The sequence below is a fragment of the Callithrix jacchus genome, chromosome 14, assembly GCF_049354715.1.
Source record: "Callithrix jacchus isolate 240 chromosome 14, calJac240_pri, whole genome shotgun sequence".
Lineage (NCBI taxonomy): Eukaryota > Metazoa > Chordata > Mammalia > Primates > Cebidae > Callithrix > Callithrix jacchus.
In genome coordinates this window covers 61330927-61403015 of record NC_133515.1, presented here as the reverse complement: position 1 = coordinate 61403015, position 72089 = coordinate 61330927, and the positions used below count along the sequence as shown (strand labels likewise).

Sequence of the window (72089 nt, the reverse complement as noted above, 5' to 3'; positions counted from 1 at the left end):
AGCTGCTGTTCAGATTCTTTTGTCCCATGGGTGACCCTTCCGTCTTCATGTGGTGCTTTTCCCCTTCCCCTAGGGATTGGGCTTCCTGAGAGCAGGACTGCAGTGATTTTTTTTTTGCTCTTCTGTGTCTAGCCATCCAGCAGAGCTACCCAACTCTGGGCTTATAGTGGAAAGTGTCCGCAGAGTCCTGTGATGTGATCCATCTTCAGGCCTCTCAGCCATGGATATAAGCACCTGTTCTGGTGGAGGCAGCAGGATAGTGAAGTGGACTCTGTTAGAGTTCTTGGTTGGTTTTGTTTCGTGCACTGGTTTTCTCAAATGCTGGTTATGCTAGAAGTGAAGCAATCCCATGGACAGACTCAGGACTTCTGGTTAGCCAGGATTTTATAGGCAGTGGTATTAGCTATTGTTTTCTCCCTTCTTGGAGCAGGGTTGTTCTGTTGTGAGTTGCTGTAATGGCTTTAGTTGGTTGGCCTCCAGCCAGAGGGTGGCACTTTCAACAGAGCATCAGCTGCGATAATATGGAGGGATACAAGTTTGCCCTAAGGTCACCTGGATAAGTAATCAGGTTTCTCAGGTCATAGGCAGAGCCATAGAGCTCCCATGAGTTTATGTTTTGTGTCTTCAGCTACTAGGGTGGGTAGAGAAAGACCATCAGGTAGGGACAGGGTTAAGCATTTCTGAGCTCAGACTCTCCTTGGGTGGGGCTTGCTGCAGCCACTGTGAGGGATTGGGAGGTTGATTCTCAGGTCAATGGAGTTATGTTACAAGGGGAAGTATGACTGCCTCTGCTGCTTTGCATAGGTTGCCAGAGATGTGAGGGAAGCTGTCAGGGACAAGCATCACCCAGCTCCCACAGATTCTGCCCAAGAAAATTAAGGCTCAGTTGAAATTATTACAAAGTTCCACTGGAAGTCTCCTTCTCCCTGTGGCCCTTCCTCAAATCCACTGGCTGCCCTCTCCAAGAACCCTGGTGAGATGAAGTCAGAAATGGCTTCCCTGGGCTTCCCTGGGGACCAGGAATGCCTACAGGACTCTTCCCGCTACTTTTATATTTCCCTCAACTCTCTAAATTTGTTTCAGCTCTAAGGTAAGGTTAAATTTATCTCCCACAATCTAGAATTTCAGGTTCTCTAGTGACGTGTGTTAGGAGGCAGACATTCTCCCTCTCACACTTTGGGAACTCAGTTTTTCAGCTGTCTCATGGAATTTACAGAAGCAAGCCACTTCTTTCAAAGGGTCAGTGAACTCTTCTGGTTTTCCTGATACGTTCATACAGAGGTTCTTGAAGCAAAAGTTCATGATATTAGTCTCTACGCACTGTTCTGTCTGTTTCATTAAGAGCTGCATGTTATTCCTGTCTCCTATATGCTATTTTTCTAGTTAGTTTACAAAGAGAAAGCGCTTACTTGGATTTTTTTTTTTTTTCTGAGACAGAGTCTCACTTTGTCACCCAGGCTGGAGTCTAGTGGCACAATCTCAGCTCACTGCAACCTCTGCTTGCTAAGTTCAAGCAATGTTCCTGCCCTACTTGTTTTAAAGTAGCAATTGGGCTGCCAAAATTACTTTAAAAATTGTTCTAAAGTAGCAATATGGGTCAACAAAATAAGAAAAAATAGACCAACAGAAAAAAAGATCCTAAAAATAAACATATACATACATGAACTCTTCATTGATAACAAAAGTGGCATTGTGGAGCCATGGGAAAGGGTGGTCTTTTCAATAAATTATACTAGAATATGTGGATATCCCTGTGAGAATAAAATGTAACTTTATTCCTCCATTCTACCATGCAAAAAAAAAAAAAAGTCAAGTGGATTTGAGACCAAAATGATAAAGCTTTTAGAAGAGTAGAGGATACTATAAAGTTTCCAGTCAAAAGAAACATATTTGTTATCATTTTTAACAGAAAACAAGAAGCACTCACTATAGAAGGTGAAGATAGATAATTCTGGCTACATTAACATTAAATTATTTTTCTCAAAATTTATCAAGAGAGTTGAAAAACAAGTCATAGAATAGAAACGGTGTTTGCAATTCACAGAGTTAATTTTAAAAGTGCAAAGGCAGAATATAGATAGCACACAGTAGCATATATCGAATGGCCAACAGTTAAATTAAAATTTGATTCTCTTCATTATTCATTAGAGAAACGGAAATTAAAACCATAATTATATATCACTAGACATCCACCAGAAATATCTAATTAAAAAGACTGACAGTGTAAGTGCTAGCAAGGATGAGGAGAAATGGGTACTCTCATGAAGCTTGGTGTAAACTACTAAAACTGAAGACATCCTCTATGACCCAGCAATTTCATTCCCATACTCTCCACCAAAATTTATTCACAAGCTCCAAGAGATAGATAAAAGGATTTGCATAGAAGATTCATTATTCATAGCCAAAAGCTTGACTCAATTCAAATGTTCATCCATAGTTGATTAATTTAATTATAGTATATGTATTCAATAGAACACTGCAAGAGTAATGAGAATGAATGAACAGACAGTAGTTATATGTAAAAACATAGCTGAATCTTATAAATAATATTAAGCAAAGAACCCATATGTAAAAAGAGCACTCATTACAGATACCAATTTATATAATTTTTCTTTATATGTGTTACATTTACACTATAAGTAGTTTTTTTAAAAGGTAACACTATTTAATGCAATAACATTTATGATCCCAAATGTGCTAGAAACCAAAGTGCTTAATATGACCTGTCCCAATCATGTTTTAAAACAACCCCTATTTTATAGATGAATAATCAGAGGCATTAAAAGTTTAAATAATGTACCATAATTGCAAATGACAGCACCAAAAATAGACACAGTCTTAATTATAGAACTGAGTGGGGTATATAGTTTGTCTTATATGCATCATCTCATTCAATCTTGTTAATTTGCAATGTAGGAGCTCTTATTTCTATCATATATGAGAAAAATGAGCCCTGGGGATATTCAATCAAATGCTTAGGGTCACAAAGCTAGGAGGAGCCCAGGCTTCTACCAGCTCCACTACACTGCCTTCATTTAGCAAGACAAACAGGCACCTTTTCATTTTTTACTGTATACAAGTCCACTGAAATAAATTAGCAACCTGGCTTATACCAAGTAATTTGGTGAACAAAATATGCTATTCTTAGCGATTCGACCTGTTTATTCAAAAATATAAGGTATCTCTCTGTTTCCTGAATAAGACTTGAGAATTAACATGCAGAGAGCCAGAAACATTTGGTTCTGGCTTTTCATGGCAGCATGCGACTAATGATTTCACATTTGTGATACAAGACTCCTGGGACCTAACCAGAACTACCTCTGGCAATTAGTAAATCCAGTTTGAAAGAATAGTGCAGAGCAACTAACCAGAGAAACAGTCAGTGCTACTTGTGTTAAACAGGTGGCTAATTCCTCAAAAAAGGAGCAGAATCCTGCATTCCTAGCCTCTTTATCACAAACTGCAAATGTGACAATCACGGAAATCATGTGAGGAAGTTCCAAGGGGAAGAAGAACTGTGCAGAAAGAAGTAGAGAAAGGGAGAAGGGGTAGTAAAGAGACAAAAAGAAACAGAAAAATTAAGGCCAAATAATTTCCACTCCTTGGTATGCTGAATGGGGGGGGGGAAGAAATAAATAATACCCTTCTGCCCCAGGGGAGGAAAGAAAACCCAGTCAGTGAGAGGGATGATAATAGGAACCTCCATCCTGAAGTCTGCATTTGTGGAACCAGACCACATTCTCATGACTCTCAGCATTTAATCAGCATTCTTCTAACTTCTCAGCCTGAACTGAAAAAATGCCATCCCACATTCAGCATGATGTCGCAATAAAATGACTTTTTCCAGCAACTTGCCTTGTAATTTGGGTGAATTACAATTTGTTCACCCAGTACAATAATGTGATGCCTGTTGGTGACCTAAAATCTTAAAAGCACCATTCACTTGCTTCCCTGCCCTGAAAATAGATGGTTAGTCACCAAATTTATAATTCCAGATGGGCCAGACTACCACTATTTGAGTCACTACTACACACAGTACCTCTGGTAATACTGACATCAAAATATCTAGGGCAAATTTTGAAAACAAGATGAGTGTCATGAGTGTCATCCAATGTCTCTTCCTTTTGAGCCTCTTAAACTGCCCTAACAATCTTTTAATGGGACTTATTAGTCAGAAGGGGATGTTCAGTCTTAGTTATCAATTTCATGCAGACTCCTATTTCAAGAGATTTCCTCCCACCTTTCACGTTTGTCTTATTTGCAAACTACCCTGTGTTGCTTGTAAATCTGCATTCCTACAGGAAAAATAATGAAATTCGTATCCTGTGCTTCTACGAGGCAACATAGAAAGCTCAACTGCTTTCTGAAATTAGCAGAATGTTAGAAATGCCATGTCTTCATCATATGAGAAGAGACTCCCAATATTCTCCAACAGAGCTCCAGTGAAGAAGAAATAAAAACCCTTAAAAATACTGTTATATTCTAAAACATATAAATAGTCTGAAATAGCAAGTGGACACATTAAAAATGATTTTCATTGGATATCATGAACTTAAAGGAATAATAAGTGGTATCTATGATGGTTATTATTAGATAAGTATTTTCCTGCCTCCACTTGGCCTCTAAATTTTCTGTGTTATTTCTGTTTAAAAAGAAAAAACAAACTTGTTTATATTCTGAGTTAAAATTGAAGAACTGCTGACATTTAGGAGTCAGTTTAACTAACAGTCAATATACTTTGTCTGAAGCAACAATTAGAAAAAGTCATACCCAAATTAGTATAAAATAAAACATATGTGCTAAAAGAAAGCAAGAGAGGTAGGTAACTTTTGTCAGGTAGAAAATTGCCATCTTCAGAATTAGAAATAATGGCATACCTAACATTCTTTGGGTCCACCACAAGAAAATGAGTGACATGTATTTCCTTCATTCAATCTTACTAAAGTAGGGAATGGAAAAGAAATTCAATTGAAGAAATAATTTCACGTGTAGTTTGGAGGTCCATTTATACAGGCATGTGCTGGGGAAGTAAGACGGGGCAACTATCTCTTGGTATCATTGGTTGTCAAAAAAAGAAAAAAAGAACATTATTTTTCTGACTTTATCATACACTTTAAGCATCAAAGCAGGCAGCCTAGGGTGTCAGAACCAGAATCAGGACCACCACTGCAATAGACTAAAGAGTGGTTTCTAACCAGGTTGTCCTGCAGGGGTCATCTGGCAATGTCTGGAGACATATTTGATCAGCATAACTGGAAGGTTCTACCAGACTCTAATGGAGAGAGGTCAGGGATGCTTCTAAATATCCTACAATGCACAAGACACCCTCCATGACAAAGAATTATCTGGCCCCAAATGTTAATAGTACCAAGGATGAGAAACCCTGGCCTAGGGGAGTATCTAGGAGTATAAAAGATAGACTGCTTAAAATTAAGAACACAATATGTTAATCAAGCTGAGTAATATTTGCTTATAAGTCAAAGACACATAAAAACGAACTGAGCTATATTTTCAAGTGTATCTCAGAGAAATCAAATATTCCTCATTTACCAAGTAACCTTAAAATGAAAAACACTGTTCTGATATAATACCAAAAGTATAATTAAAAAACAAAAATTAATTGACAAATTGTACCTCATCAAAATGAAAACTTCTGCTCTACTGTCAAGCAAAGAAAAAGATAGTTTCATACTGGAAAAAATATCTGCAAAACATATATCTTATAAGGGACTTGTATCCAGAATGTATAAACAACTCCCAAAATTCAACAATAAGAACAAAAAAACCTCAATTTTAAACAATGTATAAAATAATTGAAAAGACATTTCAGCAAAGACGATATACAGATGTCAAAAATATACATAAAAAGATGTTCAATATCATTAGTAATTAGAAAAATATAAATTAAAATCATAATGAGCTACCACTTTACCTCTTTTATAATGTCTAAATTTTAAAAGACTGACAATATCAAGTGTCAAAGAAGATGTGAAGTATCCAAAACTCTCAGTATCCAAAACTGGTAGGAATATACAATGGTACAATCACTTTGGAAAACACATTGATTAATATCTACAGGAAGATTTGGACACAAGTACACAAATAAATATCAGACTTTTCAAAAGCCAAAAAGCTGGAAAAAAGCCGAATGTGCATCAACAAATTAGAGGTGGCAAAATCCGAGTTACTGGTGGAGAATCCACACAGACCTGCAGCAATCTCAATTTTTGCCTCCTCTGAAAGAAAATAAATTGACTGAGGGGTGTAAAGCAGAAAAAGAGACTGAGGCAAGTTCTGGAACAGGAATGGAAATTTCTTAAAAAGCTTCAGAGCAGGAAAGAAAGAAAAGTACACTTACGAGAAATCCAAGCAGGCACTTTGGAGGGCAAGTACTCCCTTTAACCTTGATAGTAAGACATAATATGCTGATCTACTTCTGGCATCTTGTGCCCCTTTCCCTTCCTTATTCCATTAGGGTGGGCCACCCACATGTGCAGTGTCTTCCTTGTGCTTGGTAGGTGAGCATATGCAGTGTGTTTACTGGAATTGTTACCAATGTTCACCTATGGCATTTTTCCCTTTTCCAGTGGAATGTCCCTGGAAGGTCATATGCCACCATTTTGCCTCTTATAGCCATGCTCATGCCCAGTCACCCAATTCCTGAGATTTTATTGGAAGCTGCCAAGGACCAATTTCAAGTATTTGCAAAATTGCCTCTTGCTGGCTCAAGCTACAACCAATTACCATTTTGGCAGTGTGACAACTGCCAGACCATCACCTGACGGTCTCCTGACATTCCTGATGGGTCAGAAGGAGCCCTCTCCTGCCCCACTCATGCCTGATGACCTACTGTGACAAAGTGAATGGAAAAACAAACTGTGGCATATCCATACAATATTATCGCACAGTAATCAAATGGGGTAGATGCACATAAACACCCGGATGAATCTCAAAATAATTTTGCCGAGTAAATGAAGCCAGAGAGAAGAGTATATATTTTGTGAGTCTATTTATAAAAGCCCCCAAATAATGGAAGCAAATCTATAGTAACAGAAAGCTAATCAGTGCTTGCTGAGAAGCCAGGGGACAGAGGGACATTGAAGAGGGGAGGGCTTATCAAGGGACTTAAAGGAATTTTGCTGGGGGTTTTTGGATATGTTTACCATCTTGATCGTGGTAAAGATTTCATGGATGTATACATAGGCCAAAAATGGTAAAATTGTACATGAAATGTGAAGTTTATTATAAAACAATTACATTTCAATGAAGAAATTTTTAAAATGAATATTTTTCTGCAAAAGATATATCAAAGCTTCCATCATGTATTGTTCTAAGATTTTTAAGAGCAAATCTAGAGATCTAGAGCCATTATTTGATTCCTTAACTGCCACGTAGCAGCAAAAACTCTTGATCAGCCAACAAGGGCAACTGGAGTCCGAAGTAAACCTCTTAAAGCCAAGATTGAGGTAGTTTAATTCAGTGTTTTATAATATTCTTTTTAAGTGAGGTAGTTCAGTTTTTTTGTGTGATAACCAAATATTCTTCTACAAACAAGTTTATATATTTGCCTAATAAAATATCACTCAACCAGTCCTTAATGTAGGAATTTCTAAAATCAACCAACAAGTAATTACTGACAACCAGCATAACCCATCCTAAAGTCTGAGCTATTGTTCCTACTCTTAAGAGTCCCCAAAATGATTAAAGAAATACAACTACATGTATATGTATATCTATCCATCTATCTATCTATCTATCTATCTATCTATCTATCTATATAAATGTAGTTGTAAGATAAAAGAATTTGGAACAGGACTGGTTTCAATGAATTTTCATGACGTTGAAATAATTCCACAAGTTTGAATAACAAGAAGTCAATATCAAGGAATTGAAGCCTGAGATGTATTCATTCATTTATTCAACACACATTTATTGTGTGTCTACACTGTAAAAGGTATTACCTAGGTGCTAGAGATGTAACAGAGAATAAAATAGCTCTCATGGAGCAATGTTCTGTGAATTTTTTTTTCAAGTGGAAGTAATGGCCAAAAGAAAAATTTTAAATAAGGTTTTATATGCTGTTAAATGGTGACAGGTGCTAAGGAGAAAAATAAGCAAGAAAAGGGATAACTGAGTGAGGGAGAAGAGGAAGAGGTCACAATTCTCAATGGAGGGTAGGGGTTCTAGTAAGTCCTCACTGAGAGGGTAATGTTTAAGCAAAGACTTCAAAGAGGTAAGAGAGTCAAACATATGAATAACTAGGAAAGAACAATCCAGACAGGCAATAGCCAGTTCCTGCTGAAGATAAGATTAGAGAGGTAAAAGTTCAGATCTTGTATGACCTTGTAAAGACAAGGGCTTTTACTGTGATTGACATGAAAAGCCATTGAAAGTTTTGAGCCCAGGATGTTATGTGGCTTAATTTTTTTAAAAAGACCATTCTAGCTGCAGAATGAGGGTAGAAGAGGAAAGAAGCAGAATTAAAAGTCAGGAGATGATTTCAAAAATCCAAGCAAGAGACGACAGTTGTGGCAGACGATCCCTAAAATGACTCTCAATGATCCCTGACTCCTGGTGTTTACAGTTTTGTTTAATCTCCTCTCCTTGAGTGTGGAACCCTGGGATTTGCTTCTAATGAAGAAAACATCACAAAGGTGAGAAAGATGTTATCTCATAATGAGATTAAATGGTATGGCAAAGGTGACAGGAGGTCACTACTGTAATTACATTACCATATATGTAAGATTCTTCTTGCTGGCAATGCCCCTGGGGACATGGCCACCCACTAGTCTTGAAGAAATGAGCTGTCATGCAGGAAACAGCCATGTTGTAGAAGCCTTTGTGGCAAGAATCAACAGGAGGCCTCAATTGCTGAGGACAGCCTTCAACAAGAAACTAACAACCTGAGTGTACTTTAACGAAAATCTTTTCCCTGTTCAGCGTCAGAAAAGATTGCCACCACCAAAGCCAATTCCTGTTCTGGAGCCCAAAGAAATGAAATTGTGAAACAGACAATCTAGTAAAGCTATGCTGAGACTTCTGACCTACATAACTGTGAGATAATTAATGTACATGGTTTTAAGTTACAAGTTTAGTGGTAATTGGTGATGCAACAATAAAACTAATACAGCAGTGGTTCACATTAGGGTGGTACCAGTGGTCTGAAAGCAAAGACAAGATTTAATAATTGATACAACAAGAAGAGTTAAGCTAGGCTCCAGGGATTTTTTCCTAGACAACAGAAAAGACAAAGCTATTTACTAAGATGGGGAGACCTCTAGAAGAGCAAGTTTGAAAGAGATAGCATCAATGGTCCAGCTTTGGATAATTCAATTTTGAGATGTATGAAGATAAAATAGGAATAGGAAGTTGCATCCATGAATCTGCAGCTCAATACAAATAAAGCCAGATATATGCTTTGGGATTATATATATATGGTAATACAGGGACTACCTGAGATCAATGATATATCAAAGTTGTGAGTGGAGAGGAATCAGTAACATCCCAAAGCAAGATCATAATTTCTCAAAGCTGTGTTTGGAGAGAGATATTGGAAGCCACAAAACTAACAGGAGAAAAAAACATCATTCGAAAGAGGGTACACAACATAACCAGAAGCTTGGAAGAAGGACTAGTGACTTACAGGCAGTCAACATATTTCTTTCATTTTCAAGAACCTAACAAAGTACGTAGAAACCAGAAAACCCTAAAAATGACAGGTGACTAGTAAAAAAGGCACATGAAGGCAGCAAAATAAAATTGTCCTTAATGGGAAATGGGAGGATGGAAGGAGACATTAATGACTGTTGTATTAGTGACTCTTCTTCTGAGATATCTAACCTTTATAGGGCATGTGTATCTTCTTCCAGAGTGTGAGAAAATTCTTCTGAAACCAAAGTAGAAGGAATCTTGCAAAAATCTGGTTTGGAATGAGTAGTGCCTTAAGTTCTAGGCTCGGCTACAGGGTAAAGTGATGATTATAAAGCAATCTGAAATTCTTTCTAACATAAGGGTTGGGGTAGGGAGTAGATTCATAGCTCAAAGACAGAAAATAGGTTAGCAAAAGAAAGTAGTCAGTTTAATTAATGGGTCATGGTGCTCTCCAGATATTTTTTAAGTTTTATATTAGACTCGTTTCTTACATAAAAGTGCTATTACTCAACAACTGTAAGTACTGTGTGTTTTCCGTATTGTGCCAGAGGTATTATGGATATTAAAAAGAAAAAAGTCGAATAATAGTTTTTGCTCTCACAAATCTGTATCTGCTAGATAAAAAGATAAAAGCATACCTACAAAAAAAAAGCAGAAAAGAATCAGCCAGCACTTATGCATATTTTGGAGGGATTATTACAGTTCATAAAAAGATAATATGTTAGTACTACTATAAATCATTTAGAAGCTAATTTTATCAACACTTGCAATAAATTACCCTGCTATGAATTGCTATACCTTCAACTAAATTATATGTGTACATATCACACATATACAGTGGGTATATGTATATCTTTTTATAGACATAGAGTCTAAAAAGAAAATTTTGATCAATTTCACTGAACTCTTAGGTAACTAAGTATCAGCAGTACTGACACTTAGAATTGAGTGCCTGTTACATGTTCAGCACTTTATGTTCAAAGGGCTACTAAATGGTAGTAGGGAACTGAATACAGGCTGTAGGATCTAAAACATGGCTTTCGCCTTTCAGCTCCGTTGTCTCTGCTGCAGTGTTCCTTCCATTTCACTGTGTGTGTGTCAATCAGATTGACTAATTCATACATTCACACTCCTCACTTTAGAGAAATGCTAAAAATAAAAAAAGTCACCATGACAGATGACAATTTAGCAGGAGCACTGGAAGTTTTTCCAAATGTTGATATGAGATAAATTATATACCAAAATAATGTCCTGCTGGGTATATTTCTCCCTTATGAACTGGATGGATGTAATAATGTAGTTGGTTCTTCCTACCTCTGATTTATTGATGACATGAGATTTGTCTTCTTGTTTGGGTGAAATTATATATCTAGAGAAAATTTTCAATGGACAAAAATTAATTTGAGTTCTCTTGAACTTTCAGCAAGTCTGGGAGAGTTTTAGAAATGACAAACACTGTCAACCAATGAATCAAGAAACTATGTATTTTAGTTTGAATTTTTGAAGGCACATGAAATGGCAATTCACAAAGCTTTTGATACTAAAAAGAACACTCAGAGGTTAAATGTCCATCAACTATATCACCAAAAAATGGGGCAAATACACAGTTGTTTTTTCTTTCAACTAAACCTCAGTGAAATTAAAAGAAATAACATCTGTGCTCTCCCATTAAATAATTGGTTAAACCCAAAGATTTAGAAGCACAGCTAATTTTATGAACAAAATTACAAATGCTTTATCCTACCTTTGTGTGGACAGGATTTCAGGTGTAATCAGCACCTCCAGATGAAAACAGACAAGTTAGTCAGAGTCCACTATGTGATTATCTCACTGTCTAAGCTTCATAAATACCTAGTTCTTTAACTGAATTCTCTCAGACCGACATTGGGCACTGTATATACAGATAGAGTGTATTTAAGCTTACTAAGACCTAAGCAGACTACCAGGCATACTCCCATTCAATATCTCTAATGTGAGGAACTCTCATAATTATACTCTCCTAGCTAAAACAAAACAAAATGTTCCCTTCCTAAATAAAGCCTTTATAAAGGACTGCACTCCATGAATTTGCTCCTTCTTGTTTGTCAATATACCTTACTCTTTTTACTAATAACAATAAAACTAACATACTAAACTGCATTATGTGTTATAATTGCTTATTCTCATATAATATCCACAAAACCCTTATACATTTGGGATTTACACCTGATTTGAAAGATGACCAACTAAGGTACAAACATAAACATTAACTGACCCTAAAAGAAAAAGAGCTGGATTAAAAAAAATTTGTAATTAACAAATAATAAATGTATATATTTATGGGGTAAAATGTAACATTTTGATATATATTTACAATGTGGAATGATTAAATCAGGCTAATTAACAAATCCATCGCCTCATATAGTTAACAGTTTTTTCATGTTAAAAACATTTAAAATCTACTCATTTCAGCAATTTTGAAATAGGCAATGTAGTATGACTTCTTACAGTCACCATCCGGGGCAATGAATCACTAAAGCTTATTTCTCCTGTCTAGTTAAAACTTTGTCGTCTTTGATCAACATCTCCCTTTTCCCATCCACCTGCTCCCTCAGTCTCTGGTAACCATCATGCTACTAACTACTTCTATGAATTCCACTTTTTTAAGATTCCACGTATAAGTGAGATCACGTGGTATTTGTCTTAAGTTGCCTGGCTTCTTTCACTTAGAATAACATCCTCCAAGTTTATTAATGTTATCACAAATGACAAGGTTTTCTCCTTTGTAAACGGTGACTAGTATTCCATTGTGTATTCCACTGTATATTCATACCACATTTTCTCTGTCCATTTTTCGGACATTGGACACCTAGGTTGCTTCCACAGCTTGGCTATTGTGAATATACAGTAATGAATATCAGAGTGTAGTATGTCTCTTTGACATACTGATTTCATATCCTTCGGATATACACGCAGCAGAGGGATTGCTAGATCACACAGTATTTCTATGTTTAGTTTTCTGAGGAACCACCATTTTCATAATGGCTGTGTTAATTAACATTCCCACCAACAGTGGCACAAGATTTCTCTTTCTCCACATCCTTGCCAGTACTTGTTATTTTTGTCTTTTTGATAAAGCCATTCTAACAGGTATGAGGTGATAGCTCATTGGGGTTTTAATCTGCATTTCCCTGATGATCAGTGTTGATGAGCATTTTTTTATGTATCTGTTGGTCATATGTATGTTTTCTTTTGAGAGGTATCCATTACCCATTTTTTGATTGGGTTATTTGTTATCTTGCTATTGGGTTGTCTGAATTCCTTATATATTTTAGATTTGAACCCCTTTTCAGATATATGATATGCAAATATTTTTTCTCCATCAGTGGGTTGTCACTTCTCCTCTTCTAATTGTGTTCTTTGCTATGCAGAAGGTTTTTAGCTTGATGTGACTCCATTTGTTTATTTTTGCTTATCTTGCCTGTGCCTTTGGGGTCACAGAGCTAGAATTTGAGCCCAGTTCTTACTCCAAAGAAAATAATGTTTTAGGCTGGGCATGGTGTCTCATGCCTGAAATCCTATCACTTTGGGAGGCTGAGGTGGGTGGATAACTTGAGGCCAGGAATTCAAGACCAGCCTGGCCAACATGGTGAACCCCATCTCTACTAAAAGTACAAAAATTAGCCAGAAATCGCTTGAACCTGGGAGGCAGAGGTTGCAGTCAGCCAAGATCATGCCATTGCACTCCAGCCTGGCAATAGAGTGAGACTCTGTCTCAGAATAAAAAAGAAAAGAAAGAAAGAAATGATCTTTTAGTTGCTACTTACATAGCTTTAATGCTTAAAATACCACAAAAATACTTAGTTGTTACTTACATAGCTTTAATGCTTAAAATACTACAGAAATACTATCTGCAAGAAAGTATGCCCTGGAAGCTGAGGCTCATAGTGTAAAATTTCTTTGGTAGTGTATTTCTTATATAAAGAGGGCAAGCAAATGCACTTTCTCAATACAATTTAAGAGTATGAGGCAAATCTCCTGACTTCTGGAAAGTCCACTTCCCCTCTTGTTCTCAGCTTCATTGTATTTTTTAACATTCCCTTATTTCAGGGAAGATTGCAATAAATAGTTTTTAAGTCATTACTGACCCAATTTTTACCAGACCCTCACCCCCCCCCCGCCAACACCAAATTGAATTTAAATTTAAGCTTAAGAAGAAAAAAGAATCTGAAAGAGTTTCCCCATTCCATTCTCTGCTATTTCTCTGCCTTTGACCAAAACCTCCAGGTCACTGGATGCACTGGGAAAAAAAAAAAAAACAAAAACAGAAGATAGAAGGAGGGAAAGGAAGGGAAAAGTTACAAGGAAAAGAAGAGGAAGAGAGTGTCAGAGTTTTCAAGAGTTCAGAATGGCTTGCAGTTAGGAGTTTGGAACCATGAACTGAGAATTTCAGTTGCTTTTATGCAAGAATGGCTCTGTTACCAGAATTGAACAGAGAACAAGGGCTTCCTTATAGTAGGCTATAGGTCCCAGACCTCCTTCAATTGGTTTTACTCTTTCTACAACCTGAAAGTGTTATTAACTTCTGAGTTGTAGAAAGAAGAGATGCTTTCAATCACTGACTACTTCAATGAACATAATCTACATTTCTTTTCTTGTCCTCTTGATCAGTTTTTTGGGGCATTTGCTCCCCCTGCACAAACAACAGAAATAAGATTCAAAACTTGTTCCTTCTAGATAATATCAACAGCAGCCATAAACAAAGGCAAAATCTGTGATTTAAGTTGTATGCTGAGGGATGAAATTAGGTATTACACTGGGGAATGAAAGTTGTAAGCCAGAAAATAAAATGCCCATAATTTAAAAGTAAATACAAGTAAAAGAAAAAAAAATGTGTCACTTGAAAGACACAGGTTTTGATGACAGCATAATTCAACAGATTTAAATAAAAAATAAGATGTTCACTTAAACACATAGCCCATTTGTCTAAAAATAGAGAAATATTTTGTCATTCATTTTACCATTTTAACTTGATGATTTTGAACATGTAGAGGATTGGGGTCCCCAATTGGTTATTTTTACTTTTTAATCAGATGTCTCAGAATGCAGCCTCTTCTTTCCTCAGTTTGATATTTTGCAGTCCCCTCTTTTCTGACTTTCCACCCAGTCCCATCTCTAAACTTGTCACTGCTAAACATCTTGTTCTGAAAGTACAATATAGGGGGGAAAAAAGAAAGATTTGAATTCTAGCAGAAAGAACTCCTAAGTGCAAAGTTTTTATGAGCAAAGCTTAAATTATTTCTAAAGATGCATATTATGTCTTAAATAATTGCTAGTTCTTATTTAATAAAAATAAAATTAAATCTCAGTGAATTTCTTAGATGATGGAAGAGAGAGCAGTTCAACTAAAACTGATTTTACCAAACTATACAAAATGCCTCTTGTGAAATTGCCATAATACCTGAAACTGTTACTCTAGCAGCAACTATGAAAGCCTATATTTCCAGCCAAGACACTCTTCTTCATTAAAAAATGCATTGACTTGTTCTATAGGTCTTATTGATATGAACAGGAGGCAGAGAAATACTGGGTAGAAGAGGGCAGTTCCCGGGAGTGCCCCACCCCGAAGTCTGGAACTGTGGCCCAAAGTGAGAACTTTACATCCTCATTTTCCTGCTCGAATGTTGCCTTTTCCAGAACCACACTGGCCCACCTGGCCCCCTCATTCTGTACCCATAAAAACTCCAGGCTCCACTGGCAGAGGAGCACCAGAGAAGGAGAGAAGAAATGCAGCAGCCAGGTGTCGGAGAGATGCAGCTTGACTTCAGAGGGATAGCTGGACGGTGGGACTTTGGAGAAGAGCCTGGCCGGGGATGGCCAGACTCCAGGGAAGATCACCTTCCCATTCTGTTCCCTTTACGGCTTCTATTCCCACTGAAAGCCACTTTCATCGGCAATAAAATCCTCCATATTCACCACCCTTCAGTTCATTCCTGTGACCTGATTCTTCCTGGATGCCAAACAAGAGCTTGGGAGCCATGAGTGCAGATGCTTGAGCTGCATAACACTTTGGCCATTCAGAGACAGCAAAAACAAAAGACTACTGTAACACACAATGTCTGGGGCTCCAGAGGTCGCTGGTACCCACTCAGACACAGCTTTGGGGCCACTGAGAGCTCCGCTCCTCTCTGTGCTCAGAAGCACTCATCCTGGCTCCTGCACTCACTCACCTGTGTGCTTCACCTCCCAAAAGGGCAGAGTAAATGGGGAACTCCTGTCATGAGTCCCATGAAATGGTCAGGGAAATATCCTGCTTCATTAACACCTACTCTTGCTTTACAAAAATTTATCACAAAGTTTTTCCAAAGTCTAAAATTTGCACCAGGTTGTTGAGTGTTATTAATTTAGGATACATTTTTGAACAATAAACAATTAAAACATCTGAAGAAAATACCTACCCATGGCTACCGTCATCAAGTTACAGAATCATGTTTCCATACCAACCAGTAGAAGGAAACCAGATATTAAGTGCTGAGTGGTGTTCAAGGGGAAATGATGATAATAATTGTTTAAATATTTAAAACATTTCCCTGAAAAGTAGTTTAACAGAAAAATCAATTCTGATGTACCAGTTAAAGAATATGCTGTGGGCATATAAATGAATACTATGGCCTAATAAAGCCATAGGCATTAACTGTTAATGATGCAAATAACTAATAGACTTGCAGAGTTCATACTTCCATATTTATTATTTTAACAATATTTTGTTTTTCTAAGTGAAAAGCATAAAAAGGCACACGAAGCCATTTTTTTCTAGATAGAAGAAAGTTCATAGGAGGTGAAAAAAAGATACATATACACATAGATGTAGATATAGATGCAGATAGATACTGATATAAACAAACTAATCCACAAAGCTTTTGCATTATTAGGCTTGGAGGAGCCAAAGGACATATCAAGGAGGAAAAACAAGTGAAAAAATAAATAAATAAGTAAAACCAGAGTAAAAAGTTGTAAGCAAATGAGACCGTCTAAATTATTCAAAAGACAAGTGCCACTATCAGTACCGCAATGAAAACACTGAGCCTTGATATGGAAGGAAAAAGGGAGTGCTGAATGCTAGATTCCTGGTTCAAGCCAGGACCCCTGGACAAAGGCTAAAGATCTGTAACAGTCCCTGCTGTCAAGCTGAAACAACTGCAAATCCTCTCTGAGGAAAGCTTCCATAATTAAGAGTTACAGGAGGTTTTTATATTTATTATTCTATATAATGTATTATACAGATAGAATTTAGATATCATAACTATTATAGCTATTCACCATCAGAATCACCCAACATGCAATAACATAAACCAACATAAGTGTGAATCAACAAAAATACAGGCAACAGTCACAGCTATCCAAGAAGTTGAGGTGTTATAATTATCAGCTAGAGATTATAAAATACCTATGTATGAGATATTTAAAGATAAAATAATTATATTTATTAAGTGAGCAAGCAACAAGGTACTATCAAAAGTGGTTAGAAAAACCTGAAAGAACAACTAGACATTTTAGAAATGAAATGACAAGTATTATTGAAATAAAAATATTTGACGGATAGGTTATATCTCAAAATATGCAAAACTGAAGGAACATTCATGAATTCACCAAAAAAAAAGTATTCTAAAGGCAGCACAGAGAAAAAAGCAGATAAAAAATTTGGAAGAGATGTAAGACAATATGGAAGATAGAGAGCAGCTAACATTTATTAATTCATCCGTCCTATAAACATTCAATAAGTGTCTGTTATGTGTTAGGCACTTTCTAGACCCTCAGGGAAAACAGTAGAAAAAAAAAGACACAAAGTACCTAGGAAGTAGGTGCCAGGTCAGATGATTATGGGTGTTATGGAGAAAATTAATAAAGGGAAAGAGGATACCCAGAGTTCCAAAAGAGAAGAGAGCTAGAACAGAAGCAAAGCCATATTTAAAGCAATATTGGCTACAAATTTTCCAGAGATAATGAAAAAAATGATTCCAAAGGGAAGAAAGTATAATCTATACTAAGCAGAACACATAAAAGTAAATGTGTGTGTATATATGCTGCTGTGAAACTACAGAAACTCTATGAGAATATCTTTAAAGTAGTCAGAGAGAAAGAATAAAAACAATGAAACTGGCAGATTTCTCAACAGCAAGAATAGAAACCACAGACATTTAATCATTTATTCAACAAATACTTATTATTTACCATGTCCTATGGATAAAAAAGCAAATAAACAAAAATTCCTGCCCTCCCAGAACTTACATTTTAGTGGCTGAAGATTGACAACAATCAAACTAGTAAACAAAACATTTCTTACTGATAAGTGATAAGTTGTAACACAGAAAATGTAAGAGATGGGAGAGAATCAAATTGTGGGAAGTGGGAAAGAATGCTAGGAAGATATGAAGTTTTAATTACAGTGTCAGGAAAAGCCTCAAGAAAAAAATATTTGATCAAAGACCTAAAGTGAGGGAGGGAGCTCAGAATTTGGAGCAAAAGTGATTCATTAAGTTTATTGCCTTGAGTGGAGCAAGACTTGTATTTTCCAAAATCAAAGGAAACTATTGTGTCTGCAGCAGAGGGAGAGAAAAAGAAAATTCGATAATCATGGGGTCAAAGAAGGAACATGAGCAGAGTGTCTATTGTATAAGAACTTGCAACCCATTGTAATAACTGTGCCTTTTACTTTGAGTGAGATACGAAGCCAACAGAGGGTTTTAAATATAGCAATAGCAAGAGGGCTGAATCATGGCCCAGTAAAAAATGTAATAGACACAGTGGCAGTTTCTTTAAAATTTAAGATGTATTTATGCTATGGCCTAACAATTTGATTCATGGGGTTTATCTCAAGACAAATGAAAATATATGCCCATAAAAAGATTTGTACAAGAATGTTCATAGGTGCTTTATTTATAATATTCAAAAACTAGAAACAAGTCAATGTTCAACAACAGAAGATGGACAAACAACTGTGAATATCCACACAATAAGTATCACTCATAGTACTCAGCAATAAAACAGGAATTAACATTACCTAAGCATGTCATAAGCAACTCTGAAAACATGAGATAACTTTTTAAAGCAGACTGAGGAAAAAAAAACATAATCGGGGGAAAACACGTTTTCATTGATTTCTCATCTGAAATAATTGAGGCCAGATGATGATGGAATAATATCTTTAAATCGCTGGCAGAAAAAAGGAAATGTCAATCTAAAATAACATACAATTTTTTTCAAAAATGAAAGCAAAATAAAGCCATTTTCATATAAAGAAAAGTTTTGTGAGAATTTGTTACCAGTACATCTTCAAAACATCTAGAGTATAAGAAAACCTAAAGGATGTACTTTAGACTGAACAGAAATAATATAAGATGGAAACTTTGGTAACCAAAAATAATGAGCACTGGCAATGATAAGTATGTTAGAAAATATAAAGAAAACGTTTTTCTTATTTATTTGAAAGAGAATTGTGTAAAGCAAAAATAATACTGTATTTTTACATATTAACATGTAGAAGTAAAATATATAATAATAGCACAAGTGATGTGATTGGAAGAATGGAATTACACTGTTTTCAGGGTGCTATATTATACATAAAGTGTTATAGTATTAAATCAAATAAATTGTTGACAAGTTATGTGTGATACTGTTATCAATAGAATGACAACTTAAAAATCATGCAAAGTATAGCTAAAAGGCAAATAGATAAAATCAGTTCTCAAAATTATTTATTCAACCCTAAAGAAAGAAGAAAAGAACAAGAATCCTTGGAACAAAGAAAAAATAAATAGGAGGATGTAACATTAAAGACAACTACATTACATTAAATGGTAAGAAAACTAAACATCCCACTTAAAATTATCAGACAAAAAAATATTTTTGTTATAAAAAACAAGCTTTTTAAAATAAACACACAAGAAGTTGAAATAAAAAGAATGAAAAAGATATATGATATCTACCTGCCCTCTTCTTCACATGGGGTATGCAGTTATACCCAGTTATAAAGAGCTAGTGGTGTTATTTCCAGAGTGTAACCAGAAAGTAATTAGTTCTATAATTTTGAGATGTTCAAACTTGCCTGTCTGTAACTAGGACAGAGTATAATTTGCGACTATACTCAAGGTCTGTATCTGATGAGGTATACATAGTCTTTAATCACTTGTTTACATTTAATCAACAGTAATAAATTATAGTCTATTGCTCCTCCCAGCTGTTGATTCCAAGGCTTTATTTCATATAGGACAAACAACAACTGGGTTTTCAAATGTTCTTTGTTCATCCTTTGATTGTACCATCCAATACTAGATATGGCCTTTTGTGCTAATCTGTGAATGAAGATTTGCAATTGACAGTGAACACCCCAACCTGGCAAAGAGGTAGAGGCAGAAATGCGCAGTAGATAAACAGGAGACAGGGAAAGACCAGTGATTGCCTTCTATATCATACTGTCTTTATCTTCAGGGCCAAAAGTTAACCCTGAAAACAAAAAAACAAATATAACCTCAAAGGCTGAATCTTTATTCCTGTCACTTTCAGTGAAAACAGACCTTCTCTCCCATCCATTCTATTATGCCAAAACAAACACCAGAACCCCAAAGAGACAAATCATGGGGAAAAAGTTGGACCATGTCACTGGCTCATAATTTTTCATTTCAGAATAAATCTAAATGTAACATGAGCAGCTTAAAATCAAATTGACATATAATAAAATAATGAGAAGTTAAATTCCAGTTTAATTAAAGGTATGATGTGCATTATAAGCCCACATGTAACCAAAAAAAAATTATGGACTATTTTTTCTGCATTTTCAAACTCCTGATGTAACAGAATTATTACACTGAAAACTTCCTAAACAAAGAGAGAAGATGGATTTAGAAATAAAACACAAGATAAAAATACAATTGGCCCATGTAGTTCAACACAGTTCATTTGGTGGTCTGAGCTAAATATCTTCAAAAAGAAAAATATATTAATCATAGAATTGACATAAAGTGAAAAGTATATTTATGCAAATGAATGCACAAATGCTTTCCCATTATTCATTACTGTGAATTTTTATGAAATTCAAAAATACTACATAAGAAGTTGTTTATTTACTGGAAAGTTCACTAGAGCAAACAATTCCAACACAATTCTTCCAGATGATTAGGAGCATGTCTCTTAAAATTTCTTAGCTTTAATTTCCACATATGAAAACAAATATACTAAATTAGATAACACTTAAGTTTTTTGTTCAAGGTGCTCTCATATGTACTTAGCACAAAAGGTAGAATTTATGTTTCTGAGACAAAATATTTTCCTACTGTTATTAAAGACAATATTTTAATTTATAAAACACTTCACATTTGACAACACACGTTAATATATATTACCTCACTGGATTCTCACAACCAACCAGCAGTAAGTGTTACTCTAAATCTAAGACTTGGGAAAAAGCAATGACTTGTTCAATATACTGAAACTTTAACCTATGACGCCTAATTATAAGTCAATTTTGGCAAATGTAGAATATTGAAAATCCAGCTTAATCTTACACACACACACACACACACACACACAAAGTTCAAAGAAAGTTCATTCTCAAACTTCTATGGACACCTTCCAAAATGCTGTGGTCATTCTGACTTGAGTTCTGTAGTATCAGAATGCTTGACTACTAATGATCATTTCTAGCTTAAGAAATGCAACTGGAGAGACGTAGCATATAAATATTAAACGAATGTGAACAAGTCCCTGTTTCTTGGTTGGCCATATTCCATGAAGTTTTTAGCTCAATGGAAGTTGACATTACCAGTTTTTTCAGGGGCTGAATTGTCCCATACTTCCCCAGTATTTATTTATATGTTAAAGTCTTAATCCCCATTAACTCAGAATGTGACTATATTTGGAGACAGGGTCTTTAAATAGGTAATGAAGCTAAAATAAGGTCATTAGAGTAGGCCCTAATCCAACATGACTGTTGTCCCCATAAGAAGAGGAGATTAGGATACAACACATACAGAAAGAAAACCATGTGAAGACACAGGGAAGAAGCCAACGAGAGAGCCCTCAGAAGAAACCAGCCCTGCTAGCACCTTGATAACCAACACTGCTGGCTGCAAGAATTATGAGAAATATCTATTGTTCAGGCCACCCAAACCGTAGTACTTTGTTATAGCAGCCCTAGCAAAAAAAAAAAATCCTATCTTCTTGTAATTTGCTGCTGCTGCTGCTACCATTGTTAAAATAAATGTCCACACAGCACAAATGACCTACTCAAAGTAACAAGGCAAGTTACTGGAAGAGCTGCACTGGAACCCAAATCTCTAGAAACCCATCTCATTTTTAAATAAAAATCCAATGTATGGAACAGGGAAAAAAAACATGAATTGATACAGGAGTTAAGAAGAAATTACTTAGGCAGATAGTGATGGTATGGGAGTCCTCAGTAAGGTTTTCCTATTTATGAAAAGCAGCCCCAAATCATTTTCCTTTCTAACAAAGAGAAGCCTGTAAAATCCAGCGGCAGACACAGATGCCAGCAGTTGCGGCAATCATGTTCAAAATGATGGCTTATCTTTCCTTCTCTGTCTGCCTGTGTACAGTAAGGAGCAGACAAGAGGGGACCCGCCAAGGGGGGAGTTCATTAGCATAATAAGATTAGGGTGGGGTGACCAGCCTTCCCTGCAGGCTATGTAAACATCACACCTGCTCAAACCAGTCTCTGAGCCCTATGTAAATCAGATGCTGCCTCTTCAAGCGGGCTATAAAATCCCGGGCATCCACCACCGGCTGGTCTTCCTAAACTGCTCATGTATGTCCATGTCCTAAATTTCCCTGGCATGAGATGACAAACCCCGGATATATGCCCCAGACAACATAGCTGCTTCAGAATGATCAATGTTTATTTTTTGTGAAACTCCTGAAGACATTCCTAGTATTTCACAAAGCACCATCTGAAAATCACTACATTTAAAAGACTGACATATTACACAGACATTAGTAAAGAAGTTGGTGAAAGAAATTGGTTTTGAACCTTGCCTTTTAACTTTAGGTAACAAGCCACCTATTTCTATAGAAAATGTACACACAAAGGAGGAGAAATATTTTCTGTAGTTGGTGAAACAAGATATGGGGGTTTAATTATATCACTGAAGGTAGAAAAGTAACCAATAGAGAAACTAATACATTTTATAACTACACCAGGAGGAAGAAGGAGAGAGGGTGAAAGAGAATATGGTTAAGCTAAATCTTCAGCAGAGTAGGAAGCTTAATGTCTCAACCCAGAAATAGCCACATAAACATTTATTAACCAAATGAAAGTAACCACCATAAGAAAACAGATATAGCCAGAAATTATTGACCATGGGGCCATGGGAGCAGAGATGAAGAGGCATGGGCAGGAGACTGTGTTTTCATTACAAGCACTCCTGTAGTAGAAAGAGAGAGAAAGAGAGAGAGTGAGTGTGTTTGTGTGTGTATGTATGTGTGTGTGTGTAAGGCAGGGATGGGGAGAGAAGGAGGGACAGATTTTCTCTTTAAAGCAAAAAGGAGGAAAAGCTTTCATGGAGTTTTTAATTCCTCTTTCCATATCCAACAAAGAAATAGTAAAGTCTATTCCTATACACACATGAAAATGTGATTCAAAAAATAAAACAATTAGGATGAAAATTACTAATCTGTTCCATGCTGACTTCTATAATATTAAAATACTACAGAAGCCATCAAGCCCCTTCCCAGTGTTCCCTAAAAAAAGTTTTACAGGCCAGACACGTTGACTTACACCTGTAATACCAGCACTTTGGGAGGACAAAGAGGGTGGATCACGAGGTCAGGAGTTCGAGACCAGTCTGACCAAAAGGCAAACCCTGTCTCTACTAAAAATATAAAAATTAGCCACGCATGGTAGCACACACCTGTAATCCCAGCTACTCAGAAGGCTGAGGCAGGAGAATCTCTTGAATCTGGGAACTGGAGGTTGCAGTGAGCCGAGATTGCGCCACTGCACTCCAGCCTCAGTGACAGGGCAAGACTCTGTCTCAAAAAAAAAAAAAGAAAAAAAGTTTTACCAAGGCAGAGAATTCCACTCTTTTGCCTGCGGGGAATAAAGTCAAATCAGATCTATCCTTTGCTGTCACCCCTGAAACTCCCTCTTCCTGCAGTAGGAAAAACAAAATGTTTAAAAACACACAAATGAAGCACTTTATTTATCAGGGTGGAATCTGCCTGTCCTCTGAAGTGGGACACATTAAATTTCTATAAAATTTCATTTTGGTGCCACAGATTCAATTCCAAACCACTCTATCATTTATTTTACCTCCCTGGACTGCTGAAGAATTGAAACAAAGCATGTATTTTGTTTTTCTTTTAAATATGAAGGTGCAAAACATTGGCAATTTTTCTTTCTAAAATGGAAGTCATAAAGGATATATAAAAAATCATAAGATAACCCAAAAATTTATCTCCCTTTAAGGGTATTAAGATCAACTGTAAAAAGGTCTCTTGAAAATTCCACATCAAAACATAAACTAACTTTGATCAATTTTGTCATAAATTGGCAGAATACAAAGTTCATTTTAATAACAATTGCTTCTCTAGAATAACTTCTACATTCAATAGAAATATCGTTGTTACTTTTCACTGTCAAGTCTCACTTAAGGATCATAGCTACATTTGCCAAAACAATGCATAACATGTAAGACCAATGCATCTTGAATTCACAAGCAACCTAATTTTAATAATACTGAAGGAAAAATGGGCAGGTTATTTTTAAACTAGGAAACCAACAGGATAATGAATCTAGTTAAGTCTATGTAACTAAGAGCTGCCAATACGCACGGCAAGTTTGGTTTATAGCAAAAAAACACACACAAAAAATACTCTCTTCAGTACATAAATACATAAAGAAAACATACGCATTGTCCTGTTATAATCTATGTTACAATTGTCTGAACAGTGTCTTTTCCACAGGGACATTTCCATTCGGTTTTCTTCTTTCTGAAGCACTGCCAATTTCATAGAAGTGTTTGGATGTTTTACTCCATTACTTTCAAAGCCACCAAATTTATGTGATCCAAAGTAAATGAGAAACACCTTAGAGTCACTGGAAATTTTATATCTTAAGTATGTCTCTGAAGTTGTGAGTTCTCTCTTTTATTATTATTAATTGACATAATAATTATACATATTTATGGGGTACACTGTGATGTTTTGATATGTGCATATAATGTGTATTAATCAAATCAGGATAATTAATGTATCTATCACCTCAAACATTTATCCCTTGTTTGTGGTGAAAATCCTCTCTTCTACCTATTTTGAGATATACACTACCCTATTTTTTGCTATCATCACCCTACTGTGCAATAGGACACCAGAACCTATTCTTCCTTCCTAACTGTAAATTCATACCCATTGACAAACCTCTCTCCACCCTCCTATTCCCCTCCCTAGTTTTCATTAACCTGTTCTATTCACTACTTCCATGAGAGAAACATTTTTAGATTCCACGTAAGAGTGAGAACATGCAGTATTTGTCTTTCCGTATCTGGCTTATTTCATTTAACAAACATAATATCCTCTAACAACAACAACAAAAAAAAGTAGTGCTTAATATCCAAAAAATATGTACAACACACTCCTGAAGATTCTAACTTCTCATTTAGACACAAATTCTGAAATGGTTTCCAGTAGAAACTGGGTTCTTAATTCCTGGCTTGAACAAAAACGCCCAACAATGCCACCGAGCAAAATGATTACATCTCTTTTTGGACCTTGTGAGTTTAAGGACTAAATTCTCAAACACTGAAGAAATTAATTGTTTTTTATGTAAAGGTCATTGTTTAGAATACATGACATCCACATCACTCCCACCACTTGACCTTACCGCCATTGTTACACGTTTTGATTTAAACAGGCTTTGCTTCAAACTAATACCTAGCTGATTAAACCCCTCTGATCTAGAGATACTAGCTGTAGAGTAGAGATTTCTTCGGAATCATGAAGCTTGAAGGAGAAATAACCAATTGGGTCACATCATTATATCTCTGCTCATAAAAACTAGAAAGCCAATTATATAGTTTCTCGGTTTTGCTGCAGCAAAGATAGTATCAGAATAATTACACAAGACTTCAGTAAATGTTTTTTTTGTTTTGTTTTGTTTTTTTTGTAGAATTCTTCATCCCACCATTCAACTGAAGAAAAAACTCTTAATTTGTTACTAGGTATGAAAGTGCAAAGAACTTTTCACTATCAGATAAAAAATTTAATGTAGGCTATAGCTGCAGGTTCAGAAAACATGACAATATTCTTTAAGAGAGATTTATTGCCTTTTTGAGTTACTTCCATTGATTTTTCTTGTCTACACACCCATGCTTCCTGCTGCACCACAATATTCTATTTTCTATTTGGATACTTATATTTACCATCTGCCTACTACTAACTCATCTTTAATAAATTTTTAATGGATTTTTAGGGTGACCTTAGCAGACCATGCCTTTATTTCTTTCTTTAAGATGAACACTCCTTTCAAGTAATCCCTAAAGATTTAGGCCAAGGTCAGCTTCTCCATTTCTAGCAAAAATAGAAAAATAAATTGCAGGTTATGTTACAAGCAAGTTTAGGTTTCATGCTTCTGTCTATAAAACAATGCCATAATATTGATACTGCTAATATTTCAAATACTAAACAATTTGACTTCAGTGACTGGAGAATAGTATTAATTCATTAAAACTGAATGTGTCTGACTTTTTAAACACATTTCTTATCTCTGAAGATGACTTAGACAAAGCTTGGAGAGCAGCAGAATACTAATACAGAGCATGGCATTAAGTAAGGGCTTGTTAAATGTTATTGAATAAATAATAATGATTCTACTGGGTATCTGTTTAAACCAAAAGCCTGCTCAAAAAGGAAAGAAGAGATTTTGGTGGCTACAAAGCCTGATCCAAATTTGAGCTCACCTGAAATAGCAACATATATCCTGTGACTTTTGGCAGTCACAGGATAATGACTCTTCATGTGGATACAGGTGACCTTAAAACACTGTAAGGAGCACCTGTTTAATGAACAAAAATAAATTGGATAATTTTTATTAGTAATTGTTGGAAAAGCCCTTAGTACTCATCTCATTCATTCATACTCTCAAAATAACATCCTACCTCCAACAAACTGACTCATCTATTGGCTCAGTTTGAAAACTTCCAAGAACAAGCAAGTTACTTCCTGCCATTATTAACCCTTTCACTTCAATTTGGACAAGGGCATTCTTTTTTTTTTTTTTTGACTCCTAATTTATCTTCAAATGAGTTAACTGCATTTATATAAGTTTTAGTCTCAAGACTTTTGTAGTAAGCTAAACTCCATGACACTTTTTATATAAACTCTAATGTCATCTAGTTTCTTGGGTCTACTTGTGAAATTTAGTATGAAACTGCTTTGTTCCCCATTGTATTTTAGGTCCATGTTATAAATTTATAATATATTTTTATTGTGAAATATTTGAAACATACAGAAAGCCTAAAATGATAAAAATATTCATATACCAACTAACTTTAATAATATTCATGTTTTCTGTGTTTGCTTTAAGCAAAGCACATCAAAGCAAAACAACCATGAAAATCTTCACAAATGCTGTTGAATCACTTTGTGCGACCTTCCTAAATCCTGTCTCCTTCCCTCTCTCCCCAGAAGTAACCACCATATTTACTCTGAATCATTCCTCTGCATGTTACAGTTTTACTCATATGTATGTATGTTTATATCTATAGAATATTTAACAGCTTTTAAAGTTCATATACATGATATTCTCTCTCCATACGTGTGTATAAATATAAATATATATACATGTATGTATATATGTATCACTGTCTGCAACTTCCTTTACTTAACTTCCAAAGCGTGTCAGGGTTGATAAATATGGCTCCAGTTAATTCATTTTAACCACTGAATAACCACAGCAACAACCAAAAGCATGCTGCAATGAAATTTGTATACTTGAGACACATGGGAAAGTTTCTCTAGAGTATAAACCAAGACATGAAGTTACTTGGCTGTAGGAAAGTGGCATCTTCAACAATTAGCACACCAAAGGGATCGAATCAATCGATATACATTCCAGTGGTGTACGTTAGCCCCCATGGCTTCACTTTCTTGACCACACTTAGTAGAAGACTTTATACTTTTGCCAATCTGGTGGGAATTATAGTTGATTGTGGTTTTATTTGCATTTCCATAATTACCAACACAGCTGAGTGCTTTTGCTTATGGTCCCTGTTATTTCAATGCTATTTGTCTGTGAACTGCCTGTCTACACGATTCGTCTTTTTTTTCCCCTCTTGAGTTTCCAGTCTATTTTAGTTTTTAAAATTTTTACTTTGTATATTCTGACACAAATCGTTCAAACCTCCTCAAATTCTGTCTTATTACTTTATTTATAGTCACACAGACATTTTTAGTGCTAATGCAGTTGAATTTATGAATATTATCCTTTATTGTTTGTGTCTACTGTTTCTAGTATAAATAGTTTTCCCTTCTGTGGGTAAAAGTTATCTTTATTTTCCTGAAAAACATAAAATTATGGTTTTCACATTTATGTTTTTAATCTTCTTGGGACATAGCCTTGTGTATATGGGATATAAACCATGTATTATTTTCATCCATAAAGCTGAGCTTTGTCCCTGTATCATTTATTAACTACTTCAGTCTTTCCCTGTTGACTTAATAATGTTACTTCTGTCATTTGTCATATTTTCATATTTCAGTGGTTCATTTGAGGACTCTCTATTATGTTCCATTATTCTATTTAATTCTTGAACTAAAACCACACTTTTATCACACTGTGTAATTGCTTTATTTTATAATTAGCCTTGATAGAAAAGAACCTTCATCATGTTCCTCTCCTTCAAAATTGCCTTAATCATACTTGGCTTTTTGCTCTTCAATGCACTTTTGAGGATTAGTTTGTCCAGCAAAATTCCTATTGAGATTTAGACAGAAACTGCACTGAATTTATAGGTTAATTAAGTGAAAATCTCATTATGTGACCCTGTACATGACAACGTTATATCTTTGTATTCCACTTAATCAGACTGAGTAAACTTCTTCCTTAACACTTCATATTTGTTTCAATAAAAACCTTCAAAACTTTTCTTGGATTTAGTTCCAGTTATTTAGCTCTTTGTTCTGCAGACACATGGAAAGAATTCTGTACATATGGGTTATAGAATTTTAAATGTAGTTTAGATTAAGCTTGTGCTTTCTTTTTCAAACATTCTCAATCCTTCTAAATTGTTTATTGGGTTACCTCCCAATTTTAGAGGAGCATAACGAAACGTCCCACTCTGACTCTTAATTTTTTCAAATTTACCTTGCCCTTCTATCCATGAGGGCAGAAATTTTTGGCTCTGTTCACTTTTTCTCCCTAGTGTTCGGAGTGATACTCAGCATATAGTAGACATTAAACAAATAATTGTTGAAAAACAATTGTTTTATATTTTTGGTGGATGTTTTTAGTAAGATGTAGCATCCTTTTTTATTCCTATACATGATTTTTGCCTTAAATTTTATTTTGTCTGATATTAGTTTTGTCACAACAGTTTTATTTTAACTCATTCTTCCCAAAATATTCTTTCCTCATTCCTAAAGGAACTCATTTTAGGTTCAAACTTTCTGTGTGGTTTTGTTTTAGGTCTTTTGTTAGTGTTACACAGAATATTTTGAAATCATATCTGATAATCTCTGTATTTTAATGTGTTGATATTTACCTCTCTGACTTCTGCAATGCCATCCTAATTTATCTTCTGTTTATCAACCTTTATTTGCCCTTTTTATTTCCCCTACTGGAATTCATAAATGCATCATATGATCCCTTTGTTGGTAGCATGCTACAAATTATGTATCTATTCTTTCAGTAATTATCTTTAACTTTTTCCAATTTTTATTGTGGTAAACTACACATACCATAAAATTCTCATCTTAAACTATTTTTAGGTGTACAATTCAGTGGTATTAAGTACATTCATATTATTGTACAACCACCACTACCATCCATTTTTAGAACTCTTTTCGTCTTGTAAAACTGAAACTCTATGACCATTCAACAGTAACTTTCTATTTGCCCTTCCCCCTAGCCCATGACAACTATCATTCTATTTTCTGCCTTTATGAATTTGACTACTATACACACCTCACATAAATGGAGTCATACTATACTGTCTTTTTGTGACTGGTTTATTTCACTTAGCATAATGTCCTCAAGGTTGGTTCATCCATTTACAGCATGCATCCAAATTTTCTTCCTTGTAAAGGCTGAACAATGTTCCATTGTTATGTATATTTCACATTTTGCTTATCCATTCGTCTGTTGATAGACCCTTGTGTTGCTTCTACCTTTTAGCTATTATAAATAATACTGCTATGAATATAGGAATACAAATACCTTGAAACTCTGCTGTTGATTCTTTGAGGTATATACCCAGAAGTAAAATTGCTGGTCATTCTATTTATTTAAGGAACCACCATACTGTTTTCCATAGTAGTTGTACCATTTTACCTTCCCAATGACAGTATAAAAGAGTTCCAATTTCTCCAAATCCTCACCAGCATTATTTTTAATAGTAGCCATACTAATACATGTGAGGTAGTAATTGTCCTCAAATTGTTAGCACTCATATGTAAGTACAAATTGTTATTACAAAGCAAAGATTATTCTAAATGTTCACCTCATCCTAAACATGTCACAGATCCAACAACAGTTTAACTACTCAGTGAAGTTATTCTCTTTTCTCCTTTAATTCCTATCCACTATTTTATACTTATCTTCTGAAGGGTTATTTTATAGTCAATATAAATTTTATGTATTAATTGTTGTGCTAACAACATTTTTCTCCTAAAGTAGTTTTAATAAAAGTTTGAACTCTCAATTGTTATAGGTCTGAAAAAAATTCCTGAATGACAATATAGCTGAAAATCAAGTTCTAGGCTGAACTCCAAGTTATGCAGCACTTTGAAGCCGCCACTCTGCTTTTTCTAGTAGCTACTGGTGTTGAGAAGTCAGCTGTCCAGCTAAGTGGCATTCACTTGAAGCAAATGTATCTTGTCTTTCAGGATTCTTTTAAGAGTTTCTTTTTGTTACTAACATTCTATAGTTTCACAATAATCTGTCAAGTTGTAGATTTATTCATTCTGTCAGTCTCAGGACTCATGGATTTTGGTCTGGAAATCTGTAGATTTTTGCTTGAAATATTGATGTTTCGCAGGACTTGCCATTCTCCTCTAAAGCTCCTTTGTCTGTCTTCTGTGTCTTCTAACTACTCATATGCATGCTTTGCCTCTCTGTGTGCTCATTTGAGTGAATTTCTCAGCATTGCCTCTGGTCCGCAAACTCCCTCACCATGTATAGTTCATTTAATATGTTGTGTTTAAAAATATTTCAATGTCATGGTTTTTTCATTTTTTTTAGTTCCCTTTTTCATAAGCATCTGTCCTTGTTTTCTTTGTTTATATATTTTATAATCTCATGCTTTTTAATAAAAATTGTCTTGAAGCATCCTAAATAAACTTATTTAAAATCCATTGTACTACAGTTCTAAAAGAAGAGTGTCTTTAGGAATAAAATTCTTCTGAGTGTTGATGAGCTTTCAGAGCATTACATTCATTCATATGTTTTGGAATTTTAGTTTGCACATCCTGACTATTTTGTTTTGTTAATATTATTTTCTCTTTCCATCTTTTTCTAAGTTCCCCCTCCACATTGAGAGGATTTGAAGTCACCACTTTTCAAACCCTCAGGACCCTCAGATCTTCTAACAAAATTTTGGGGCTCTTTCCCATTGTGATGTTAAAATTGCACACACAGTTAGTGAGCCACCAGGACACAGCTTAGTTTAGTGTCAGATGGGAAACTATGTGGGATCTTCCTTTATTCTAGTTCAGCTGCTTGCTTACATCCTGTTATGCACTGAATGTTCATGTCTCCCCAAAATTTAGTTTTTAAAATTCTAACCCCAATAGGATGGGATTAGGAAGTGAGGCCCTTGGCAGGTGATTAGGTCATAAATGGGATTTGTGCCCTTATTAGAGCTACCTTTCTCTTTCTGCTATGTGAAGAAACATGGAGAAGTCATCAGTCTGTATCACAGAAGAGAGCTCTCACCAGAACCCAACCATGCTGGCACCCTAATCTCAGACTTCCAGCCTCCAAAACTGTGAGAAATACATTTCTGTTGTTTATAAGCCACCCAGTCTACAGTATTTTGATATGGCACCCAGAATTAACTTAGACACATCCAGTTCCCAAAGAGTGGCAGTTTTTGGCTTGTTTGTTTACCACCTCCCAGCCTGCTTTCATAACCCTCCTTACACTCTCTAGATTTAAACAAGAAGTCTTCTTCAGGGCCTCATCCCCATGGAGCATTTTTATTCTCCTTTCTCCCTCAAGGGCCAAAAATCCCACAACTTTCTGCTTGAGGTCCTAAGCCAGAAGATGTGTGGCATGGCTACATTTATCATATTCTAGTTCTCTTTGCCAGAGGTGTGTAAACCAGAGCAACTCCATCTTCAATAGGAGCTGGTAAACAAGGCTGAGACCCACTGAGCTGCATTCCCAGATGGTTAAGCATTCTAACTTACAGGATGAGACAGAAGTCAGCACAAGATACAGGTCATAAAGACCTCACTGATAAAACAGGTTGCAGTAAAGAAGCAGCTAAAAGCCATCAAAACCAAGGTGGCATCAAGAGTGACCTCTAGCCTTCTTCACTGCTACATTCCTACCAGCACCATGACAGTTTACAAATGCCATGACAACATCAGGAAGTTACCCTATATGGTCTAAAAAGGGAAGGCATGAATAATCCATTTCTTGTTTAGCACAGCACCAAGAAATAACGATAAAAATGAGCAACTAGACACCCTCAGTGCTGCTCTGTCTATGGAACAGCCATTCTTTTATTCCTCTACTTTCTTAATAAACTTTCTTTCACGTTACTCTATGGACTCACGCTGAATTCTTTCTTACAAGAGACCCAAGAACCCTCTCTTGGGGTCTGTATCCCATTCTTATGAGATCTTCTGTTTCAATCAATGGAGATTCTTTTTTTCTTTAATTAACATTTTTGCTTTGTTTTTTTTTTTAGTCCAGTAATGCATTTTATGATTTTCTCTTGTCACAGTTTACCCATGTGTTTGGAGCACAGAATGCATTACGGCATTAACACACGCTGCCATCTTGACCAAAAGTCCATATTATGATAATTTTGAAAGGTGAAGCCTCACTTACTCTTTTCTTTCTTGGGTTTTATTTGTATTTGAAATTCTTTGGATGGAATCATGCTGCCAGCTATAAATTTACCAAAATGTGATCTTGTCATTCCCACAGTACTATCCACGTTATTAAGAACATCATGGAGGGGACTCAAGATGGTGCGGTGAGAACAACCCAGGATTGAAGCTCTCGGTGAATGCGTGGAGAGGGTGAGTCAGGGCCGAATTTCCAGACAGATCTTTGTTGCCCACAGAACAAGGAAATTCCCAGATATAAAAAAGATGCGGGATGCCAGGCAGAGGCTTTGGCTGGCACTGTAGCGCAGCGGCGCTACACAGAGCTCTGCACAAAGCACACTGGTCCAGGTGTCCTGTTGAACTGGCAATCTGAGACTTGAGAGGGCTGAACTTGAGACAGAATGAAACTTGGACAGTGAGCCAGGCCAGGAAATTTCAGAGAAACAGCGTTTGGGGTAGCACAGTGGGACAAACAAAACGGTGATTCCAAACACTCCAGGTGGAGAGGTTCCCTGAGGAGATAGCTGAACCCAGGACGGTGCAGCTCCGTGGGGGAGGGGCGTCCGCCATTACAGAGGCAATCCGCCCCTACTGAGGTACACGCCCATTGCTGATGCAGCCTGCCATTGCCGAGGAAACCCGCTACAACAGAAAGACTCCGCTGCAGGGCGTAGCCCATGGCAGCAGAGTGGAGACTGCAGCAGCAGGGCAGAGCCTGCAGAAACAGGGCGAACCTCACACCAGCAGGGCAGAGCCTCGGCAGGCGAATAGTGACTAGACTGCCTCCTAGCTGGGCAGGACAGCACAACGGACACTCACAAAGAAAACCCCAACCCTCCCCAAGACAGAGCATCTGAGAAAAAAAGGGTTTTTTTATGAGTTCTGCTGCAGCAGAATTAAACATAGCAGCCTAACAGCCCTGAATGACCAACAGAGCTCACAGCTCAGCACTTGAGCTCCTATAAAGTACAGACTGTCTCCTGAAGCAGCTCCCGGACCCCTCTATATCCATAAGACTGACATTTGGCAGGCATCATTCTGGGACAAAGATAGCAGAAAAAGAAACTGGTAGCATCCCTCACTGTTCCACAGCTGCTATAGGTGCACCCCAGACAAGCTGGGCCTGGAGTGGACCTCAGCAGTCGTACAGTGGAGGAGCTAGACTGGTAGAAGGAAAACTAAGTAACAGAAATACTTCATCATCAACAATCTGGGTGTCCACTCAGAGACCCAATCGAAAAGTCAGCAACTACGGAGACGACAGGTGGATAAATCCACAAAGATGGGAGGAAACCAGCACAAAAAGGAGGAAAACACCCGAAACCAGAATACCTTGCCTCCTAGAAAGGAACAAAACTCCTCACCAGAAGGGAACAAATCTGGACGGAGAATGACTGTGACGAAATGACAGAATTAGACTTCAGAAGATGGATATTGAGAAACTTTTGTGAGGTAAAAGAACATGTATTAAATCAATGCAAAGAAACTAAGAACCTTGAAAGAAGATTCGATGAAATGATAACAAGAATGGATAACTTAGAGAGGAATATGAATGAATAAAAAGAGCTGAAAAACACAATACGAGAACTTTGCAAAGCATGCACAAGTTTCAACAGCTGAATTCACCAAGCACAAGAAAGAATATCAGAAGTCGAAGATCAACTCAATGAAATAAAACAAGAAACCAAGATCAGAGAAAAAAGCGCAAAAAGGAATGAACAAAGTCTCCAAGAAATGTGGGACCATGTGATGAGACCTAACCTATGTTTCATAGGTGTACCAGAATGTGACGAAGAGAATGAATCCAAGCTGGAAAATACTCTTCAGGACATTATCCAGGAAAATTTCCCCCACCTAGCAAGACAGGCCAACACTCAATTGCAGGAAATACAGAGAACACCACAAACATATTCCACAAGAAGAGCAACCCCAAAGCACATAGTAGTCAGATTCAACAAGGTTGAAATAAAAAAGAAAATACTAAGGGCAGCCAGAGAGAAAGGTTGGGTCACCCACAAAAGGAAGCCCATCAGACTCACAGCAGATCTCTTGGCAAAAACACTACAAGCCAGAAGAGGGTGGGGGCCAATATTCAACATCTTTAAGAAAAGAACTTTCAACCCAGAATTTCATATCCAGCCAAACTGAGCTTCAGAAGTGAAGGAAAAATAAAATCCTTTGTGAACAAGCAAGTACTCAGAGTTTGTCACCACCAGGCCTGCTTTACAAGAGCTCCTGAAAGAGGCACTACATATAGAAAGGAACAACCAGTACCAGCCATTCCAAAATCACAGTAAATGTTAAAGAGCATCAACATAATGAAGAATCTACAACAACCAACAGGCAAAACAGCCACTTAGCATCAAAATGGCAGTATCAAATTCACACATAACAATATTAACCCTAAATGTAAATGGACTAAATGCACCAATCAAAAGACACAGACTGGCAAATTGGATAAAAATCCAAAACCCATCAGTGTGCTGTATCCAGGAAACCCATCTCACATGCAAGGATACACAAAGGCTCAAAATAAAGGGATGGAGGAAGATTTACCAAGCAAATGGAGAGCAAAAAAAAAGCAGGAGTTGCAATTCTCATCTCTGATAAAATAGACTTTAAAGCAACAAAGATCAAAAGAGACAAAGAAGGCCATTACATAATGGTAAAATGATCGATACAACAAGAAGAGCTAACGATCCTAAACATACATGGACCCAATACAGGAGCACCCAGATACATAAGGCAAGTTCATAATGACTTACAAAGAGACTTAGACTCCCACACAATAATAGTGGGAGACTTTAACACTCCACTGTCAATATTAGACAGATCAACCAGACAGAAAATCAACAAGGATATCCAGGGCTTGAACTCAGACCTGGAGCAAGCAAACCTGATAGACATTTACAGAACTCTCCACCCCAAATACACAGAATATACATTCTTCTCAGCACCACATCATACCTACTCTAAAATTGACCACATAATTGGAAGTAAATCACTCCTCAGCAAATGCAAAACAACTGAAATCATAACAAACAGTCTCTCAGACCATAGTGCAATCAAGTTAGAACTCAGAATTCAGAAACCAACCCAGAACCGCACAGCTTCATGGAAACTGAACAACTGGCTCTTGAATGTTGACTGGATAAACAATGAAATGAAGGCAGAAATAAAGAAGTTCTTCGAAACCAATGACAACGAAGACACAACATGCCAGAATCTCTGGGACACATTTAAAGCAGTCTCCAGAGGAAAATATATAGCTATAAGTGCCCACATGAGAAGAGTGGAAAGATCCAAAATCGAAACCCTAATGTCAAAATTGAAAGAGGTGGAGGAGAAAGATAAAGAAAACTCAAAACCCAGCAGAAGACAAGAAATAACTAAGATCACAGTTGAACTGAAGGAGATAGAGACACGAAAAACCCTTCAAAAAAATCAATAAATCCAAGAGCTGGTTTTTTGAAAAGATCAACAAAATAGACAGACCACTAGCCAGATTGATTAAAAAGAAAAGAAAGAACAACCAAATAGATGCAATAAAAAATGATGAACGGGAAATCACCACAGATTCCACAGAAATTCAAACCATCATCAGAGAATATTACAAACAACTCTATGCACATAAACTAGTAAACCTGGAAGAAATGGATAAATTCCTGGACTCCTGTGTCCTCCCAAGCCTAAACCAGGAAGAAACTGAAACTATGAATAGACCAATAACAAGGTCAGAAGTCGAGGCAGCAATTAAGAGCCTACCACATAAAAAAAGCCCAGGTCCAGACAGGTTCACAGCCGAATACTACCAGACACAATAAAAGGAGCTGGTACCATTCCTTCTGAAACTATTCCAAATAATCCAAAAAGAGGAAATCCTTCCCAAATCATTTTACGAGACCAATATTAACCTGATACCAAAACCTGGCAGAGACCCAACAAGAAAATAAAACTTCAGGCCAATATCCATGATGAAAATAGATGCAAAAATCTTCAATAAAATATTGGCAAGCCGACTGTGACAGCAAATCAAAAAACTTATTCATCGTGATCAAGTAGGATTCATCCCGGGGATGCAAGGCTGGTTCAACATACGCAAGTCCATAAACGTAATTCACCACATAAACAGAACCAAAAACAAAAACCACATGATTATCTCAATTGATGCAGAGAAGGCATTTGACAAAATTCAACAGCCCTTTATGCTAAAAACCCTCAATAAACTCGGTGTCAATGGAACGTATCTCAAAGTAATAAAAGCTATTTATGACAAACCAACAGCCAATATCATACTGAATGGGCAAAAACTGGAAGCATTCCCTTTGAAATCCAGCACTAGACAAGGATGCCCTCTTTCACCACTCCTATTCAATATAGTACTGGAAGTTCTAGCCAGAGCAATCAGGCAAGAAAAAGAAATAAAGGGTACTCAAATAGGAAAGGTGGAAGCCAAATTGTCTCTATTTGCAGACGACATGGTAGTATAGCTAGAAGACCCCATCGCCTCAGCCCAAAAACTCCTGAAACTGATAAGCAACTTCAGCAAAGTCTCAGGATATAAAATCAATGTGCAAAATTCACAAGTATTTCTATACACTAATAACAGACTTAAAGAAAGCCAAATCAAGAATGAACTGCCATTCACAATTGCTACAAAAAGAATAAAATACCTAGAAACACAACTCACAAGGAACGTAAGGGACCTCTTCAAGGAAAACTACAAACCACTGCTCAATGAAATAAGAAAGCACACAAACAGATGAAGAAACATTCCATGTTCATGGTTAGGAAGAATTAATATCGTGAAAATGGCTATACTGCCCAAAGTAATTTACAGAATCAATGCTATCTCCATCAAGCTACCATTGACTTTCTTCACAGAACTGGAAAACACCACCATGAACTTCATATGGAACCAAAAGAGAGCCCACATAGCCAAGTCAATTCCAAGCAAAAAGAACACAGCGGGGGGCATCACACTGCCGGGTTTCAAACTATACTACAAGGCTACAGTAATCAAAACAGCATGGTACTGGTACCAAAACAGAGATATAGACCAATGGAACAAAACAGAGGCATCGGACACAACATAACATATCTACAACCATACAATCTTTGATAAACCTGACAAAAACAAGCAATGGGGAAAGGATTCCCTGTTTAACAGATGGTGTTGGGAAAACTGGCTAGTCATGTACAGAAAGCAGAAACTGGACCCCTTCCTGACACCTTACACTAAAATTAACTCCAGATGGATTAAAGACTTAAACATAAGAAAGACCTGGCACCATAAAAACCCTAGAAGAAAATCTAGGCAAAACTATCCAGGACATAGGAGTAGGCAAGGACTTCATGAACAAAACACCAAAAGCATTGGCAACAAAAGCCAAAATAGACAAATGGGACCTAATGAAACTCCACAGCTTCTGCACGGCAAAAGAAACAGTCACTAGAGTGAATTGGCAAAAAACAGAATGGGAAAAAATTTTTGCAGTTTACCCATCTGACAAAGGGCTGATATCCAGAATTTACAAAGAACACAAACAGATTTACAGGAAAAAAACAAACAAGCCCATTCAAAAACGGGCAAAGGATATGAAAAGACACTTCACAAAAGAAGACATACATGAGGCCAACAAACATATGAAAAAATGCTCATCATCACTGGTCATCAGAGAGATGCAAATCAAAACCACGTTGAGATACCATCTCACGCCAGTTAGAATGGCGATCATTAATAAATCTGGAGACAACAGATGCTGGAGAGGATGTGGAGAAAAAGGAACACTTTTACACTGTTGGTGGGAATGTAAATTAGTTCAACCATTATGGAAGACAGTGTGGCGATTCCTCAAGGCTTTAGAAATAGAAATTCCAATTGACCCAGCAATCCCATTACTGGGTATATATCCAAAAGACTATAAATCGTTCTACTATAAGGACACATGCACATGAATGTTCATTGCAGCACTGTTTACAATAGCAAAGACCTGGAATCAACCCAAATGCCCATTGATAATAGACTGGATTGGAAAAATGTGGCACATATACACCATGGAATATTATGCAGCAATCAGAAATGATGTTGTTTGTAGGGACATGGATGAATCTGGAAAACATCATTCTCAGCTAACTGACACAAGAACAGAAAATGAAATACCGCATATTTTCACTCATAGGCGGGTGATGAACAATGAGAACACATGGACACAGGGAGGGGAGTACTGAACACTCGGGACTATTGGGAGGCAAAGGGGAGGGCCAGCGGGAGGGGGTGCTGGGGAGGGATAGCCTGGGGAGAAATGCCAAATATGGGTGAAGGGGAGAAAGGAAGCAAAGCACACTGCCATGTGTGTACCTATGCAACTGTCTTGCATGTTCTGCACATGTACCCCCAAACCTAAAACGCAATAAAAAATAAAAAAAATCATGAGAAATTTTGTCAAATGCTCTACTGATATTGAAATACCCAGACTGTTCCACATCTAGGAGGGAAATGACTTATCTCTGCATGAGTTAGTCTTGGTAAATTCCACAGTCAGTTAATAATCTTTTCTAAAACTTGCTCCAAAGAGGTGTCAACTTATATAAGCCCAAGTTGATGACCATTTAAAAACAGTAGAGTAAATATCATTTATTATGCCAGGAATTTGCAAGGACTTCTTCTCTATAACACCTCTCCCAAATTCTGCAGTTCTTTAAAATTAGCAAGTGGTTATTTTCCCACCTCTGTACTTCACCTTCATAAAACATCTATACAAAAAGTATTTATTTGAATCTGAGGAAGAGCCTTCATTTAAAAGATCAAGGTGCCCACAGTTATCTGGCTTGAGCTTTCATTTTTTCTTAATTATGTTTACCTATTCTATACTTGTCCATTTTAAAGTTATTCTCCTTGATAAGGAAGGACAAAGCATAAAAATTGAATAATTAAGCTTATTCACATCTCTAAACAATATCCTTCAGTGGTATCTTATCCTTTTCCTTAACCTTTACATATATATTTACATGTGCTCAGTCAAGGGTTGCCAAAGGAGTTACATTAGTTAGTTTTCAATCAACTATTATGTATTTATAAATAATTAAAAATAAAAATAAATTATATTAAATGTAAAAAATCAAGCAAGAGAATTCCAAAGGATTCTCTGCAAGTCATTTTCGACATAAGTAACTATTTCATGACAAAAGAGAAGCTCTCAAAATCATGGTATCTATTATCTTTTATAGAGAATGGTTTCCTGTTTATAAAATATTTATGAGCTTTTAGTTTTTAAAAAATCTTGAACAATCCTGACCAAATGGCTAAACCATCAAAGTATATGAAAGATCCCTTGAAGATATCAAGAAAATTTGTCAAATAACAGAAGTAGTGATCATATCAGTATCTAATATATACATATGCACTTACCATGTATCAAAGTGCTTTAATCAGCACTTTACATGAATTATCTCAACAATCCTTTTTAAAAACTCTGAGGTAGTATACTGAGTCTAACGGTGTTTCTTAAAAAATTCATGCCCACCTTGAACCTCTGAATGTGATGACCTTATTTAGAAATATGGTCCTTGCAGATGTATTAGAGAATATGAGGTTACACTGGATTAGGATGAGCCCTAATCCTATGACTGACATCCTCACAAGAAAACAGAAACACACAGACTCCCAGGAAAAATGACATGTGAAGATGAAGACATAGATGAAAGTAATACATCTACGAGCCAAAACACCATGAAGCCCATCAGAAGCTAGGAAGAGGCAAGGAAGGATCATCTCACAGAGACTTCAGAGAGAGCATGGCCTGCTGAAGCCTTGATTTCAGAATTCTATAACCTGGAACTCTGAGAAAAAACTTTTTGTTGTTTTAAGCCATCAGGTTTTTGGTATCTTGTTGTGACAGCCCCTGGAAACGAATACAGGTAGGTATTCTTTGTTATCCCACTTTATAGATTAAATAACTGAAGTTCCAGAAGGTTAGGTAATTTATCCAAGATTAAAAGGCTTGTAAACCACAAAACTGGAATGAAAATCCAGGAAGCCTGACCTCAAACCCAGGTATCCCCTCCCATATGTTTGAGTGTGTGTATTTGTGTGTGTGTATGTATGTATACATATATACTATACATATACAAACATAAGTACATACACATACAAACACATGCAACCCCAAATGTCCATAAAGTACTATAGTTATTAGTGCTATGAAAGTTTGGAGATGATGCAAATGCATTTCAGGATTCTTATCAGTTTTCTCTTCAAGGAAGTAGGACTTGAGCTGGACCTTACATTTTGATAAAATTAAATTAAGCCAATACAAATTGGAGGGGTAGGGATGGACAGTGGATCACAAGATGAAATGTGATGACCGCTAAATTATTCTGGCTATAGCACAGAGTCCAGGAGAAGACTAAAATGAAGAAGACTGGAATGGAGAATGGAGGACAATGGTGGAGCACCACGTACACCAGGAAAAGGAAGTGTGTCTTTATGATAAAGGTGCAAATTGCTATTATAAATTCGTATACAGGAATATTTGCATCCACAAAGGAAGACAATGAAAACTGTACATTTGAAAGATTAATCTAGTGACCATTCAGAATATGACCTAGAGGGGAACAATGTTAGTGAGAAAGAAACTATTTCAGAGATCAAAGCAATTAAATAAGCATGAGGAAGTAAAGGCCTAGATTTGATTGATAGCAAAGAAATCAAACAGTAAGAGAAAGATTTGAGAAATGTTACAAAAGAGATAAAAGAAATTGATTTCTGATTGACTTGTTTAGTGACAATATTAAGAGAAAGGAAAGGAAGCAAACAAGTACCAGTTATGATATTTAAAAAAATAAAGATAGAAGCAGGATTAGAGAAACTGATTAACAAATTTAGTTTAACTACCTACATCAAAGATTATCTTAATTATTTCTTTCTACCATGAAAATGGATTAACCCAATTTTACTCTGTAATTACTATTCTACAAAATACTATAAATTGTTTTTGTTATATATTATGGTCTTTCTCCTATGTTTACATAATATCCTAAAAGCTAGTGACCTTGTGAGAAATAAATTCCCAAATTATAACATATAACTTGGAAATTGTCATTGTCATATAACACATTTCCATAGGAAAAATAGCAATTGGATCAGCCAAAGAAAAACAATCTAGTTTTTGCTTCAGACTACCTAGTGTCCCCATAAATTAATTTATCAGTAATCAAAAATAAGACTGGCATATTTCACAATTTGCCTAACAAACTGACCTTTTATGAGCATGCATGTAGCAAATCAGGAACTGATCACCACATTTCAGGAAGAAATATTTACCAAGTCAGCAAAAATCAAGATGTCACATGCAATCCTCTCTCTATTCCAAGGGCATGAAAAAGGTCAAGTTTGTTCTATTTCCTAGCACAAAGCTAACATATATATGAAACAAAATATAGTTTCACTGAAAATTAAGTACAAGAATTTTAATTTTTTACAGAAACACTTCAAAGTTGCATCCAAACACCTACCTGAACTTGACTAGCTGAGTAGAAAATTATAATTGCCAATATATATTTCACCAATATAAGAAAGTACTTTGCCTTAGTTCTTATCTCCTCAAGTTATGTGGGCAATATAATGAAGACCTTATTAGATTGAAAATATCCGGCTTATAAGATATCTGAAACATTTATTGACCCCATGAGACATGCCAGAATAATGGGAGTGGGCAGTATGATATATTAATATTAATCACACACCAAGACTTTGTGATCCAGATCTTTTTCTACACTGGAAAATGATATACAGTTCTCCTTTTCATCCCTTCACCATAACAACCATACATAAATACTTTGTCTAATATCTACTATCAACCGATAAGACAACCACCAGACTTATATGGTTTTACTTAGAATTTATGGAGAAGATGAAAAATTCAAGATCTGATTCTAATCATAAGTCTACACGGTTTTAAAATGAAAGGTTAGATGTTGTTCATGTTCTGTAAAAACATAATTTTGAGATGTTTCTTGCATGTATTTCTCCATACTCTAACCTCTAAGTCTTATTTGTGTTTCCTTGATCAATATATACCACCACTACTCCCAACACACCTCAATATTTCAGTAACACTAAGAATGTTAAATGACATTTTCAATGGAAAAATATTCCTATTCAAGTCTATATTTTATTGCAACACAGACTATTTGATAAGTTAATATCACACAGAGCTGGAATCATTGTCTTCACATCAGTTTTTAATTTCTGTTTGAGGGCATAATCAAATAAAAATATACCTCAACAAAATTTTCCACAAAATAAAGAGAAAACTCACTTGTGGAGTTCACTTTTGAGGTTCTCTTCTTCTTGCTTTTTAAGAATCTGTTGAAATTAACACATACTTATTTCAACAACTACTTCAACCCCAACTAGAATATAGATTTCTTATGGTCAAGAAACATATTTTAAAGTATTTTTATATTCTCCATATTATCAAGTACAGTGTTAAAAACTCAATGAAATTTGAGGAAACATTGATTAATTAAAAAGGGGAAATCATTAATTCACTTTTGGATCTGTAGAAGAAGTGGCCTAGTATCACTCAAAAGCAGGACAAACACTTCATGACTTCTAAATAAGGACATTTAGATGGAAGAATTTGAAGATAATTTCCATGTCTTCCTAATAAATTAACCATGTTCTCTTCACTTTGTAATTTAGAAATCCACAGCAATAGTTTGATTTCAAATACCAACCTAAATGACAGCCCCATCATTCAAACTCTGAGTACAGATGGCTGACATTCTAGTCAGGCTGAGACACAGAGCTCTGCATTTGTTAAACTTGTAAAGGTCTTTATTAAATAGTTCCTTTATTAAAGGATCTACTGCTCTTTCAAAAAAATCCTAAACGCTGTCAAAATATTTTATGTTCCAATTATTTTTTTAATTATGAAAATATATGCATCCAATTCAATTTTAAAAGTTACTCTTACATTCACGTGCCCCACTTTTCTACAAATTTATTTTAAAAAGTAATCTCTTTGAAAGCCAAAACAACATTAGAGATGTCATATCCGTAAAAAACCCTCATAACAAGCTCATTGCTACAATTTCCAAAACTTTCCAAACCTGTAAATTAACTCAGAATCTACAGAAGAGATAATTAGGAGGCAATAAAAGAAAATGGACATGGAGTTAGACGCAACTAGATTCTATTCACGGCTCTTCCGCTTACTAGCTCTAAACTTAGGCAAGTTACTCTGGACTCTGTTTCCTCCTGGGTGGAATGTGAGGTAACTGACTCTACTTCATAAGGTGGTTGTGAGAATCAGTGTAATAATACACATTCAGTGACTATCACAGGAACTGGCGCACATCTACTCAATAATTGCTAACATTTACAACTTCAGAGAAGATAGGTGAGAGTGGAGCATGAGAAAGAAAGGCAGAAGTGGGAGAAGAGATTTTTCAGGAGCAGAGTTTTCTTTCTTAAAGACATGGCATAGGTGTTCTGGTCACAGGCAGCTCATTGAGGGGTTCAAAACATGGTCAGTATGTGATTGGATTGAGTAAGTGATAAAAGGAACAGAAAGTAGAAGAAAAGAAACAAGTTAAAAAGAGTTATACTATTTAACCTAGGAATATGTGAAACAAAGAAACACAAACTAGAAAGGAGTAGAGCATTGTCACCCTCATTCATAAATACTAGCAAATGTAGATTGGGTTCAATATAATTTGAAAGACTAAACTGAATAAATGTGATTCTAACAATGCCTGAGAACAGTTTCCAAATTAAAACAACTTGTCTACCTTTATAAAGTCACATGTGACTTTATATCAGAACTTAGCATCTTTTACCACAGATGTACAGTTATTTCAATCTTTGGTATTCCATGCCTAAATCCCACATCTGGAAAAACTATGAAAAATAACGGTTTTTCTCTGCTTTTATTTGACCTATTTTCCCCAGGTTAAAAATCGTCATTTTTAACTCTACATATTGTTTATGCCAATCATATAAAAATGGATTTAGCCAAACACGGTGGCTTACACCTGGAATCCCAGCACTTTGAAAGGTCAAAGTGAGATGACAGCTTGAGCTCAGGAGTTCAAGGCCACCTTGGGCAACACAGAAAGACCTCACCTCTGCAAAAAGTTTAAAACTTAGCCAGACACGGTGGCATGCATCTGTGGTCCCAGCTACTAAGGGGCTGAGGTGAGAGGATTGCTTGAGCCTGGGAAGTAGAGGCTGCAGTGAGCCATGACTATGCCACTGCATGCCAGCCTGGGAGACAGAACGAGATCCTGGCTCAAAAAAAAAAAAAAAAATTTAAAGCAAAACAAACATCATCCAAAAGTGAACTGTCAGAGGGACACTCGAATCAGAGTGGTCTGGCAAGAATCAAAGAAAGAAAAAACATTTGTAATTTCTCAGAAACCTAGGTTACAATGACCATACTTTCTCAATTACTACACTGCCCTTAAGCAATTAAGTTTATATACAAGTTGATTATGTTTTTGTTCACTGGAATCTAAGATGCTTCTTATTATCTCAGAATATTGAAATACTTATGACTTAGGCAACAGCTGCAACTCTTAGATGATTTTCAAATGAGCTAAATACAGAGATTTGTGAAAATGAATTATGAACATGCAAACACATAACAGACAATTCAGCTCACCAGGTTTAAGATGCTGCTAGATTTTTCTAAAATTTTTTGCTTTATTTGTACTTAATAAATTATACCTAATTTTCTGAACTTCTTTCCATTACACTGGTTCATATTATACAATTTCATAATGAAGATGAGAAAATATGTTATGCTTTATCACTACATTAATCAGAACCAGGCTTTTTTAAGGTAATGTAACTTATCCACTTTGTTAGGAAGGAACCTGTTATTTTTGGCTAAAGAATTTTAATCTGAAGAATTTTCTTATAGACCCACATTTAAGGACAGTCATATAGAAATGGCAATTCGTGTACAGATACTTGGAAAGGGAACTTCGGACTATGTTCTGTACAGTAAATTCACTTACAGATTCTCCTACAGATACAGCTTCTTGATAACAAATATAACATATGGAAGATTCAAACTAGCCAACTCATTATTAATCTATTCCCCTAAATCATTACCAATCTGATGTCTTTTGGAGTCTTTAGATTGGAGATTTTGCTTTCATCCTCAATTTGTTAGTTTAACCAAAATTTTCTGAGACATGACTTATGGGCCATGCTCTAGATGCTAGTATTGCCAAGAGAAATAAGACTTCATTATTAAACATAAATAAATAAACCTCATCATTCCTTATGTCATTAGTCAGAAACTTATAATGTAGTCAAAGAAGAAAGAAAAGTGAAAAAAAAATAAATGTTATGCTTGCAATAATAGACATCTGTAGCCAGGCACAGAGGCTCATGCATGTAATCCCAGCACTTAGGGAGGCCAAGGTGGGCAGATCACTTGAGGCCAGGAGTTCAAGATCAGCTTTGCCAACATGGTGAAACCTCATCTCTACTAAAATTGAAAAATTTAGTTGGGTGTGGTAGTTGGGTAGTGCACACCTGTAGTCTCAGCTACTCAGGAGGCTGCGACATGAGAAACATTTGAACCCAGGAAGGAGAAGTTGCAGTGAGCTGAGACGGTGCCACTGCACTCCAGCCTGGGCAACAGAGCAAGACCCTATCTAAAAAAAAAAAAAGAAAGAAAGAAAACAAAAATAGACATCTGAATACAGAAAGGTGGCAAGAAAGAGAACACTTGATTGGAGATACAGATATCTGTCAGTCTATAGAGACAGTTCAGAATGGCTTTAAAAAGGAATTTATTCTTAAGCTGAATTTTGAAAGACAAGAAGGTATTTCCTACAATGTAAACATATGGGAGGAATGGGGAAAACATACAAGAATGAGATCTATCACAAAAAAGGAAATACATACAAATTTGGAGATTTTAATTAGGTGTGGCTGCCTTCAGAATAGGATACCACAAAGGTATAATGCAATGGAAACCTGGAACTAGCAAGCAAGATGAGGCCATGAATGGCCAGATGCACCATGTTAAAAAGTTTAGAGCTTTGGAGGGTTTTGAACAGGAGAATAATACATCACATGACTTATTTTTAAAAAGCATCCTCTGGTGGCACTGGAGAGTTTGGATGGAGAAGGCATAAGACTATCAATAGGGAGGCCAGAGAAACAGCATTGAAATAATCAGGTAAGAAAAGGTTCAGGCCTTGAAATAAAGCACTAGTTGTAGAAATAAGAAATAGAAAGAAGAGACAGATGAGAGAAAGTTAAAAGAATATAAATTTAACATAAAAATCTGGGTGTAGAGCTTGGCAGGTTGGTAGAATTTTTATGACATTCATAGATATAGAGAAAAAATAAAAGAGAAATATCAGGGTACAGAGAAATTTTACTTAGTTTTTGACTTTGTGAAATATCCAACTGGTGATGCTCAGTAGACAATTGGCTATATGAAAGTAACGCCTACTTTTCATGCATTTAAACCAACCTTTTAAATTATTTCTGCAATGGTGTATATCTCTGAGAAGGAGATGCAGGTGTCAGGAAGTTCTTTCAAATTCAAACTAAACAACAACAAAGGCAATTCTCAATAGAACTTGCTGAGACAGAGAACAATTTATTCCGTCCACTAGAAAGAGAACAGAGACACTGAAAAGAGCTAGATTTTAGAGCCAGATTTAGGTCAAATGGGGTCAAATTCCAGCTCTGGTATTCACTAACTACATGAGCTTAGGCAATTTATCCAGACTCAATTTCTTTGTCCATAAAATAAGATATACTATCAAACTTAGGTTTATTGGGATAAATACTTTAGATGATGTACATAAAGTCCCCACACAGTGCCTTCCCCTTTCTAAAAATACTATCTAAATTGAATCACTGTGATTAGCTTGCTATTTCAGTTCAGTGACTTGCTTCCTGGTAAAGGCAACATACAGGACATATTTATTTTTTTTAAATGATGTCTGGAATTCTCCCAACCCTGGAAAGCAAAAGGTTTAGTTAAGACTAGAAAAATGATAAATGATAAGAACAGGTATCTAACAGATTGCTCTCTTTGTTCTATTTTCTCTTCCAAGCCTTTCAGAGAACTCCAATTGCTTTGTTTAATTTTCTTTTAAAAGATAGAAGACTGGTTTTCTCCTAACACTGGAGCTTCACTATGAATCTTCATTGTCATCCTTCATCTTTATGCATTATGTAAATGAAAGCATTGTTGCAAGGTTTATGTGGTATTCTTAAACATTTTTCTAATTAGCTAATTCCATCATTTTTTCTTTCTTCCTATCAGGACTATATACAAAGCTAGTCCAAACATTATTTTCCCAAAAAGTAAAAAGAGATCATTTGGAGATAAGAGGAAGAAAGAGACTAGGACATTCTGCAGAAATAAGTTCATTATCTAAGTACTAGTGTGTTCCATTGAGATCTCCACAAGAAAGCACAGATTTTGGCTCTCAGACCTCTCCTGTTACCCAATCTTGATATTCTCTTCTCCAGCTGACTAATCCTAATTGAAAAATTAACATAGACAACAGAAGAATTTTTATCTGCCTTTTATGCTTGCCCCTAAAGAGAGGCCTATAGCATATAGGACGCTGGATGGAATTCAAAGATATCAGTGGGATAATTCTTTGTCAGTTTTTAAAGCCTTAGTTTCAATAAATCTATGCTATAATCGACCACATCGCTAACTTACCTACATTCTTACATTTCTTTGTCATAAAATGATTGCAAATTTTATAAACTGGGTGTGGTGGCTCACACCTGTAATCCAAGCATTTTGAGAGGCCAGAGTAGAAGGACTGCTTGAGCTCAAGAGTTTGAGACAAGCCTAGGCAACACAGAGAGACCCCGTCTTTACAAAAAAGAATAAAATGTTTACATTATCTGGGCGTGACGGTGCACACCTGTTGTCCCAGCTACTCAGGAGGCTGATATAGGAGGATTGCTTGGGCCCAAGAGGTTGAGCTATGATTGTACCACTGCACTCTAACCTAGGTGACAGCATGAGACATTATATCAAAAAACAAAGAAATAGGCAAGGCATGGTGGCTCAAGCCTGTACTCCCCAGTGCAGGCAGATCACTTGAAAGCAGGAGTTCGAGACCATCCTGTCCAACATGGTGAAACCCCATCTCTATTAAAAATACAAAAATTAGCCAGGTGTGGTGGTGCATACCTGTAATCCCATTGAGTCGGGAGGCTGAGGCAGAAGAATCATTTGAACCCAGAAGGTGGAAGTTGCAGTGAGCAGAGATCTTGCCACTGCACTCCAGCCTGGATAACAGGGTGAGACTCCATCTCAAAAATACTAACAATAATAAATAAATAAAATAAACAAAATTTGTTGGGATAAAAGACATGAATCATACTAAGACCAAATACTGAAAACTCAGAGTAATTGCTACTCTATAAATCCCTACTTACTGTTATCACGGGGTCAAAATGGTGAACTATAAATTCAGTCTTTGGCCTTTTTGAAAAGGTAATTTTGTAAGTGTTTTTCTGTTCTAGAACCCACTTTCTGGAGTTCTTAACAAACCAGTCCACACCTCTTGACTCCCACTTGCAGGAACTCTTAGAGGAAATACTTCTGAAATTTAGACATTTTCCAAATGGTTGTCTGTTATTCACTTATAAGAAATACCAGTTTTGAGGATAATGAAAGAGGTTCCAGAGAAAGCATATGGACATCAGGAAATTATGTTGCCTTTTGATCCTAAACAAGTCATCTGCAAGTGTCCCTTGAGAGATGAGATTGGCCTAGGACTTCATTTTTAAAGAGAATTGATGGAGCATTAAAGCCAAAAATGTTTGCGACCAACTACTCAATCAAGTCAGCTTATCTTTGAATGAACTATGACAGACATGAAATGCAACGCCAAAGAACATCAGAGCAATTGACTGTGGATCCTGCCAATAGAGGAATATTCTGCCAGTAAAAAAGAGCGTTCCTGGCCTAGCGGCCAGAGTCTCAAACTGCTTTTTAAACATCAGCAAAAAAAAACAGAAATACAAAGAAAGTGATCAACAAGAGTTTGGAGGGCATCATATGAGAATATTCAATAAAAATGTCTTTGTTAGTTATTCTGTAAATCTTTCTTCACCAGGTTGGATCACTAGATATTTCTCTTCAAACAGAAATGCTTCAATACTATATTAGATAGCACATCCTATTTCATTATTCAATTTTTTCCAATGTGCTTTCCTGAAGAGTCAAGAGAAGACAATGACAAGAGAAAGGGAGTATATGCTAGATGCTTTAGAGCCAATAGTTAATTTCTTTATTGCCTGTGTTTCTTCTCAAGAAGAAAATTCATGGATCTCTTAAAAAAAAAATCTTGGCACTAAAATAATTGAAAAGATTAAAGCCACTCAGAACCACGGACGGTCATCGGAAAGACGTTAGACACCCCCGAGGGCTTTTCCCATTCCAGGAAGGTTCCACCAGCCTCTTCTTGTGCACTTGTGGAAATGGGAACTACCCTGGTTATAAGCGTGCTCATACCATCACTGCACAGCCCTCAGTGCTCCATGTGCCCCTGCTAACTCTGCTGTCTGATGTAACAAAGACCAAGCCCACTGTTTCATGTTATGCCCCTTCCTTCATTTATTAGGTAACAGCAGTGGCCTCCCAATTTTCCTGTTTTTCTAAGACAAATCCCCAATTTGTGTGATGATATCTTAGATACCTTTTGACTCTTTATCATCCTGTTCAACTTCCTCTCCGTATGTGATCAGTTACTGAGGATCAGGTATAGAAAATGTTCAGATGACTGAATATAATAAACATAGTAGAAAAGTTCTGTTTCAGTCTGCTATAATTAACTGTTTGTTGTCAGGTTAACTGTATCTTGAGGCAGCTTGTTAAACTTACTAGCACGGCCTGTGCCCTATACTGATTAAAATATAGAAATCTATGCAATCTTCAGAGTGTTTCTTGGGCCTCTCCAGACGAATTTATGGCTTCTTCCCACCCCAGTGACATCCTAAATTTGCTCTAAGCTCACTCTATCTCAGCTCAAACTCACCTGCAGCATACTCCAAGTTCATTCTAACCTCATTCTCACCTTCTTCTAAGACCAGCTCAACCTCATTTCCACCTCACTCTTACTGCATCAGAAAACCTTCTTCTCTAGGTACCTTTGATCCCTTTTAGTAAACTCCATAACATCCTTAAAGTTAAGCAAGCTGTACATCTTTTTATACTAGTACATGTATAAATTTGATCTTTTGTTTCTTAGCCAACTGAAACGGGTCCAATACACACTCTTAAAGATATTATCTAGAAGTAAATTCAACACTCCAGGTGTAGTACAATCAGCAGAGAACAGAGGTAACTTTACTACATTTGATCAACACAATACTTTCATGAGTGTAACCTAGATTTGCATTAGCATTTTGAGCAATGATGACACATCTATGTTAAACTTATGATCAACTTAAATGCTAAAGCCTTTTTCACAGTAGCATGTCAAAACAATTCAACCAGTAAGGATGTGATAAAGCATATTAAATGATAGCAATGTCAGTACTTTAGAGTAATGTTATAGACCATGGCTAAATTTACATAATAATAGAAGAGGCAATATGACCATAGTTATAATTTTAGGGTTAACCAAGTTTATTTTTTTTTCCATTACATCCCTCACTTAGCCAATGATCATTACTTCATTTCTGAGTTTAAGATTTTGATTTCTACTAAATCATTTGAGAAGAATGGTACATTAAGCTGTCAAGCACGGCTAGAAGAGGAAATTTTGACAGAGAATAAGAGAGAAGCATAATGAAGAGAACCATTTGCTTAGAAATATATAGAATAAAATGAGCAGAAAGGCTACCGAACAAGAAGGCTGAGATCACTAAGGTCACTAAACAAAGGTTCACTAGATCCAAAGTGTTCACTGAAGTTCATTCTGTTCATTACAGCACTAAAACTTCTATCCAACACTCCTTGCACTTCCCAAAAAGGCACATAGATGATGATTTCCACATTTTTGAAAGACAACATGTGTCTTCAATAGTAAAAGCTTCAGAGTCATGACAGAAGAGGAAACACGCCCAGATCTCATTATTGTGAGTGGAGGTTTCCTGGATATTACTGGGGTACAACAAAAAAGAACTATTTGAATAATATAAACTATGTTCATTAATTTTCTGTATTTCATAATTAATTTATTCAAATTAATTTTCCTATTTACTAGCTTCTAATGTGAAAAAGACTTAAGGATGCAGGAGAAAAGGTAGAGAGAGTTTAAGGACTTATTTTCAGGATTCAAGAGTTCATAATCAACCCAAGATTAAAGTTGGAAGTATTTAGTGCTACTAAATACTTTTGTGCATATGAATTTATACTCCAGGTTTACCAGGCAACAGAAACCTAAGATGGCAGGTTGGATTAATTTTATGGTAAGGAGACTATAAAAATAATCACTCAACAGCCCAGTCCAACTCTCCTTAAATTGTGTTAGTTTGACTGTCACATTGCAAATTCCTAATAGCTCATTTCATCTTTAGATTCATACCTGGTTGCAAAAATTAGATCTTACCAACAACAATAATAAATGCAGATGGGCACTGCCTCACCATAGTCAGAGAAATGAAGGGAAAAAAATGCCTGTCTTGTATATATGCTTCGTTTTTCATTGAGATATAGATATATTTTATATGTACAACATCCAACAGGGGTCATCGTATCTTTGGTGGTAGACAACAAAACATGGAAAGGTCTATCTTCTCTATTTCATTTTTCTGTAAGCACCAGTGAGACTGCTGTGAAGGCTTACTTCCTAATTACTTCTAGATACTCAAGTTGTGTGTCTATGTCAATCATGATGTGATATGACACGATAAGAGAGGATGACCCTGTGATGTGACATAATGCCCTGACCATAACTCAGAGATGCACTTAATGATGCACACATGCCTTCTGTATCTATAATCCAGCCAGCAAAAGGGCAGCGTCAAATGTCAGTCCGCTTTTCAATCTCTGTGCTAAATTAGCAACAAAGAGGAGTAGGGTGGTGTAATTATAAATTACTCAAAGCTTAATACACATAAAATCCCTCCCTCTAAGAGGCAACCATGCATATTAGCAGAAAAAGAAAACTGACTGGACTTGAAGCTCTGCAGAATGGTTAGTGAAAACGACAATCACATGACACTGCAGTTCTGTGTCCCCCTGCTGTTCTTACAGCACTCGTAAGTAAACTATGTTTACATATATAGCTAATATTTATAGAGTCCTTGGGCACTATAACTGGGGATTTCCTAGGCCTTAGGTTTCTAGGGAATTTAGGGTACCTTATGCTATGGTTTTAATGTGTCCTCTCCAAAAATTCATGTGTTGGAATTTTAATGCAACTCAACGCAATAGTGTTGGGAGGTAAGGCCTAACAGAAGGTGTTGAGGTCATGAGGCCTATGCCATCATGAATGGATTAATGTTGTTATAAAAACACTTGTAAAAGACGGTTTCTTTTCTCTTGCTTTTCTGCCATGTGAGGACTCAACAGTTGTCCCCTCTTGTCCTTCCACCTTCTGCTATGTGAGGATGAGCAAGAAGGCCCTCACCAGACACCAGATGTTGGTGCTTTGATCTTGGACCTCCTACCCTTCAGAACTGTGAAAAATTAATTTCTGTTCTTTATAAATTATCTAGTCTATGGTATTCTTTACAGCAGCACAAACAGACGAAGACAACTGAAATAATAGATTTCAAGAGTTTTCATTTCAGATCTTTTTTCAGATTGGTTTCAGGTAATGGCCAAGTCATCATAGTTTGTCCTCATGGTACACACTGATGGAGGAGAGCCCTAAATGTAGTGGATGGTGTACCTTTCTGCCTTAGTGACACAAAATTCTTCCTCAGGGCCAAGAAATTATCATGGGAATCAGAATAATAGTTCATCCCAGCAAAGCTGGGTGATAAAGAGAGCTGATTCAATTTTCCCAGTGTGATTACCTCCAAGAACTTTAGAAATGACCAGTCAAAAGAATCACAGACAGAAATGATGATCATTGTTTCTTTTGTTCTGCCAAATCTGCTTGGAAATTCTGAGAAGACTGATCCGCACACAACAGTTTAAAAAATAGCACTTTGTTTCCTCCACTCAAATTTAGTTTTTGCATCATATCATTACATCTGTTTATTCTTCTTGCACTTTCAGTTTCTAGACTGTTCTATTTGTCATTAATTTTGAGGCTTCTTATTGTCGAATAGTTTGAAAGTACATTTCCTTTCCTTGAGTCATATTCTCATGGGATTCTGTCAGTTGGTCAGGTCAGTTGGTGTTTTTTCCAAGTTGAAGTTTGTACCTTAAAGATTTTAGATGCATGGTGGCTCATACCTGTAATCCCAGAACTTTGGGAGGCCTCAGCAGACAGATGACCTAAGGTGAGGAGTTCAAGACCAGCCTGACCAACATTGAAAAACCCAGTCTCTACTGAAAATACAAAAAAATCAGCCAGGCTTAGTGGCATGTACCTGTAATCCCAGCTAACTGGGAGTCTGGGGCAAGGATATATAGCTTGAACCTGGGAGATGGAGGTTGCAGTGAACCAAGATCGTGCCACTGTACTCCAGCCTAGGTGACAGAGCATGAATCCATCTTGAAAAAAAAAATTTTAAATACAAACAACCAGGCTATAGATGATGGTGGCCCATCATTTCAGGCAAGCTGATAAAAACTTCACCTGGGTCTTTATTAAACATAAATACTTTCAGGTCTATATAGATTATCATTAACTTTATACACTTCAGAAGTCAATCCGTGATATCCAAAAGGGTAATATTCTAGGACCGTGCATCTCAGAATCACACATTTCATATCATTGTTCTCTGGCTGAAAAATCCTTCTCTAACCTGTATGTAGGGTACTTAAGGAGTGTAACATTAACAGTGACTACCAAAGACAAGTTTAATTTTACCGCAGTGTAGTAGAGAGATCCTGCTACAGGAATTAATATCAAAGAAACTCCTTTGCTTTCACTTTCAAGACCTAATAAATTCTGGAAGTGAAAAGAGAAGAGTAAATAGACCCAACTGATTTCTTCTTATTAACTATGTGTGACTACTTCTTTTGAAAAAGTACTTTAGATTGCTTCACTGATCAAGACTATCAACAAAAAACATACACAGAATAGGTTTTTCTGTGTGATGCCCATTATAATAAATAGAAAATTTACTGTAGAGAAATAATTATTTTTTCAAATACTTTGAAATAAAAGTAAAAATTTCTTCTCTCTTTCTCTTGCATCACAAATTGTAAGATAGACCATTTCTCCATAGGAATCAAACACAGTCCAATCAGCACAGTTGGTAAATGGTTCCAAAACAGGAAAGCAAATGAAAGATGACAACAAATATAAAATAGGAGGTATCCCGTTGAGTCATGAAAGTGTTTATTTTAGCTCAAGAATTGCTGACATCCCAAACTACTGCAGTCTACCTTGATCATCTTCTTCACGCAAATTCTATTTCTATTTTAAAAGTTATGTATGTACAGAAAGCCCATGGAAAACTTGGCAATGTACATGGTTTAAAAGGAAAATGGCAAGCTTCTTCTCTATGGTTACATTGGAAATAAATTATGTTGAGTGATTCACTATATTTTTAAAAATTCATATGGAGGGTCAGCCTGTGCCAAACTGATGAAGTACACCTTCCATTAATTACCATGGAACTTTGGAAGAAATGAACATGAAATTCAGTTCTGGGGGAAAAAAAAAAACTGTTTATATGTATTTCACTAGCTAACTAGGGTAAGATAACTCCATAGGTCCTTGGGAATCTCCAGATGCCTATGGAACACGCTTTCTAGGAAGAACGTAACTGTGATAATATATTACCCAAATTGAGACCCAGGGAGTGGGCGAGAGCAGTTAATATTTTACTTTATTGAGCATTTACATGTCCCAGTTCCTATGGTAGGCACTTAAAACATAATTACTCACTTTTTTCTATCAATGAGATTAAGTAGTTAGCATAATATGTATAGTATAAATATAAAAATTAACATTTTTGGAATAAAACTAGTTTACATAATAAGTAGCAACGCTGGTGGGAATTTGTCTGCAAAATCATTTCTTTAGATTAAACCATTTTTCCTCCAAGGAATCAAAATGTTCAACATTACTCAAGTGGGTCAGGAAACCTGAGTCTAAATCCATGCTTTATTCATAGCTTACAGACATTGGATAACTGCGTAAGCCTTCATTCCTCTTGTGTAAAAGAGAAAATTAATAATACCTATTTCATCAAGGTGATGATCAAATTATTAAATATATATAAAAATCTTTGGGCTGGGTGCAGTGGCTCATGGCTATAATCCTAGCAATTTGGGAGGCCAAGATGGGTAGATCACAAGGTCAGGAGTTCAAGACCAGCCTGGCCAATATCGGGAAGCCCTGCCTTACTAAAATTCCATAAATTATCCGGGCATGGTGGTACGTGCCTGTAGTCCCAGCTACTCGGGAGAACAAGGCAGAAGAATTGCTTGAACCCAGGAGGTGGAGGTTGCAGTGAGCCAAGATGGCACCACCACACTCCAGCTTGGGTGACAGAGTGAGACTCCATCTCACACACACAAAAAAATCTTTGACAAGTAACCAGAAAGAGCTATTATTTTTTGTGAACCTTCAATGTGTCACTTGTAAACTGAGACAACCAAGAGTGTTTCCACTATAATTCTATGATATTCTGTCTTGTGGTTTAGCAATTTCTGTATGTCTGTCCTGCTTCGAATAACTCATGGCTCCTATGACTAATCCAGGAGTGACTCAAAGAAGAGCCTGACATTTTAACAAGTAATTAATGCCAAGTCAAGTTCAGCAAAGAGAAAGGCTATAGTATCAGGTAACAATAAGAATCATGAACAAACTAGGAAGGTAAAAGAGAAAGAGAATGACTAGGTATTCAAAAGTGTAAATAATCAAGCAAGGGCTACTAGAGAAGGTGAAATTCAAGCAGAGAACTACATGAAGTGAATTGGCAGAGTCATTTGAAAATCTAGGGGGAAAGCATTTGGAGCAGAGGAAACAGCAAACACGGAAGTGCTAGTGTGTAAATAAGATTGGTGTGCTCAGGAAGAGCAGTAGGGCTGAAGTGCAAGGGGCCAGGGTGGAGGGGAGGGGTGGCCACAAAGCTGCTGGCAGTTCACACAGGACCTGGCAGACCAAGTTTCATTCTCAGGAGTCTGGAACCTTATTTTACCTGTTACCTTCAGCCAAAAGAGAGGTTCATGCACATAAGTGACATCAATGATTTATATTTTTAAAAGCCCACTGGCTGCTGTGTACAGAAAATCCTGAAGAGGAGGCAGGGACAGAGGTAAGGACTACAGTGAGGAGATCATTATGAAAGTGCAGGGAAGAACAGTGGTTTGAACTAGACTGCGAGTGTTCGAGGGTTGGTCTGAGGATACAACATGAGTGTCATGTTGACAGGACTTGGCTAAAGCACTGGCAATAAAGTGACAGTGAATGATGATTCAGGTTTGCTCTGTATTGGAACGGGGCATGTAGAAAGACCTTCAACAGAAGCTAATGCTGTCTGCTTGCCTAGGCTGCCCCCAGCAGTGCCCTTTCTCTCCTATGTCCTCTCAGATCTGCCCAGTTCTTCTTCCCTAACCCGTCTGCTGGGCTTTCTCAAAATTGCCAGTTCTCCAGGTAGGTCATATTTGACCTCTGTCCCCTATAACTCCATGATTAGAACTCAGGTTTAAAGTAAAGAGATAGTATAGAAAAAAATAGCCTGGAAGCTCCAAAATGGTCACCACAGCTCAGCATGTAGGGAGTGCCCCCAAAGTCGACCAAAGGGAATGATCGGTCAGAAGACATTAACTGTCTGCTATGTGTCTTACCCTGGTTTTGACACCATCGAAAATTTAACAGAAGTTCTAAAACTTAACTACCCAGGAATTTAAATGTAGTTGAAAAACAAAGCAGCCTGAATATCACAATTACAAACAAAATTAAATCTCATAATGATATCACTATGGCTGCATCCTAAAAATATAAGAATTCAGTACAGAAAAAGGTATATGAGTTCTTATCTGGCAGTACCCAACACGGTGACTGGCATACAGTACCTTCCATGATTTAAAAAGTTTATCAATGCATTACTTAGTTAATTTATTAACAGAACTGAAGTAGCTGGGATTGGCATTATGTAAGAGAGATACTGGAGGGGGAAAAACATTAAATTTATTCTGCAAGTTTTTTGTGCAAAAAAATATACAATATAGGCCAACTACTGGAACAGTGATAAGGCTGAGAAAATACCATCATGCTATTTAATTACAGAAATAATACATAGGAACCATTCTTACCCTTTCTTTCTGTTTGCCACCTCATCAATATACAAAGTTTTATCTTTGCTATCATGAGATAAATTTTCCATGAAAGGAGAACAAGGCCTCTCTGAATTTTCATAAGCAGCATCACTGTCCCCTCTCCGCATACTGCGCCTTGCTGCCGCCCACCCCAGAGAAGTCTGTGTCAGTTCCCCCCAGTCTCCCTGTGAGCCTGTAAAGCTGGTTGGCAATTCTATCTGGTTGCCATTTGAATATTCAAAAGCATCTTATATAGTAGCAGACCACTTGTTTTCTGGAGAAGTATTAGGCCTTGCTTTGACCCTTGGTATCTCTTCTATTGCCTAAAAGAGAAAAGCTACAGCAATATACCAGATTGTCAACTTCTTCTCTAAGCTGATTTTATCTTTGCCCTTAACTTTAAACCAAATAACAAAGGAAATGGACCACAAATGGATTGGTTTAAAGGTGAATCCCAGATACAAAATGGCTTAGCTGACAGGAGAATTCACCCACATAATCTCTGCCACATTACAATTTTTAAGTAGAGCCATTAGTAGTTTCTTTTCAACAATTTACACCAAAAGGCAGGGTATTCTCCACGTTTCTTTGCCTTTGTCCCATAATACATTAGGAAGACTGCCAATATTAATTTAGTTGAGAAGAAAGACTGACTTTCTTGCCTGTCTGTTTTCATTCCTTCAAAAGGAGTGACTTATCTCCTATTTTTCATTATAAGGAGAGACCCCAAACAGTGTCATTGCCAGAGACTCATTAGCCAGCCTCACATTCTACCCCACTCACAAGGTTAGAATCAAAATTGAATTGCCACAGTACATCTAAGCAGTTTGGAGAAATTCACTGATTTATTACAAGGAATGCAAAAAGCTGAAGAAAATCCTTTTCACACATCAGATGGACAACTTTAAATTTCTCTGGATGACCAGCAAACGGAAACTTACCTTTCAGACGGCTAAGAAGCCCTTATTCTCCCTTCTTTATTTGCTAGGACAGATACGTTAGTCAGCCATCTTCTCTCCAATCAACCCCTCCCTAAAATACCATTAGGAAATACATCAGAGAGCTCCCCTTCATTCATGAGAAAATCCAGCTGCAATCTCCTCAGGCATTTTAAGGTATGAGTCTTTGGTGAGATATTCTTTTTCCTTCTTTATGGCTGAAAGTTAGAAAAGCTGCGGCCTACATTCATAGAGGCCTCTCCAAGCAGTTAGATCATATTCCAGTCTGGTGAGAAAGCCTTTGATTAAGGTAGCTTTCTCTTCACCTACTGTGACAAGCCCAGGAGGATGTCTGCCTTGCTAGTATGATTAACCGGCTGTGAGAAGGAGCTCTAGTATTAGAGCAGAGCTGGCTTCTCTGTACTAGGTTCTCAGAGCAGAGGAAGAAAGGATATGGGAAACTGACCCCAAAGAGAAAAAAGTCAAGAAGTTCATACATTTTCACAGTGATCATTCTAGCACTCAGGTCCCTGCTTAGGAACATACAAACATTCACTTACACAATACTCCCACACTCTCCACCTACATAAAGGTTTGATATTAGATGCAATACAAAGGTTGCAAGTTCTCCAAAACGAGATATGCTTTTAAAAACTGATTGCAAAAAACTGCACCTATTTTTTCCATGATACAAAATCACCCTAAGACATATATGTTAGCACATAGTGTGCTTACTGTTAAAGGAAAATTATACAGGACAAGATGAGCAAACAGAAGTTGCTTTTATTCTGATGTTGTCACTAGCAATATGTGCATTCGCACAGACCACTTTTGAATGCTCAACTCCACTGAAACAAAAGGTGGAGTAGTGTTTAAGGATGGGGTGAACTAGTGAAAAATACTGGAGAATATTCGTGGGGAGGCCAATCAATGGAATGTGGAATTATTCCTAACTTTGCAAATGTTTTTCTCTGTGACTAGGTCATCTGTGTTTGCTAATTGTTACCTATAGAAGTTAGGGTCCTACCCTCCCACAGAGACTGGGAGATAGGAACACTATTTCCAGTTATTTCAAAGAGATGATTCCCAGGTCCCCTTGACAAAGACCTTTCCTGGATTGTAAACTTGCAAAAGCCTAGGAGAAGATTTACATATCAACGGGACATAGAAAGTATTTACAATGGCATGTTTTCGAACACAGGAAATTTCTGCTCTAGGAAACAGAGGTCAAAGACCCACAGTCAAGAGAAAACCTTTCTGAAGTTTAGTCAAGCAGAAGGGAATCTTAAAGCAGTCTTGCTCATTACTCATTCGCAGCAGCTCCTCAAGGAGCTGTCTCTCTTTCTGCCCGTGCCTCCACTTCCCTCAGAAAGACAGAACACTCTCAGACGATCCAGTTTAGGTCACACTCCCTAACTAGCTTCCCACGGCCCTACAAGTTGTGTCAGCGTGCCTTAACACCCTTTACCTCTCTGTGTTCTGAAACTTTTTATCTCTGTTTTCCGAATGTCATCCTCAGCTCAGTATTACAATATTTAGCAAAACGAATAAACATTTTTCTAGCCTATTAAAAAAACAAAAAACAAAACCTGTGGCTGCCAAACTACATCTGTCCACATGGATAAGATCTGGAAATTTCAGTAGCCTCAGAAATAAAATTATCTAGTTTTTAAAGGGCAAATTTTAAGAATCGGTGTTTGTAACTTTAAATACAAGTAGTTAGCCAAGGTAGTATTAGTTTGCCAAATGAAAAAACAAAATCATTGACACCAGCAACTAAGTTTTAGATTTGAATTGAATTTGGTTTTATTGAGAAAACAGATGACATTTCAGGTTTCAGGTTCAATCTATCTACATATAGATAGACTAATACAAATATATAGATCTTTAAATATATATATATATATATATATATATATATATATATATATAGAGAGAGAGAGAGAGAGAGAGAGAGAGAGAGAGAGAGAGAGAGAGGAGAGAGAGAGAGAGAATTGCTGCCTGTGTCAGTCACAATGGTAGATTCTTTCACACAGAATCACGTATATTTCATGATTCTTTTGTTACCTTTTCCCTTCCTCACCTTCTCTGGTTCCTTTCAGAGTACTCAAGTCTCTCCCCAATCCAAGTGTTGATGGTTTGTACATATTTCAGTGTAAATTTAAGTTGAACGCAGGCTTTTCTTAGAGGCACTTTCATCAAATCCTTTTGTCCTAGTACTGATATGACAGGCTTTGTCCTTACTGAAAACAATACCCACTATTGAACCCAAAATAGTTTAAAATAAATAAATGATTGTCCTCCCGGACCAGACCCCATGAATACCTTCTCCTCACTCCCATACTCCCACCTTTAACTTAACTTTCTTAGTTAGCCTCAGGGCCATTTCTAGAGGTTAGTTTCTTTGATTCCTTAAGGTTACATTGATGTCATAACCCAACCCTAGACAGATGACTTCCTGAGGGCTCAGGGTCTTGAGGGGGACAGAAATCTGTCCATGGGCCTACAGTTCTTTCTGTTCCCCTCCATTTTGCCCATCTGAGTGCTAATGTTCATTGAATTCCAGCACTTTGTTGCTAAACCTATGCATTGCTGAGGGCAGCCTGGTGAATGTGTGGTCACCTAAGACAAATCTAAAGCAAACTTCTCTGGGGAGTGGAGGAGTTACGATCACTGCAGTGCCAGTGGAAAGTGGGGGTCATCCTAATATTCATTTGAATGAGTTTCAAAGGGTTATTACAAATCAGGAGACATTTTAAGAGAACTTCAAAACTCTGTTAAGTCATTTTTTGACATTGTTTGACTAAGAATAACTACTATTAGACTTTGGGAATTTATCATTGACTCAAAAATAGTTAAATGTATCAAAATTGACAAGACTGTCAAGGGAATAGACTCAGAAAAATACATTGTGAGGAAGTCATTTCTCCATAGGTCCTGTTTGAATGAAAATAGCTTTCACTAAATCATGTATCAGGACTGTTCCTTCCTCTTAAATAGCCAGCAGGAGGCTCAGGAAAAAAAAATCTGTTAATTGGGTATCTGTAGGTTTTAGGTTTTGAATTCAGTTCAGCGTTTTTGAACAACTACCCCAGGCTACCCCAGGAGAGCATCGTGCTAAGGAATACAGGAGGAACAAAACACAATCCTTCCTGCACAAGCTCTAACACAATGAATAAAAACAGGATTCTAATATCCATAGTGAAGAACAGAAAGGATTAAAAGGCATGAAAGTGACAATCAGGTGACATGGGGCTCAGAAAATTAAGAGACTTTGGGAGTAAGAAAAGCCTTACGCAGAAGCAGGACTTAGGTTAGACTTCAAGGAAAATGCTGGTGTCTGATTCACAGACAGCACATATGGAATTTCCTTAGGCAGTCAGAGGTGTCCCTAAAGCCATGTCAAGACTCCACCTTGAACACTCAGTCCAAACACAATTAACCTGAGCCTCTGGAGACACACAGACTAACCGGGGAGGCATTCAAGAATTAGCCATTTGTCACAAATTGTTATGGTCAACAGAATTGTTGTTAAAGCAGCAATGACAGACACAGAATTTGGGTACTGAAGGAACACTCACCACGATCTTTTGGGGCCATCTATCATTTTTGCAGCTATTCTTCAATAATTTGCACAAGGAAAATTTACTGTTTAAAAACTGCCCAGAGTACAGTACTTGGAATGCACCAGAAGGTCTATTCAATGGAGCCATAATAAAACTGATGGACCACGATCTAGATGGCGAGGTCATGGGTCACAAACCACAGCCCGTGGGCCAAATCTAAGACTTCTTTTGGTAGCGTCACCTAAAAATGGTTTAGACATTGTTCAAATGTTGTTAAAAACAAAACTTAAAACTTAACCAAATCAAAAAAGAAAATACCCAATGGGAAGATTATGTGTGGCCATCAAAGCCTAAAATATTTACTGTCTGACCCTGGTCCTTGACAGAAAGCATTTGCCAACCCTGGTCAGGATGATGAACACCTGAGGTTTGATACTGGAGAGAGCCCCAGTGATTTTGTGTTTACATACTAGTATTAAGATATTTAAAACAGGTAGTGCTAAATGCCCTCAAATGCATTTCTACGTGGTCTTAACTGAACACACTCCAAATGGTACAGGTGGAAACACTGAGGCAGAGAAAGAAAAGGATAAGAATGTACAATAAAAGTGAAATCTCCAAACCTAAATTCTTTCCTTCTAACATCTAGATGAGGCATACTGATGATAGTTAACTTGTTTAACAAGCATTTATTAAGACCGTATACATTTGTGTATTTGGAGAAGACTCACTATTGTTTTAAGGGGTATAACATAGAAAACAGTAGCCCCTTTGAAACATACAATCTACATGAACAAACTCCCAGAAAACTACAAGCATAAGACAACAGGGCACACGTTTGAAAGGGAAAGGGAACAAAAAGGCAGAGAGTAGTTGCTGCCAGATGGACCATGCAGTGCTAGCTCACTGAAGGACAACAAACTTGAGCTGTCCTGAGCAAAATCATGTTACATATTAGGAGAAGAAAAAGATTTCCAAAATAAGGCAACAAGGGCACGAGGCAGATATTAAGTGGGAAAAAGCCAAGAACCAGTTTTGGAAATAGCAAGAGGCAAACTGAAAGCGTAAAAAGTCAAGCGACCCTATACAGAGCAGATCAAAAGGGAACCTGTGGGGAACTTTTTAAATGGTTTGGAAAGATTTTTGTTGTTTGTTTTTTGAGATGGAGTTTTGCTCCTGTTGCCCAGCCTGGAGTGCAATGGTGTGATCTTGCTCACGGCAACCTCCGCCTCCCAGGTTCAAGTGATTCTCCTGCCTCAGCCTCCTGAGTAACTAGGATTACAGGCATGTGCCACCATGCCTTGCTAATTTTGTATTTTTAATAGAGATGGGGTTTCTCCATGTTGGTCAGGCTGGTCTCAAACTCCGACCTCAGGTGATCCACCCGCCTTGGCTTCCCAAAGTGCTGGGATTGCAGGCTGAGCCACTGCGCTCGGTGGAAAGGTTTTTTTAACTAAAACTTGATTTCTGGTTGTTAATACTACTACTGATAGTAGTAGTAATATGAGGTGAAGCATGTTTATTAAGGATGCCTATTAACTCAAGCAATGCTGAAAATACGAAGTGTTAACATCTCTGTAGATGAGACTCTAATGATCAGACGGGGAAGTAAATACAGGGGACACAAGGTACAAAATATGAAGTGTTAACAACATCTCTGTATTAGATGAGCAGGCAGGGGAAGTAAATGCAGGGCACATATGCATATCTCCTTAGCTCTAAAGTGAATCCTCTTAGCTACTCTGCTATAACATCTCCCGTTCAAAGGGGACCTGGCAACATATGAAAAAAAAGAGAGTAGAGACAGCAAATCTTATAAGGAAAAAAATATTGCCAACAATAGCTTTGAGGCCTCTTCTTCAAGCTCACTGTGCCTGGAAAGGTAGTTTGTGATGAGCGTCCATTTTGAGAGGCAGGCTAGATGCCTAAGAGAAAACTGAATTGTAATCCCTAATCAAGAAATAGAAGAAAAAAATTAATAAACCTCTTATCACAAAATGAGATACTTGTAAAGGCCACAGGTTTTTTGTTTCCCCAAATAAAAAAGGCAGAAAGCAATGTGTGCATAGAATTCTGTATTTCCATGTGTCAGTCATCATTCTCATCCCTGCCATAGGCATTTATTTGTATCCTTTGCCTTATTTCTGACACATAAAAAAGGAATATTTCATAAAACATATAAAATGCAACTATCAGTGGAGCCTTTAGACAAATATTTTATTACCAGAATGTTTAGAGCGTGTGTTTTGATGTTTCTAAATTACCATACGCTTTTATTGTAAACAGGAACTGCTTCATTTGTTGAATAGGAATGATACATTACATTGACTGTTCCTGACACTGTACTGAGTCTGAAATTAAAGAGAAAATGTAACCTCTGTAATATTTCCAACCTTGACTACCCTGTTTCGGAGATATAAGCTGTTTGCATTTTACCACCTTCTGTTACTATGCAGTCTTTGTAAATACATTTCAATTACCAATGGGCACAATCAAAAGTAAATAATTTCTTCCCATCCATGAACATTGAGTAATAAAGTTAAAAAAAAAACCTCCCCATGTTGCTAAATGGCAGAAAAAAACATTGCTGGGATCATCAATGCATAACATTCCTAGTTTTTATTGGAGAGTGCAAACCATCTTATTTTAGAAGCTTGAAAACAATCCTTCACACAACTGAATCTTGGCTGAGGTTGTGTGGGATGATGCGGCAAAGGTTGTAATGAACGACTCCGATATCCCAGGACTGTGTCTGCCTGTCAGATTAATGTATACAAACCCGTTCCTGGCTTTCATTGGGCTGCACCAAGTGTACAATTCTCCAGTGAGCCCAGGAGTCAGAAACTGTCAATTACAAAGAAATGGCTGGCAGACTGAATGAATATTTGAGTGTAATTATCACAGCATCCACCAGCAGCAAAGACTCCAGAATAGTGCACACTAATGTTACCATCCTTTCCCTGAATAAAACACCCATCCTTACATTATGTGATACCAATGCCTAATAGAGGTGATGAAGCAGGACGCAGGCAATTTATTTTGCCAGCCACATGTGACCCAAGATGTTACTCATCACTGAGCAACAACTGCTTTTGCCAAAAGCATTATTTTCAAAAATTTAAGACAGTCCCAGCTTTCTTCTGGTGATCCTAGAGCCCCTCTCTCTTCTAGCTTTATAGTACAAAAACAATAGTTAGGGCATGCTTTTAAATAGTGTGGGCTGTCGAGCCATGAACTTTTCTAGAGTCTCTTTCCTCATGGACCAAAATGGAGGAGTTGACAGATATCTTGGCTCAGATATTTGTAATGTTGTTACACTGATATTTCTTTCAGTAAAACTTTCAGAGGGGTAACTCTCAAACTTGATCACTTTGTGAATGCATTGTAGGCGGCACCAGCAATTCAATTTCTTTGTATCAACCCCTTCTGTTTTTGAAAGAAGAGAGTAAAAAGAGTATTATCACCTTTTCTGCACAGTGATGAGGTTCTTTCCTGAGCTACAATCCTTCTAAAACAGCATCTTTTCATCTTCTTATGAAGTCAGACACTCCTTTGAAAATCTGAAAAAGAGCCATATGCTCTTGCCAGAAAAAAAATTTTAAGAAATATGACCATACGCACATATGCACACACACATACACACACATAGCCCTACCTACACAAGCCAACTTCATGGCATGTGACTTATGCAGTTGCAGGTCTCTTGCTCAAAAGGTTGCCATGCTTGTTGTAATACTCTGCTGTTGCCATCTTGAAATTCTTCATGACTTGAACTCTGAACTTGTGTTTTGTAAGAGAAATGCAGTGGGATAGTGGAGCATAAGCAGAAGAAAAAATGTAAAATTGTCACTCCATTCACATACAGTATTCACAATGTCTCATGATCACAGAATTCCAACGGACCACCATGTGTGAGAGCCCAGCGAGTCTGAAACCAAGGACAAGATAAGCTTTCTTTTTTAGAAAAGTATCTAAGTTTTTAAATTAAAATTTTACCTTGTTAAGATGAGATTCTGATTTGGAAACAAAACCCAAAGGCAAGCTCTCCATTGTGTTCATCTCTTCTGTTCCTGGACATGGAGTAGGAGAGGCTGGGTTCCTATTGGACAGTGAAGGACAAGATGGTCTAGTCCCTCACTGGGCAGAGTCTGGCCCTTGACCCAGGCCATCTCTTCATTCCCACAATCCCTGCGTACCCAGCTGGAGACAGGGGTGACAATAGCAGAGGTGACAGGGCAGCTGTTACATCAGTTACTCAGAGGCACCAACAGCCCTAAGAGACCACACTTTCAATTCAAACTAGAACTTTCTTCAAATGCAGAGGAAAAAAAACAGTATTCTAAGAAACACAAACAGCCAAGGAACTCTATCATATCCCCTCTTGTTACTGGTACTTCTCTGTATTAGCTGACCACCTACATTGAAAATGATGGCATAGAAGAAAAAGCAGAAATAGAGCATACCACAGGTCTCTGTCCTTGAACTTCCTCTTTATTTATCAGTAATCCATAGATAGTGAGTGTTCATAGGATACGTGTGTACCAAAAAGTGATGTGAAACCAGCTGAGTTAGTTTTATGCAGTGCTTCCATTGTTCTGGTGAGAACAAAATACATACGCAAAAAGAAACAGAAATTGTGTAAATTTGGTGATTCCACCTACAGGCTAAATGCATTTTTAAAAGGCATCACACAATATAAATATGAACAGCAAAATCCATGCTAATCATTTTAAATGTTTTTATTTTATACTTACAAATTTAAAATGCCAAGTCAAAAGATAAATCATGGAAGAGAGGAAAAAGCTTTACATTTTAGCACCTTAAAGATACTACAGATTATAAAACGGCACCTCCTGTTTGAACAAAAGACCCCATATTTTCACTTTGCCCCAAAACCTAAAAATCACGTAGCCAGCCCTGTTCCTACAAATATTATGTATACAATTTCATGAGAACCCCAGATCCTTACAAGGTGACAAGTTAAGAGGATATGTGTGTGTGTGTGCACGTGCGTGTGTGTAATTTTTAGATAAACAAATCTTAATATTTTAGATATGATGAAATGCTTATATTTCATATATTTTTTCTAAATAAAAGAGACTCATGGGGCAGAAAGGTATTTAAAATAGGGGAATACCTAGACATAGAGCAATTATTGATAACATCAAAATTCAGAAGATTCTGCTACTGAGTTTATTCCTTTCTCTAATTCTCTTATTATGTCAACACCTGAAGGATCTCTTAAAGTAGCCTGTGACAAGACAGCTCTGACTCATTTTTCAAATAATAATTTTATAATCAGTAGCAAACAGAAAATGAATTTAAAGACTTATATACTAATAAACTGCAACTGTTCTTTCATTATCCAGAGCTCTCAAAACAATAATTGTCTATGCTCCCATGTTCTACATTGTTTTTTAATGAATACACATCAAGAAAACATTATATGTATCTAGCAGATTCAATAAAGTAAATTCCATTTATGTGTCTAAATACTTTCTGGCCCTTATCTAAAATTAATCTCTAATAGAATTTAGAGGCTTTAAATTATTTTTGTTCTCAGAAACCTACAAAGCACTCATCAATTATGTTCCCAGAAATTGACCAAAGAGGAGGGAAGGGAACTTAGGCTGCATTTTTTAGAAGAAACACACAAACCAGGCAGAATGGCACCATTTTTTCTTGCCTGATGCTTAATTTTTGAATAGCAGAAATCCAAGAAAAGGTAGAAAAATTGTCTGGCTCTTGATGCTTATTAGATCCTACATATTTAAATTTTTATGCCATGTAACAATGGCATTCTTTTAAGTTTTATGCCCATGGCAACCTGACTCAGTGAAAAATGAACTAAGATCAAAAAACCTGGGTTTCAGTATAATTTCTGACACTAAGTTTATGGCCCATTTTAGGTCAGCCAGCCCACCTTCATTGCTTCCTCTCTAAAGGAAGAGGACTGGTATGAGTCCTACTCAGCTTTCAGATGGCTTGTAAGAATTAAGAGAATGTTTGAAAGCCTCTGAAGGTGCAGCCATAAGCCATACAACAATTTGTAACCACTTTTTAAAATACTATTTCACGGATTTATTTTTCAACTGATACTTGGTTTGTTTCAGTCAACCTCAAAATATTTCCCCAGGCACATGTTTCTAGTGTTGAACTAAGCACTAATGTCCCTAACACATGGGTTAATTGGTATATGCCTTGGGCACACTGTTTACAAATAATTTGCTATTTCCAGTAAACACATATGAATGGATTGAGCATAAACATGATATTATGTATTTTAATAGGTGAAAGCTTATAGTGTTTAAAATCCACTTCTCTGGAATTGAATAAAGGCTATTAAGACTATTTCACTAAATACATTTCGTGTTCAGAGAGGTTTATGATAGGTTTTGCATTCAGATCCCTTCTCAAACACTAGGATTAAAGAGAACAGTAAAGAAAAGCCATCAGACTTCAGGGGGAAAAAGGCATTCACTTATAACTGCTAAGTTCTGTAGGGGACTCCTGTTTTCAATTATACATCCTGAATCAAGACAAAAAGTGGCTTCATTCCAAATAAATATATGCAATCCAATGTTGCACAAAAAGATGCAAGGACTACAGTAAGCTGTGTCACTTTTTTGGCCCTATATTTTGGGTTTTAAGACTAATGTCACATTACCAATTCAACACTGATATTAGTAATTCAAAAGTTTGCTGCGTGAAGCAATTGTGAGTTTTGCTGACTTTACAACCATTTAGAGTTTTACCATAATTCAATGGCCTGCCCCCCAAATTCTCTATCATTTGAACATTTGAGAAACAGGTTTCCTAACTCTGCCATTGACCGACTGAATCAAAGTCTCCAGAAGCAGGATCCAGGAATCTACATATCAAAAGCTCCCATGGATTTCTGAAATCCTGCCAGTTTGAAAACCACTAAGTTGAGAGTTCTGAATGTAAAGCATGAAGATGGTATAATCGATGTACATCCATGGCCTTCCTGCTGTTGGTGGGTAGTTGCTTATTTTTATTGTTTGCTTGTTTTTGTTGAAAACTAACATCTCTTGGTGAACTAGAGGGCTAGATGTTACTGATGGGTGTTTTAATTCATTTCAATTCAATGAGCTTTAATACAGTACATTGGTTCTCAGATTTTAATGTGTATTAGACTCATCAGCGGTATTATTAAAAATGCAGATTTGGGGGACCTATCTGTTACTATAACTCAGTAAGACTTATCTAGGAAGATGAAATTAACATTTTAAATAGCATCCTAGATGTTTTGAAGAGCCAGCTAAAGTAATGTTGCTGTAGTAAGTGCAGTGTGTTCTAAGATCCTACCTTGCATTTGTATGGCAATTTGTGCATTACGAAGAATCCTAATATTCATGCTCTTATTTAATCTTCACGTGTTAGGAGATAAGATAGGTATCAATACTCCTACATGGTGGATGAAGTTGAAAAATATGACAAATATTAAACTCCAGATCCAGTAATCAAAACTAATACCATATCCAATGTTCCCCTCAGGAATGAAAACAATGAAGAAAAAATACAGAAAAATTTTAATGTGATGACCACATCTTAAATCAGATATTTACCTGTCTAATGATCTTCAGAAATTACTTTCAAGAAAAACCTAGAGGAAAGTTGAATAGGTTAAATGTCTGAAACAAAATCCAATCTAAGTTATCTCTCTCAATTCAACTAATAATTTTAGAGAATCTATTTTATACTAGATACCATGGTAAGTTATTAGTAAAATTCCAAAATTGAATTTATCAAAAGAAAACACCAAATATTAACCAGTTATTAAAAGCACGAGTAGTATTGAAACATATTGGGAGAGGTATTATGGTCTGAATATTTGTGTCCCCCAAAAATTCAAAAGTTGAAACCTGTATTAGTCCATTTTCATGCTGCAGATAAAGACATAACCGAGACTGGACAATTTACCAAAAAAAAAAAAAAAAAAAAAAAAAAAGAGGTTTATTGGACTTACAGTTCCACATGGCTGGGGAGGCCTCACAATCATGGCAGAAGGCAAGGAGGAGCAAGTCACATTTTACATGGATGGTGGCAGGGAAAAAGAAAGCTTCTGCAGTTTCCTTAAACTCCGGTTTTTAAAAAACATCAGATCTCGTGAGACCCATTCACTATCATGAGAACAGCACAGGAAAGACCTGCCCGCATGATTCTATCATCTCCCACTGGGTCCCTCCCACAACATGTGGGAATTATGTGAGCTGCAAGATGAGATTTGGGTGAGGAAACGGAGCCAAACCATTTAAAAACCTAATATTTATGATGGTTCTGTTTGGAAATGGCACCTCTAAGAAAATAAGTGAGGTTAAATGAGGTCATAAGGGTGGGGTTCTAATCTGGTAAGATTAGTGACCTTAGAAGAGACACTAGAGTTCTCTCCCTCCTACACATGCACTAAGGCCATGTGAGGACATATAAAGATAATGACTATCTACAAGCCAGGAAGAAAGGCCTCTTCAGAAACTGAATTTGCCAGCACCTTGATCATGGACTTCTAGCCTCCAGAACAATGAAAAAAATAATTTCTGCTGTTTAAACCATCCAAGCTGTGGTGTTTTGTTATACAGAGGACATGATACAGAAGGGAAGTCCTAGGCATTAGGGGCTATGGTTGAATTTAGCAGTGTGTGGTGTTGGGCCTAAAAGTACAACCCAATATTATGTGCTGCCTTGACATCTGGCATAACCAGAAAGGCCTCAAATGGCCTAACTGAAAGTTCCTTTCCCCACTCTACTCCCATAGATAAGACCCTGCAACAAAACGGTCTGACTTATCAAAAGACTAGGTATATATCCTACTTATTTCACAGTAGTAGGCTTCAGTTCCCTTCTAGCCCATGGAATTATTCAAACAAGTCAATCACACTCTTCCATGGAAACCAGGGGTCATTCCAACCTCTGATACTACAAAGCCTCCTTCCCAGAGCCCACGCTTATTCACTTTGTTCCCAAGCACAACCCCATGTGGCCCTGCAAGGCCTGGGACATTCTCCTCCCTCAAGTTGCATGAGGAATTAATAAACAGTTGTCATGTACCCTCTCCAGTATCAGGTATTGCAAGATCAGCTATCTCCATAGTTATAGAATAGGAACTTCTCCCTCACCAACAGGGTGAAGAGGAAGAGATTAAAACACATTGATAGGGCTGGCTCTATCTACCACTGATATCAAAAGATTCAAATTAATAGAACAATCTTTTGTTATAGGTTTAATTACAGTATTTTTTGGAAAATGTCATTGAAAATCACATTCTCCAGCCAGAATTTTAGAGCAGGGGGCCT

General features: G+C 36.8%; 1 long non-coding RNA gene across 1 annotated transcript; it reads right to left on the bottom strand.

Annotated features, from left to right (window-relative positions):
* Positions 1 to 13562: 13562 nt before the first annotated feature.
* Positions 13563 to 71300, bottom strand: LOC144579166 (uncharacterized). Its single transcript, XR_013526101.1, has 7 exons — positions 70766 to 71300; positions 70365 to 70402; positions 67239 to 67370; positions 66431 to 66874; positions 66240 to 66335; positions 43239 to 43285; positions 13563 to 14834 (listed from the first exon to the last, which is right to left on the bottom strand). It is a non-coding gene; the product is annotated as an uncharacterized LOC144579166 (long non-coding RNA).
* Positions 71301 to 72089: the final 789 nt, after the last annotated feature.